Genomic DNA, 72,089 nt, shown 5'->3' with positions numbered 1-72,089 from the left:
CAAATTCATTACTATGACCTATAAGGTTTTACAAAATCTGGCTGCATCCTATGCTATTCTCCATTGCCTTAAGCTTTTTTCAACACTACTCAGTATTTTTCTGGAGATCCTAGCACATCAAAGCAAGAAAAAGAAATAAATGAATTTCAAAGGAAGAAACAAACTATCATAATTGTGGGTGTTAGTGTATATATGTAGAAAATGCAATATAACCTATAAATTATGAACAAGTCTGATGGATGTAAAATCATGTAAAAAAATCAAATATTTCTATATGCAATTAACAAATTGTTGGAAAGTTAAATTTAAAGGATGCCATTTTCATTAACATAGAAAATCAGGTAGCTGAGGGACTTCCTGGTGTTCCAGTGGGTAAGACCCCGTGCTCCCAATGCAGGGGGCCCGGGTTTGATCCCTGGTTGGGGAACTAGATTACACATGCTTGCCGCAACTGAGTCCGCATGCTGCAACTACGAGTCGCATGCTGCCACAACTAAGAAGTCTGAATGCCACAACTAAAGATCCTGCAGGCCGCAACCAAGACCCGGCACAGCCTAAATAAATAAAATAAGTAAATATTTTTTAAAAGTCGGATAGCTGAGAGTAAACTTAACACAATATGCATAAAACCTCTATGGCAAAAATGATAAAAACTTTACTAAGATACCTTTGAAAGACCTAAATAAAGATATACCAATTTCACTGGGTGAAGGACTCAATATTTTTTTTTAAAAACTGCCAGTTCTTTAAACATTGACCCATTAGGTTCAAAGCAGTCACAAGCAAAATCAGAATGAGACTTTTTTTGTACACTGACAAGCTGATTCTAAAAGATCTATGAAAGTACAAAGGGCCAAAATAGCCAAGTGACTTGAAGAAGAATAAGGTACGGGACATGTTCTAATATTAGTGTAAGTCTATAGTCATTAACAGAGTATGGTATTGGCACAAAGGTAGGTAAACCAATGGAACAGAATAGAGAGCCCAGAAACAGAAATCTATACGTTGGGTCCCCCAGGAAACAGACCCTGAGACTCTGAGATTTGTGGCAAGAAGTTTATTAAGGAATGTTTTGGGGCATAACACCTCTAAAAATGTAAGAGAAGCAGGGTTGGGTGGAGGTGATCTCCAGCTGATCCTCTTAGGAAATCTAGTTCTGAAGTCACCTTTCACAGTTGTCCCAGTTGAGTCCAGATATTTATGTTCACACACTGACTAGCCATTAGAAGTAGGCTGACACCAGGGAAAGCATGTAACTTCAGATAAGAAGCTTCTTTTGGCTGAAGGCATTTTCTGGAGAGTGAATGAGTTATAAGCCAGCAAAGCCCAGACTTTCTAGCAGCTGGAGGAACGAGTGCCTTGGTCCTGAAGTGGGATCTGGGTAGCACTCTATCCTCTTCTACTACTCAGATCCACCTCCTTCATATAAATCCACTCCATCCAGAACAACTCTTCCAGGATTCTGGTTGTTCTCTTCTCCTGAGGAATAGAGGTAGGCTAGTGGGATGAAGTATATATAGCACCTTCCACTACAGCTGGTTCCCAAGTCACAGCTGGTAACCATGTTCTCCTTCTTCCACAACTGGCTGAAGTGTTTCAGTGCAGCTGACTTTTATGACTCATGTTCACATTGTTCACATACCAGGTAGGAAAATAGAGATTTCACCAAGGGGAAAAGAAAGATTCTCTTCGTCTTTGGCTAGCTCCTTTACTGATCTTGGTGACTCACCTGGTGAAGTAAGTCAGACCTTCAACCCTGTGTGGTCTGAGCCCCTAGTCACTGTGTCCTTCTCAGGTCATAGCTGCTATACTTGTCCATTTACTGTCAAGACTGGAAAATAGAGTCCCAGGAGCACCAAGTGGATCATCTCAGTGTCTAACATGTTCTTCCTGTCTCCATCGTGTAACAGCAATCCTGCCTCCTCCTAATGGTCGGGGTCAGTGTTCTGACTCACTCCTTTCCCTCTTGGCACAAGCAGCACAAAGGGAATGGGCAGCAGTCGTAGCTTAAAGTTTTATGGGACTCTTTCTGTGTCCATGTGGGAGCACTCTCCCTCTGAGAATGAAGACCTCTGGAACAACGGAGCATAGAGTTGTGGGGAAATAGAGCACAAATTCCCCTCATAGCATATTTTTCCCCACCACAGATACCTCTAATACCAATAGGTCAGCCAGCTTGTATAGCCCAAGTGGCAGGGCTGTGTACACCGAAGCCTAGACCTACTACATAGCCATTTCCTGCTCTGAGCTCCATTTCTGAATAACTTCTTCTATGGCAGTGCTGTCACTGGAGGATATTCACCACTGAGCTTCTTGGTGATGCTGGTGACCCTCTCAATAGCACTTCTCTTATCACTTTAGTAAATGCAGCATCCTCCAGGCCCTCCTACAACACGTAGTCAGCTGATGAGTTTTCTGGCCTTACAGAATATGTTCCCTCTATCATGCCCACTTCTGGGTCTTTTGATTCCTTCCTCTACCATTTTCCACAGCATTTCCAGCATTTGTACTTTACATAGTGTGAATGGCACTTTTTCTAAGCTTCTAAGAGCAATTCTAGAAGCATACTAGCTTTGTCTCTCAGGGTCCTTGCCAGGATATTAAAATCCTGTGTCACATGTGAGTTCTCCCAAATTGATAAACTCTCCCTCCTCCAAGCTTCTGTTTCACTGACCCGCTCACCCTGGCCTCTTATCTACTACGTGGAGGATCCAGGTCCATATATACTCTTTCAGCTCTCACCAGTATTTGTTGGCAAGGTCCTGGAGCTTATTTTTCCCACAGTCCCTTTCTTCACTTAACAGGCCTAGGACTTCCCTGGCCACGTTAGTTGTTGGTCACCTGAGGGGAGGTGTGGGAGGACCCTGAGTAAGGCACATGCTGACTTGTGAAGCAGAAGTCTCAGTATCTTCAAGCATGGGGGGCAGCACTGGCCTTTTACAGGGAAGAGTAGGCTACTTCTGCATGCCCAGAAGGCTCAGAGCATTCTAAGAATTCAAGATACTTGAGTGCATCAACTCAGATAGCCTTATTCCAAGTGTCAGGTCCTACCCCTTCCCACATAGGGTCCTGACCATGGCATAGAAGACTTACTGGGGTTGAGAAGTCAACCTCTGAATTTCTACTACTCTTATAATTAAGTCCTGTGAATGTTGGCTATGCACTCTTTCTGGACTTAGTGATTGCTTATATATTTGCCTTGTGAGTTTTCTTTACCCTGGGTATGGGAAAACTATGGCCAGGGTGGCCATATCCAGCCTCTTTTTTTGTAAATAAAGTATTATTGGAAGAGTGCCATGCTTGTAAACTTACATATTTTCTATAGTGGCTTTTGCACTATAACTGCAGAGTTGAAAAGCTGTGACAGGCTGAATGATCCACAAAGACTAAAATAGTTACTATCTAGCCCTATACTGAAAATGTTTGTCAACCCTGCTTATACATTTCTTTTTTTTCTTCCCAGATCTTACATTTGCTTTTATACTTATTTCATTGATTCTGTGATACATTTTATTTTCCAATTTAGGAATATGATTTTTTAAAAACATAACAATAATCCCTGTAACTAAATAATTATACATTGGTCAGATTATTTCCTTGGGATAACTTCCTGGAAGTGGAATTCCAGTAGAAGTGTGTACACATTATTTAAGACTTTCTGATACATACCCCAAAAACTTTATATCACAAGATGATATTTTTTTATGTTTTCCAATTCAATAGGCAAAAAAATATACCTTGCTTTAAAATGAACATATCTGTTACAACTTAAAAACCCCAAATATTTCAAAAACCTTGCTTATACTTTTCAATATGTTCTTTTCTGTGCATGCATTATATCTCACAATTTAAAATGAAAAAAACCTTTCCGTTATCTGCATAATCTGAGAATTTATATATTACATGCCATTATTATGCTTTCCTGTTAATAATTCTTTGTTGTATAAAACCAACCTAAATATTTACAAATGCCCTTCATGGTGCAGACATCACACAATAGCCTATAATTTTGTCTTGGGTATTACTTGAGTCATACTGGAGACACCTGGAACTCACAAATCTTGTCTCACTGTCTTACCCCCTTTCACATTGCTGCAGGCTAATTCATCAGTCCAAGGAGCACCACAAGATAGCTGTCTGAGGGTCATCAAAAGTGGTCTGAAAGGTTCTTTTCTGTATCTGAGACATGACCTTGGGAATAGGACAACACTGGGGAGAGTTAAACGAGGTGACTTGTTCAAGGGAAAGGTGATATGTGTTTACCATTCAGGAGAATAATACCTTTTTAACATGGGAGTGTAGGCATGTAAAAGAGCAGATGGGTCACTGGAGATCTTTACCTAGACATGAGAAGATTGAATAGGTTTGTGCATGAACATATTCACTAACACACAATTTTGGTTATGTGTCTAATACAGGGATGGATTCTTTGGGGAATGATAAAGAGGTGGTAGCTACAGCCCCCTCCTCCGTGTGTGTGTGTGTTTGTGTGTGTGTGTGTGTGTGTGTGTGTGTGTTTAATGAAGGGGGAGGGATATATCATGGTAATGCATGAAGATATTTTACAAGGGTGATGGGGAAACTGGCCTTTTTTGCATCCTTTTTGCTGTGGTAGATCTATATTCTTTTTTTCTCCCTGCTCCTCTTCCACCTTCCCTGCTTTGTTAAAAGTATTGTCTTTTTAAACAGCTGAGAAGGAGGGTGAGGGTAGTGTCATATTTTGAGCTGAATCACAGGGAACTCAGGCTCTTAGGTACATATGGAAGCGATGGCATTCTGAGAGATTTAGGGATAGGATATTTCAGACGGGGAGTTAAGGAATTCAGTGAATGGAAGCTCCTGAGAGAAGTTTTTGAGCTGGCTGGTGACAACTTTAGGTCTTCTTGGTCTCAATCAGGTTGAAGCCACCTTTTTGAGCCAACAGCTCTCTTTTCCTTATTTTTGTTCTATTCCTGATAGGGTAGAGATTATTTTGTGGAGAAAAATAGATGACAGAACTGGAAAATATAACCACAACGGTGAGGTGTAGGCTTCCCAACTAGAATATTAGGAGCCATATCTGCATCTAGTGAAGGGATGGGTCCCATTCTTGGTTAACATCCTTAATGTGAAGTTGCATTATGTCACTTTCATATTATTTTCCTTAAATATGCTTTTGGCCAAGAATTCTGTTAATGCTGATTCTTTTGTTCATGTCTTCATGTGCCATGTAGATTGGGATTAGTTGTCTTCATTGACCATATTTTCCCATAACTTCTGTTTTCTTAAGCCAATCCCAAGCTAGGGCAAGTTTACCAGAGAGACTTTTCAGAAAAATTAGATCAACATAAGAATAATGATTTTTTAAATTAAAGATACATGTTCTCTTTTTATTCCAATGTAAAATGAATCTAGGAATAGTAATATTATATTAATTTTCAGGAGCTATAGTGGAATGTTCTGATGGTAGGGGTTCATTTTCCCTTTTACCTGATATTCGTTTTTTAAATTATTGAGGTATAATTGACATATAACATTATGTTAGTTTCAGGTGCACAATGTAATGATTTGATATTTGTATATATTGCAAAATGATCACAAGAAGTCTAGTTAACATCCATCACCATATGTTGTTACACATTTGTGTTTGTGTCATAAAACTTTTAAGATCTATTTTCTTAGCAACTTTCAAATATGCAATACAGTATTAATAACTATAGTCACCATGCTGTATGTTACATCTCCATGACCTATCTATTTTATAATTGGAAGTTTGTGCCTTTTGACTTCTTCACCTATGTTGGCCTTCCCCCCACACTGTGTTTCCCCCTCCCCACCTCTCACCCCACCTTCACCTCTGGCAACCTCTAATCTGTTCTCTGTATCGATGAACTCTGTTTTTTTTAAACATTCTACATGTGAGATCATATAGTACGTGTCTTTCTCCCATAAAAATAGCTTACTGATACAGGGAATGCTAATTGTCCCTAAATCTACTCTTTCCTACTTCCTCAGTAATAGTTCTCCTCCCCAATATTTAGCAGCTGATAGTCAGACTAAAGACTCTATTTGCCAACTCTGTTGCAGATTGGTAAGGCCTTGTAAACAAATTTCAGGCAATGATAAGTAAGTAGAAATGTTCCTAAATGTTGAAGGTATTCTCCTTCCTCCTCCTGCTGACTGTGATGCAGATGTCACCACATCCGCTAGAGCAGGAATCCACAACCCATGGGCTGGCTGGCTGTTCTAGAAACAAGGTTTTATTGGAAATCAGCCTTGCTTATTTATTTACGTATTGTGTATAACTGCTTTTGTATTACAAAGATGGAGTGATAAGTTATGACAGAGACCATATAGCCAGCAAAGCCTAAAATATCGAATATCTGGCTCTTTAAGCAAAGTTTACTGACTCCTGGGCTAGAGCATGAATTGCCTTCTTGGACCACAAAGACACAGAGAAAACAGTACGTTACAACTTAATGTTCTTTTATCTGGGGATTTCTTTTAATATTTAATGTTATCTATGTACCTATTTTTAACTGATAGCTTGATGAAGGGATCATATCACTAATTATAGTTTATAATATTTTCTGTGCATCTTAGCCATGAACGTTTTATTAATATTTGATTGAACTTTTAATTGGGTTTCTTATTAAAACTAATTTAAAAGTAAATTTGGTATTAAGACATGGGAAGTATATACATTCCAAAGTTCCATCTGGGTGATGGTTGGAAGCACAGGCATGGACATGGTCAGTGGATGGACAATGGAGGGACATGGGCATGGGTGAGGATGGAGTCCTGGGGGGCAGCAGAGTTTATGGGTTGGGTGTAAGAGACAGTGAAGGAGATTGAGAAAAAGAGGCCAAAGATTCAGGAACAGAACCTGGGGTGAGCAGCAGATCTCAGGTACCATATAAGGGGAGAGAACTGAGTTGTGTCAAGAATTGTGTTAAAAGCTAAAGAAAGGACACATTGGATAAAGAATGAGGAAAAAAATGAATTAACAAGTTAGGAAGTCTTTCATTTTCAAGGAAATGCAAATTAAAACCATGATAAGGTATGATATCACAGCCCCTAGGATGGCTAAAATCAAAAAGTTAGAGAATAACTAGTCTAGTGAGACATGTAGAAACTGGAACCCTTGTCCACTGCTGAGAGAATTAAAATGGTACAGTCTGATAACATCTAAATGTTAAATATGGAGTTACCACATGACCATATGACCTAGTAATTCTACTTCTAGGTATATATCCAAGAGAAATGAACACATGTTCACATAAGAACTTGTTCATGAATGTTCTCAACAGTGTTATTCATAATACCCAGAAGGTGGAAATAATCCAGATGTCCATCAGCTGATGAATAATGAACAAAATGTGGCATATCCATACAATGGAATATTATCTGGCAATAAAAAGCATTGAAGGGGGCATCCCTGGTGGTGCAGTGGTTGAGACTCCGCCTGCCGATGCAGGGGACACAGGTTCATGCCCCGGTCTGGGAAGATACCACATGCCACGGAGCGGCTAGGCCCGTGAGCCATGGCCGCTGAGCCTGCGGGTCCAGAGCCTGTGCTCCACAACGGGAGAGGCCACAACAGTGAGAGGGCTGTGTTCACCAAAAAAAAAAAAAGCATTGAAGTACTAATACACACTGCGACATGGGTGAACCTTGAAAATATTATGCTAAGGAAAGTAGCCAGTCACAAAAGGCCATATATTATAAGATTCCATTCATATGAAAGAAAATAGAGTGACAGAAAGTATATTAATGATTGCTCATGGCTGGTAGGGGATGGTGGGAAGATGTGGAGTGATTGCTAAAGGGTATGGGGTTTCTTTTTGAGGTGATGAAAATGCTCTAAAATTGAGTGGTGATGATTGCACATATCTGTGAATATGCTAAAAATGACTGAATTTTGAGCTTTAAGTTGGTGAATTGTATGGTATGTGAACTATATATCAATAAATCTGCTTTAAAAATTAGGATGTCAGCAATAGCTTTTGAGGAAGCATTTTAAATAGAGTATAAATAGGTGGGGATAGAAGACTGTGGCATGTGAATGGGAGGTGTGGAGCCATGTAGGGGAAGCAGCTTTGAGAGAAGGTTATTTTAGGTTTGGGACGATGTGAAGCCGCTTGGAGAGCAGCAGGAGAATCCTGTAAGTGTAGAGTAAGAGTAGTGACCAAGGGAAAGAAGGTTTTTTTAGGTTTGGGACGGTGTGAAGCCGCTTGGAGAGCAGCAGGAGAATCCTGTATGTGTAGAGTAAGAGTAGTGACCAAGGGAGAGAAGTGATGATTGATGTAGTTAAGGCCAAAGGAAGTTCTTAGGAGATATAGAGATGGCAAGGTGAACTTTCTGAAACCTGTTTTTTTTCCAAAATGTGAGAGAAGTATCCTGGGAGTTCATTGAAAAGAGGAATGGCATCAGATTTATTTTTGTAATCTCAGTATCTAGTTAACTTAATGGTAAAGGCACATTTATTCATTCTCTACACATTTAACAAGGGCATACTCTGTGCCAGGTACAGAGCTCATGGCTGGGGATCCAGCAGGGAGGCCTAACAGATAAATCTCTCATAGAAGTCACATTCAAGTTTGTGGGGTAAAACAGTGCATGGGTTGTGGAGGAGACAGTGTTCACTGAATATTCATGTGCTCCTCTCTTTTTCCCAGCATTCCTTGCAGTGAGGTTGGAACCATGTGACTAAATCAGGCCAATGGACTGTGGGCATGCATAGATTTCTGGCTTAGGCTGTATAAAGCCAGTGTGCAGCCTCCATATCTCCTCCTCTGCTATGGTGACCTTGGAAACCACATGCTCATGAAATAATACTTATCCATATTAACTGCAATATGCTCTCATATCTCCTATTTGTTTTGATTCACCTTCTCTCCATTTCTCTTTCCGTCTCCTGCCATCTCTTCTTCCATACCCCTGTCCTGATTTTTCTTTCAAGGGCTGGTTCCAACAGCTGATTTCATAAACTGATTTCATAAATGATTATTAGGCTCTTTGAAAAAAGTATTGTAGATCAGCATTTTCAACATTTAATCTGTACATGAATCATAAGAGATCTTGTTAATGCAGATTCTGATTCAGTGGGTCTGAGTTAGAGCCTGAGAGTTTCTAAAAGGCTCCCAGGTGATGATGGTGCTTGCTCAAGGACCACACTTTAAATAGCAAGGTTCTAGAGGGTATTCCTGAACTCTGGTAATGAAATTTCTGACAAAAATTTATTTCTCTGGAATAATGCACACATGCACATGCAACAGATTTGTATGTATGCATACAAATGTATGCATATGTATATGTGTCCTCACAGTTGCTTGACAATATATCCCCTCCCAGGCACCCTCAATGGTACCTTTCTTCTTAAAGACAGGATATGTTCAAACTGTTGTTTATTAATTGGTGTTTTAGTAGTGTGCCATTTCCTTATATCTGTTGAGTGGGTGAACACACATAGTCATTCTTGAGAACAGTTATGAATGTCTGTGTGTGGAGGAGAGATGCTAGGGGGAGGAGATCAAAACCCTATGAGAGATGAAGGAAGCTTCTTGTGCCTGGCGGAATTCCCACTCCCTTGCTTGGCTTCATCCAATCTCTGTTACTCATGAGAGCTCTTTTAGGGACATCAGAACATGTAATTCCTGCTGTCTGTAAATGTCTCCTTTGGTTTTCATCTCCTAAATGAAGTTCATCTTCTCGGTGTCTGTTGACATGTGCCATAAGTCTCATAACCTTCCAGTCTCCTAAATCCTCTGCTCTTATTTGCAGGACCCTACACTTATGTATGTATTATTATGGTTGGCACGGTTGTTTTCATGACAATACATCAACATGTTTGCTAACAGTGATGAACCTGGGTGAACAACTGATACAAAAATGTGAGCTTTACACAGAGAAGAATAAGCTGAAAGTACATAAATCATCAACATTAATACTATTAAAGTAAGAGCTGACTGTAAGGGCCTCTGTACCGCAGCATTTAGTGTTTTGATGGTAACCTTTACATATATACTCATTTTATGTCATTATAGGAGTAATGTTTAGGAGAAAAGCAAAACAAACTTTCTTCAAATATGCACCAATAAGAAATACAATAAATCCTTGAACATCCTCTAATTTAGAGTCAAAAATGCCTTACATTTCCAGTCTACTCTTTTTCTTTTCTTTTTTAAAAATTTAATTGGAAAAATTGAAGTATAGTTGCTTTATAATGTTGTGTTAGTTTCTGGTGTAGAGCAAAGTGATTCAGTTATATATGTGTGTGTGTGTGTGTGTGTGTGTGTGTGTGTGTGTGTGTGTATATATATATATATATATATATATATATTCTTTTCCATTATGGTTTATTAAAAGATATTGAATATAATTCCCTGTGCAATACAGTAGGACCTTGTTGTTTGTCTAATTTATGTACAGTAGTTTGTATCTGCAAAACCCAGACTCCTAATTTATCCCCCACCACCCCTTTCCCCTTTGGTAACCACAAGTTTGCTTTCTATGTTTGTGATTCTGTTTCTGTTCTGTAAATAAGTTCATTTTGTATCATATTTTGGATTCCACATATAAGTGATATCATATGATATATGTCTTTCTCTGACTGACTTACTTCACTTAGTATGATAATCTCTAGGTCCGTCCATGTTGCAAATGGCAATATTTCATTCTTTTTAATGGCTGAGTAATAGTCCACATTATATATATATATATATATATATATATATATATACTACATCTTCTTTATCCATTCATTTGTTGGTGGACATTTAGGTTGCTTCTGTGTCTAGGCTATTGTAAATAGTGCTGCTATGAACATTGGGATGCATGTATCTTTTTGAATTATAGTTTTCTCCAGATATATGCCCAGGAGTGGGATTGCTGGATCATATGGTAACTCTATTTTTAGTTTTTAAAGGAACATCCATACTGTTTACCATAGTGGCTGTACCAATCTACATTCCCAACAACAGTGTAGGAGGGTTCGCTTTTCTCTACAACTTCTCTAGTATTTATTTATTTGTTTATTTAAAGAATTAATTATTTTTTAAATTTATTTTATTGTTTTATTTATTTACTTTTTGGCTGTGTTGGTTCTTTGTTGCTGCATGCGGGCTTTCTCTAGCTGTGGCGAGTGGGGGCTACTCTTTGTTTTGATGCACAGGCTTCTCATTGTAGGGGCCTCTCTTGTTGCAGAGCATGGGTTCTAGGTGCATGGGATTCAGTAGTTGTGGCACGTGGGCTCAGTAGTTGTGTCTCGCATGCTCTAGAGCGCAGGCTCAGTAGTTGTGGCATGTGGGCTTAATTGCTCTGTGGCATGTGGGATCTTCCCAGACCAGGGCTTGAACCTGTGTCCCATGCATTTGCAGGCAGATTCTTAACCACTGCACCACCAGGGAAGTTCTCTCCAGTATTTATTATATGTAGACATTTTAATAATGGCCATTCTGACTGGTGTGAGGTTATACCTCACTGAAGTTTTGATTTGCATTTCTCTAATAATTAGCAACATTGAGCATCTTTTTGTGTGCCTGTTGGCCATCTGGATGTCTTCTTTGTAGAAATGTCTATTTAGGTTTATTTAGGCCCATTTTTTGATAGGGTTGTTTGGTTTTTTGTTATTGAGTTGTATGAGCTGTTTGTCTGTTTTGAAAATTAAGCCCTTGTTGGTCACATCACTGGCAAATATTTTCTCCCAGTTTTATGGTTTCCTTTGCTGTGCAAAAGCTTTCAGTTTGATCAGGTTCCTTTTGTTTATTTTTGCTTTTATTTTTATTGTCTTGAGAGACTGATCTAAGAAAACATTGCTATGATTTATGTCAGAGAATGTTTTGCTTGTGTTGTCTTCTATATTTTTCTGTTTTTCCTAATCTCTTATGTCTCTGCTGGCAAAAATATGAGGAGAACAGCACATGAGCCTTTTAAATGGACCCTTGGTTCTGAGCAAAGTTGGCTTCCCCATGCACTAATCTCTGTGCTTTAGCTCACAGAGACCAGCATTAGGCATGGCTTTGAATTGTGATAATGGCATATTTCAGCTGATTTGTCAACCAGAACTGTTTGTCAGTGACCAGCCTCTGTAAGTGGCATAAGGAATCCAGTAAAACAGAACCTTAAATCAGAACTGTAATGATTCATGAAATGTAAAACAAACCTTAAATCTAAAGGGTACTTGAGTACCATCTCTTGGCCATGAGGCCACATACTACAAACTAAGGCAAAAACTGAAAACCTGGAGCGGCCTGATGTATGAGAATAGGAAAGTTGTCCACGGCCCCAAATAAATGGCAGACCACACAATTCTGCCTCCAGAATGGTTAATAATGGTGTGTGGAGGCTCTTCTCCAAAGATGGCCTTCCAATGAGGCATGCCTCCCTCGACAGACTTTCTGGCTGGTGGGTGTGACAACAGATGGGTGTTCAGACACACAGATGTTCAGATGTTACTGGCAATCTTGGATCTACATGCCCTTCATGTAGCAAAGACAATCTACTGACACTGGTTGTAGTGAAGGAAAGTAAAGTGCTTATTGCAAGGCACCAAGCAAAGACAAAGGACAGTTCTTCCTCAAAAGACCAGAACTCCCTAATGGCATTCAGGGAAGTGTTTTTAAAGGCAACACTTGGGGTGTGGGTTTCAGGGTGTCTGATCAGCTCATGGACACTCTTCTGACTGGTTGGTGGTGAGGTAACAGGGTGAAGTTTGAAGAATCTGAATCATCAACCTCTGGTCCCAATGAGTTCAGAGTCTGTGTACTTGTGGTCAGCAGTTTCCATCTGGTGGGAATCTGGTTTCTGTAAAAACAACTTAGGAATGTGCATCAGACATTATTATTTATGTCCTTCAGTGAGAAATGGAAGGTCTGGTGGCTCTGCTATATGGCTGATCTATTGTTTAAATTTTTACCAGTTTCCCTGCCTGACAGCTATTTTTGTTTCTACATGTTCACATTTTCCTAATCATTAACTCTTGAGCCAGCTTTTGAGACTCAGGGGAGCCTGAAGCAAAGCCTTTTACTTAAGAGAGCCGGAGCACGGGGTGGTGGGCTTGTATACCTGAGAGGGTCCTAAAGAGTCCTGCTTGGTATAACAGACAGACAGATGTTCAGACTGATTTCAACAGATTGACAGATGTTCCGACAGACAAGTGTTTGGACACATGGACATTCAGAAACACGATTATCAGACACATGGACAGGGGTTCAGACAGACGTTTGAACAGACTGACATTCAGAAAAATGAACAGATGTTCAGACAGATGGTTGGTTGGACAGATGGATAGATGTTCAGACAGAGAGCCATATTTGCAGATAAGCATGCAGACAGATGGATGTTCCCACAGACAGACTGATGTTCGGACAGTGGGTGTTCAGAAAGAAGGACATAAGTTAGGAAAGATGGACATTCCAACAGATGGACATTGGAACAGATTGATACACATTCAGACAGATGGGCATTCTGACAGAAGGGTGTTCTGAAACACAGATGTTCTGAGATGGACTTTCTGAAAAATGGATATTCTGATAGATTCATATTTAGACAGATTAATATTCAGAAAGACATTTTTACAGATGGACATTCAAACACATGGACACATTCTGACAGAGAACCTTTCTGGCAGACAGACTCTCTGACAGATGGGCATGTGGACAGATGGGTGTTCAGACAGACCAGTGTTCAGATGGATGGATGTCCCCACTAACGGACAGTTAGGCAGATGAAAAGTTATTCAGAGAGAGGGAAGTTCAGACAAACAATTCTTCTGACAGACATTTCAGCAGACAGGTGTGCTGACAGATGTTTTGTGGCAACCCTGCATGAAGTGAGTCTATCTGTGCCATTTTTTCCAATACCATTTGCTCACTCAATGTCTCTGTATCACATTTTGGTAATTCTTGCAATATTTCAAACTTTTTCATTATCATTTAATTTGTTATGGTGACCTGTGATCAGTGATCTTTGATATTACTATTGTAATTGTTTTGGGATGCCAAGAATGACACCCATACAAGGTGGTGAACTTAATTAATAAATGTGTGTGTTCTGACTGATTCACTGACAGGCTGCTCCCCCATCTCTTTCCCTCTCCTTGGGCCATTCTCTACCTTAAGACACAACAATATTTAAATTAGTTCAATCTAGAGGCATACAATGACCTCTAAATATTTGAGAGAAAGGAAGAATCACATGTGTCTCACTTTAAATCAAAAGCTAGAAATGATTAAACTTAGGGAGGAAGGGATATCAAAAGCCCAAATAGGCCAAAATCTAGGCCTCTTATGCCAAACAATTAGCCAAGTAGTGAATGCAAAGGAAAAGTTCTTGAAGGAAAGTAAAAGTGCTACTCCTTTGAACACATGAATGATAAGAAAGTGAAACAAACTTATTGCTGATATGAAAAGAGTGTTAGTGGTCTGGATAGAAGATCAAGCCAGCCACAACTTTGCCTTAAGCCAAAGCCTAGTCCAGAGCAAGGTCCTAACTCTCTTCAATTCTATGAGGGCTTTGAGTAGTGAGGAATCTACAGAAGAAAAGTTTGAAGCTAGCATAGGTTGATTCATGAGTTTATGGAAAGTAGCTGTCTCTATAACATCAAAGTGCAGGGTCTGATGTAGAAGATACAGCAAGTAATCTAAGACATCTAGCTAAGATAATTAATGAAGGTGGCTATATCAAACAACAGATTTTTAATATAGCCTCATACTGGAAGATGATGTCATCTAGGACTTGCATAGCTAGAAAGAAGTCAATGCTTGGCTTTAAGTCTTCAAATGACAGGCTGACTCTCTTATTAGGGGTTAATGCAGCTGGTGATTTGAAGTTGAAGCCAATGCTTAGTTACCATTCTGAAAATCCTAGGGATCTTAGGAATTATGCTATATCTACTCTGCCTGTGTTCTATAAATGAAACAACAAAGCCTTGGATGACAGCACATCTGTTTTCAAATGGTTTACTGAATATTCTAAGCCCACTGTTCAGATCTTCCACTCAGAAAAAAAGACTCCTTTCAAAATATTACTGCTCACTGACAATGCACCTGATTATCCAAGAGCTCTGACGGAGATGTACAACAAGATTAATGTTTTCATGGCTGCATCCATTCTGGATCAAGGAGTAATTTTGACTTTCAAGTCTTCTTATTTAAGAAATACATTTTGGGAATTCCCTGGTGGTCAGGGGTTAGGACTCCATGATCTCATTGGCAAGGGCCTGGGTTCCGTCCCTTTTTGGGGAACTAAATTCCCACAAGCCATGCAGCGCAGCAAAAAAAAAAAAAAAAAAAAAGGAAAGAAAGAAACACATTTTGTAAGGCTATAGATGCCATTGGTAGTGATTCCTCTGATGGATCTTGGCAAAATCAATTTAAGGATATTCGTGATTCATGGGAAGAGGTCAAAATATAAACATTAACAGGAATTTGGAAGAAGCTGATTCTAAACCTCGTGGATGACTTTTTGAGAGGTTCAAGACCTCAGTGGAAGAAGTAACTGAGGATATGTTGGAAATAGCAAGAAAACTAGCACTAGAAGTGGAGCCAGAAGATGTGATTGAATTGTTGCAATCTCATGATAAAACTTTAATGGAGGAGTTGTTTCATATGGATGAGCAAGAAAAGTGGTTTCTTGAGATAGAATCAACTCCTAGTAAAGATGCTATGAAGATTGTTGACATGAAAACAAAGGATTAAGTATATTTCATAAACTTAGTTGATAAAGCAGTGGCAGGATTTAGAGGATTGACTACAATTTTGAAAGAAGTTCTACTCTTGGTAAAATGCTACCAAAGAGCATTGTATGTTACAGAGAAATCATTCGTGAAAGGAAGTCAATCGATGCCACAAACTTCATTATTATCTTATTTTAAGAAATTGCCACAGCTACCCCAGTCACCTTCAGCAACCACCATGCTGATCAGTCAGCAGCCATCAACAGTGAGGCAAGACCCTCCACCAGCACAAAGATTACAACTAACATGCTGAAGGCTCAGATGATGGTTAGCAATTTTTAGCAAGAAAGTACATTTAAATTAAGGTATATACATTATTTTTTGGACATAATTCTACTACACATTAAATATACTACAGAACAATGTGAATGTAATTTTATATGCACAGGAAAACCAAAAACTTCATGTGGCTCTCCTGCATTGTCTGCTTTATTGTGGTGGCCTGGAACTGAACCTACAACATCTCCACAGTATGCTTGTATTCAGACACAGAGACCTATGTTGAGGCAGATGAATATTCCAAACGGTGGACAGACATACTAACAGATGGCTGTTCTGACACATGGATGATCAGACAGAAGGACAAACCTCAGATGACTGGATGTTTGGACAGATGGACAGAAGATGTTCTGCCAGACAGATATTTTGCCAGAAAGGCAAAATTACAACTATTTACAGAGAATCTATTGATGAGAATGACCTAAAGACTAGCCAAAAAAGATATTCCATAACAAAATATATAAAGAAGGAACCACGATGAGATGGGTCGGAGGGGTGGAGACAAGGTATGGTCAAGATCCACAACCAACAAACTGGAGGATAATCATAATTGCAGAAGGTCTCTCAAAGGAGTGAGGGGTCCAAGCCCCACATTAGGCTCTTTAGCCTAGGGGTCCTACACCAGGATGATGAGCCCCTAGAATGCCTGACATGGAAGGCCAGTGGGGCTTGTGTATGGAAGAGTTGGAGAGCTGTAGGAAACAGAGACTCTGTTCTTATACAGCACATGAAAAATCTCACATGCTTCAAGACGAAGTGTGGGGACAGTAATTTGAAAGGAGATTGGGTTAAATCCACTTGTTGATCTTTGAGAGCCTCCTGGAGAGGCAAGAGGCAACTCTGACTCCCTCGGGGGACACAGACACAGGTGAGAGCCATTTATGAAAGTTCGTTCTACCATGAGGACAATGGTGCAGGTAAACCCCATTTGGAGTCCTCCCTCAGGCCTAATAGTGCTGGGAGCTTACCTGTCCACCAACTGGTTGGCACCAGACCCAAGACTCCCCAGGCTCAGAATTCAGCCATGAGGGACACAGCCCTGCTCACCAGTGGGCCAGCACCAGTTCTGGGCCTTGTCCCCCAAGGCTCACAGCCAGCTGCTGGGAACCCGCCCCTTCCACCAGTGGACCACCACCACTCCAGGTCCCCCAGGCCATGCAGCCAGCCACACTGTGAACTGATGCCACCCATCAGCAAGCTGGCAGCCTCCACACAAAGCAGGGCCTAACAACTAAGTAACCCCAGGGGCTAGCCCTGCCTACCAGCATGCCCACAGTTGTCAGCCCCATTACAATAGAAGGGCCCATGCAAACCACATAGGGGCACCCTTAGAGCATACAGATCTGATGTCCAGAGGGGAGGGTGCTGCTGGACCCCATAGGACATCTCCTACATAAGGCTACTTCTTCAAGATTGGGAAACATAACTGAACTGCCTAATACACAGAAATAAACACAGAGAATTCGGCAAAATGAGGAGATAGAGGAATGTGTTGTAAACAAAGGAACAAGACTAAACTGCAGAAGAACTAAGTGAGGTGGAGATAAGCCGTCTACCCAATAAAGAGTTCAAGGAAATAATCATAAAGATGCTCAACGAACTTGGGAGAAGAATGGAAGAACACAGTGAGAATTTAACAAAGAGTTAGAAAATACAAAGAACCAAATGGAGCTGAATAATACAACGATCAATAAAAAAATACACTAGAAGGAAGCAACAATAGATTAGATGATACAGAAGAATGAAGCAGTGAACTGGAAGTCAGAATAGTGGAACTCACCCAAGCTGAACAGAAAAAAAGAATTAAAAGAAATAAGGATAGTTTAAGAGACCTCTGAAACAATGTCACATATACTAACATTCACATCATAGGGGTCGTAGAAGGAGAAGAGAGAGAGAAAGGGACTGATTACATATTTGAAGACAGAATAGCTGAAAACTTCCCTAACCTTGGAAAGACAACAGACATCCAGGTCCAGGAAGCACAGAGTTGCAAACAAGATGAACCCAAAGAGAGCCACACCAAGACACTGTAATTAACATGGCAAAAATGAAAGATGAAGAGAGAATCAAGAAAAGCAACTAGATATCTACAAGGGAACTCCTGTAAGACCACAAGCTAACTTTTCAGCAGAAACTTTGCAGGGCAGAAAGGAGTGGCGTGATATAGTTAAGGTGATGAAAGGAAAAAACCTGTAACCAAGAATACTCTACTTGACAAGGCTATCATTTAGATTTGAAGGAAAGATAAAGCATATTACAGATAAGCAAATGCTCAAAGAATTCAGCACCACTAAACTGATTGATAACAATTATTAAAGGGATTTCCCTAAGTGGAAAAGTAAAGATCACAACTAGAAATATTAAAATTATAAAAGGAAAAACCTCATTGGTAAAGGCAATATACAGTAAAGGTGTAGATCAACCACTTATAAAGCTAGTAGAAGGGTTAAAAGACAAAAGTAGTAAAATCATCTATACCCATAATAAGTAGTGAAGGGATACACAAAACAAAATGATGTAAAATATGATGCAGAAAACAGTACATATGGACGAGGGGAGTAAAAATTCAGCATTGTTAAATGTGTTCGAATTTAAGAGATTTTAAGCTTAAAATAATCATATATATATAGATATAGATAGATAGATAGATAGATAGATAGATATAGATATAGATATATATAGGTTGTTACATATAAACCTCATGGTAACCACAAACCAAGAATCTATAATAGATACACACACACCAAAGAGAAAGGAATCCAAACATAACACCAAAGATAGTCATCAAATCACAAGGGAAGTGAGGAAAAGAAGAAATAAATGAAAAAGGACTACAAAACAACCCCAAAACAATTAAAATGGCAATAAGTATATACCTATCAATAATTACTTTAAATGTAAATGAATTTTTGCTCCATACAAAAGACACAGAGTGGCTTGAATGGATAAAAAACAAGACCCATAAATATGCTTCCTACAAGACATTCACTTCAGATCTAAAGTCACACATAGTCTAAAAGTGAGAGGATGGAAAAGAGTATTCCTTGCAAATGGAAATGAAAAGAAAGCTGTTGTAGCAATACTTATATAATAAAAATAGAGTTTAGAACAAAGACTGTAATCAGAGACAAAGATATTATAAAGATCAGAGCAGAAATAAATGAAATAGAGACTAAAAAACCAGAACAAAACAAAACAAAAAATCAATAAAGTGAGAGCTGGTTCTTCAACAACATAAGCAAAACTGATAAACCTTTAGACAGACTCATCAAGTAAAAAAGAGAGAGGATTCAAATTAATAAAATCAGAAATAGAAAAGAAGTTAAAACTGAAACCACAGAAATATGAAGGATCATAATTAACTGCTATGAAAAACTATATGCCAATAAAACGGAAAACCTAGAAGAAATGGACAAATTACCAAAATGTACAATCTGAAACAGAAAGAAATAGAAAATGTGAACAGAAAAATTACTATTAATGAAATTGAAAAAATAAAGAAAAATTAAAAAAAACTCCCAACAGGGACTTCCCTGGTGGTGCAGTGGTTTAGAATCCACCTGCCATTGCAGGGGACACAGGTTTGAGCCCTTGACCAGTAAGATCCCACATGCCGTAGGGCAACTAATCCCGTGTGCCACAACTACTGAGCTTATGCTCTAGAGCCTGGGAACCACAACTACTGAGACCACGTACCACAACTACTGAAGCCCATGTGCCTAGAGCCCATGCTCTGCAACAAGAGAAGCCACTGCAATGAGAAGCCCATGCACTGCAATGAAGAGTAGCTCCTGCTCGTCACAACTAGAGAAAGCCCGTGTGAACCAACGAAGACCCAACACAACTTAAAATAAATACATAAATAAATAAATAAATTTATTTTTAAAAAAAAAACTTCCAACAAACAAAATTCTAGGACCAGACGGCTTCACAGGTGAATTCTATGAAAAATTTAGAGAAGAGTTAGCACCCATCCTTCTCAAACTATTCCAAAAAACTGCAGAGAAAGGAATTCTTCCAAACCTATTCTATGAGGCCAGCATCACCCTGATACCAAAACAGAAAAAGGTATCACACACAAAAAAAGAAAATTAGAGGCCAGTATCACTGATAAACATAGATGCAAAAATACTCAAAAAATATTAGCAAACTAAATCCAACAATACATCAGATGGATCATACACCATAATCAAGTGGGATTTACCCAGGGATACAAGGATTTTTAACATCCACAAATCAATGTGATGTACCACATTAACAAGCTGAAGAATAAAGAACTCATGATCATCTCAATAGATGCAGGTATAGCTTTTGACAAAATTCAAAATCTGTGTATTATAAAAACTCCCCACAAAGTGGGTATAGAGGGAATATAATTCAACATAATAAAGGCCATACTTAAAAATTATGTATTATATACCATACTACTCAAGGGTGAAAAACTGAAAGCATTTCCTCTAAGGTCAGGAACAAGACAAGGATGTCCACTCTCACCACTTTATTCAACATAGTTTTGGAAGTCCTAGCCACAGCAATCAGAGAAGAAAAAGAAATAAAAGGAATACAAACTGGAAAGGAAGAAGTAAAACTGTCACTGTTTGCAGGTGACATGATACTAAACATAGAAAATCCTAAAGATGCTACCAGAAAACTACTAGAGCTCATCAATGAATTCGGTAAAGTTACAGGATACAAAATTAACATACAGAAATCTCTTGCATTCTTATGCACTAACAATGAAAGATCACAAAGAGAAATTAAAGAAACAATCCTATTTACCATTGCATCCAAAAGAATAAAATACCTAGGAATAAACCTACCTCAGGAGGCAAAAGACCTGCACTCAGAAAACTACAAGATGAAAGGAATCAAAGATGACACAAACAGATGGAGAGATATACCATGTTTTTGGGTCGGAAGAATCAACATTGTGAAAATGACTACACTACCCAACACAATCTACAGATTCAATGTAATACCTATCAAATTATCAATGGCATTTTTTACAGAATTAGAACAAAAACTTTTACAATTTTTAATGGAAACACAAAAGACCCTGAATAGCCAAAGCAATCTTGAGAAAGAAAAACGGAGCTGGAAGAATCAGGCTCCCTGACTTCAGACTATACTACAAAGCTACAGTAATCAAGACAGTATGGTACTGGCACAAAAACAGAAATATAGATCAATGGAACAGGATAGAAAGCCCAGAGATAAACTCACACACATATGGTCACCTTATCTTTGATAAAGGAGTCAAGAATATACAATGGAGAAAAGACACCTCTTCAATAAGTGGTGCTGGGGAAACTGGACAGCTACATGTAAAAGAATGGAATTAGAACATTTTCTCACACCATACACAAAAATAAACTCAAAATGGATTAGAGACCTAAATATAAGGCTATAAAACTCTTAGAGGAAAACATAGGCAGAACACTCTCTGACATAAATTGCAGCAATATCTTTCTTGATCCACCTCCTAGAGTAGTGAAAATAAAAACAAAAATAAACAAATGGGACCTAATTAAACTTAAAAGGTTTAGCACAGCAAAGGGAACCATAAACAAAATGAAAAGATAACCCACAGAATGGGAGAAAATATTTGCTAATGAAGTGACTGTCAAGGGATTAATCTCCAAAATATACAAACAGCTCATGCAGGTCTATGTCAAAAAAACAAACAACCCAATCACAAAATAGGCAGAAGACGTAAATAGACATTTCTCCAAAGAAGACATACAGGTGGCCAAAAACCACATGAAAAGATGTTCAACGTCACTAATTCTAAGAGAAATGCAAGTCAAAACTACAATGAGGAACTAATGAGAACCTGCAGTAAAGCACAGGGAACTCTACACTTCTACTGTGTACAGTAGAAACTAACACAACATTGTAAAACAACTATACCCCAATTGAAAAAGAAAGCTACAATGAGGTGTCCTCTCACACCAGTCAGAATGGCCATCATCAAATAGTCTACAAACAACAAATGCTGAAGAGGGTGTGGAGAAAAGGGCACCCTCCTACACTGTTGGTGGGAATGTAAAGTGGTACAACCATTATGGAGAACAGTATGGAGGTTCTTTAAAAAACTAAATATAGAACTACCATATGATCCAGCAATCCCACCCCTGGGCATATATCTGGAGAAAACCATAATTTGAAATGTTACATGCACCCCAATATTCATTGTAGCACTATTTACAATAGCCAAGACATGGAAGCAATCTTAATGTCCATCGACAGAGGAGTGCATAAGAAGATAGGGTATATATATATATATATATATATATATATATATATATACAACGGAATATTACTCAGCCATAAAAAAGAATGAAATCATGTCTTTGCAGCAACATGGATGGACTTAGAGATTGTCATACTGAGTGAAGTAAGTCAGAGAGAGAAAGACAAATATCATATGATAGTGCTTATATGTGGATCTAAAAAATGGTACAAAGGAACTCATTTACAAAACAGAAATAGAGTCACAGATGTAGAAAACAAACTTATGGTTACCAGGGGGAAATGGGGGAGGGGACAAATTGGGAAATTGGGATTGACACATATATAGTACTATATATAAAATAGATAACTAATAAGGGCCTACTATATAGCACAGAGAACTCTACTCAGTACTCTGTTATGACCTATATGGGAAAAGAATCTAAAAAAGAGCAGATATATGTGTAACTGATTCACTTTGCTATACAGCAGAAAGTAACACAACATTTTACATCAACTATACTCCAATAAAAAATTAAAAAAAAAACAACAAATTGACAAAAAAAAGTTTCTTGTTGGAGAACATTCCAAGGACAGGTGATGCCTAGGTCCTGAAGTGGTATGAAGATGATCTGTTCAATGTATAGAAAGAAACCTAGAGGCAAAGGGCAATGAGGATATAAAAAAAATTAGAGTTATGTCTTATTTTTTCCCTGAATTCTGTTAAAAAATGGACAAATAAATTATTTCCCCAAGTTCAATGTTTGTTTTGGGGGCTCACCATATATAAAGGTTCATGATGACAACCTTCTTCCTCTGAGCTATTATACATGAATTTTTAAAAAATAATTAAAATTGACAGCATTTGTCTCAGTTCAAATATAAAATACTTCAGTTCCAACAATAACAAGAATAAATTAATCAATAGAAGCATATCCAGAGAAGACACTGATGACCAAATTAGACAAGAGCCTTATATATCAGTTATAAATATACTATTGCCTTTGTACAAGATAGAGGAACTTATGAGCATAAGTCAGGTGCTCCTGAGACACATCCTAAAATCTAGGGCATCTTGACTCCCCTGACTGGTTTCTGGGGGAATGTGGGGTAAGAGGTGCCCTTGGCTTCTGGGTCATCATGCCAACAGGGCATCATGGTATTCCACTGAGACTCCTGGAGACTTCTATGCCCTCAAACAGTGTGAAGTTGTTGCTAGCATCCTGTGGCAGATGGGGAACAGGGAGAGGGGGGATGAGGATTAGGGTCATTCCATCCCAGGAAGCTCCCTGCCCATAGATGAAAACCCCAGTGGCAGCCCCCAGAGCCCTTGGTGAGCCTGGGTCTGCTTCTTCTGTCTGCTCTCTGGAGGAGAACCACTGAAGGTCTTGGCATCCTTGGGGGATCTGGAGCTCTTGGGAATCTTCCTCAGGGCACAATGGCTCCCTTCAGCACCAAGAGTTAGTCCCATGGGGAAGGGCCACTGAGCCCAGGTTGGAGTGCTACAACCACATCCTGGTATGCCAGTGACTACACCTTCCTAAGTGGCCTATCAACGTGTCCTTGGTACACACCCAAGGGACCTGGCAGAGCCCCAGCAATCACCTGGGATTTCCCAAACAAGCCCAAAGTCTCGACCTCCTTAAAGGATTTTTCACCTTCAGGACTAGTGAATGGAGCCCTATAGTTGGCCACACATTCAAGTGAAGCTCTCACAAAGCTCATAATCTCCCCCTAAAAAGCAATATTGGGCAAATGATACAATTCTCATATATTTTTTGCCTTATATTCTTTATTGTTAGGAAAGTGAAAATAAAGTGACATGTTTGTGTGTGTGCATGTGTGTGTGTGTGTGTGTGAATGACAGTAAAAGTTGTTTAAGAGGAAGACTTGTGAAAGTGGGATCGACACAGAGGAGAAGTGTTTTGTTTTTGACAAATATCTCCTAGGACATGTGCAGAAAGCAATGAAAGAGACACAGAGATAATAACATGTATCTATGTTATGATGGTCAAAGAAACTGTGAAGGAAGAAGCACCTGCTGCAACTTTGCCAGGAGGGACAGGAGGCCCAGGAATGCTCAATCAAAGGATGATGATGCCTGTAAAAATTAATAAACAGGGGAATTCCCTAATGGTCCAGTGGTAAAGAATCCCCCTTGCAATGCAGGGGACGCAGGTTTGATCCCTGCTTGAGGAACTGGGATCCCAGACGCTGCGTGGCAACTAAGCCCGCATGCCACAGCTACTGAGCTCGTGCACCTCAACTAGAGCCAGCATGCTGCAAACTACAGAGCCCACATTCCCTGGAGCCCAACTAGAGAGAGAAAACCTGCACGCCACTAGAGAGAAACCCGCGCACCACAACGAAGAGCCCATACACCACGTCGAAAGATCCCACGTGCCCCAAGCAAAGATCCCACGTGCCACAACTAAGGCCAGACATAGCCAAAAATAAACAAATCTTAAAAAAAATTAATAAACAGAAACCTCAACTAAAATAGAGCCAGGGGGCCAGAAAGGGAAGCTCTCACACTCTACAACCATAGTGGAACCCCAAAGGAAGAAGACTTCCTCCTCTTGTCTGGCAAGAGCTCAGCCAACGAACGATTGTCACAATTCAGTAAATGAGAAGCCACTAGACTCTTAATACTCAATCCCTCTAAGGAACTCTTTGTTTACTAAAACCCTCCCAACTTCCTTTCCCCCTCTCTCCTTATGTGAAAGACTTGCATGTGACTTGCCATGGTTGCAGACGCCAAATTGCAGTTCTTTGATGATCATGAGTAAACCCATTTTTGCTGGAGAAATAAGTTGCAGTCTATTTTAGGTCAACAATTTTGGCCCACACAGGGACCCAGAGAAGACCCCCGACAACTGGAAGGTGGGCAAGCAAACAAGTGTGATACCAACACTAACCTCATTGATGCTTGCTGGGACCCTGGGGTTTGAGGGTAAGTCTTTCTCCTGGATCTGAGCTTCTGCCCTCTTTACTTTGAGGATCTCCAGGTTTTATTCAGGATCTATATTAAGGCTTTGTCCTCTCTGATTAAAGCCTTGTTTATTTGGCACATTGACCCGGCTCTTTTGCAATCAGGCTGCTCCAACTGGAATTCCCTTGCCTTCAGCCTGATTCCCATTGGAACAGGGGCTCTTCTGTTGGATCTGTGCTGTTAAGCAGTTGGCCTGAGTCTTTCAGAGCTAGGCCGTGCCCTTGGAACTGGCTGGTGTTAGGCCTACAGGCTGTTTGAGCTGTTAGGGTTTTTTGTCATTTATCCTTCTATTCTAGAGAAAGACCTCTGGGAAATAGGATCCCAGTTATCTAAACATTTTGAAGGAGCATTCCCCCCCCACCCCTCAACCACAGGGGCCCTGGCTGATTTTATGTTTAAAATCTGTGGTCCTTCCTCATGTGCATTTCTATGTGGACCTGAGGCAGGAGATAGATGGGCCCCAGGCCACACATTTACAACTAGCCTCCTGTACATATTTCTTGAGGCAGGGTATAGATGGGCTCCAGATTAGACATTTACAGCCAGCCTCCTGTTTATACTTCAAGATAGAAACAACAACAGGAATAGGCTAAGCACTGCCTGGGCAAAAGATCAAGAGGTCACATATTTCTCATCCTTGGGGTCAGGGAGATCTTGACTGCACATGCGCAGATAGGATCCTCGGGGGTCAAAAGGGGAGGGGACACCAGACTATACTAAGTTTTACTAACTTCCCAAAGGTCCTTGTGCTAAAATCCATCTTGGCTAAAGTATGCGTGTGCACATAGGGGTGCACATAGGGGTGGGCCCTGAGTCAAAGGACAAAGCAAGATGATTGGCCAGAGAAAAACAAAGACCTGGAAGACTGCCCCCCTTACAAATGACTTAAACTTCCCAGAGGCGTGACTTTTCTCTGAACTCAACCTTGCCTGTGTTGGCATGTACTCTGCTTTTCCAATATATGCCTACTTTCCTCTCTACCTTCTGTCTCCTTGTCAAAATTTTTTTCAAGGCAGACAAGAAATGGGGCTCAGAATTTATCCGCTGGCCCTCCTGATCTAGTGCTTAAGATCTGGCACTCTCACTGCTGCAATCAGGGTTCAATCATGGTCTTGCTTCCAGATGCTGCTCACTGCACTCTGAAATTAGACTAACCTAACCAAAGGCAATTACGGGAAACCTTTGAAATCCCCAAACTTACCTTTCTTAAAACCCAACTGAACAACCTTACCTATAAAACTTCTAAAACTGAACAAAACACTTATTTTTATTGGTATTTTGAGGCTTCCAAATGTTAGCAGGAGCCTAAAATTGCCTCTCTGCAAAATAAGATTTTAAGGTTAATTGAGGCAAACACATGATTAAAGAAGGAAAAAATAGCTTCTGAAGCCTCACGTTCTTCTTCTGCAGCCTCTTTGTCTCAGGCTCTGCCTTTAGCGCCATCTTGTTCCCCTCCTCTGGGACCTTGTGCTCAGGCCCTGCCTTCAGGGCCATCTTTTTCCTTCCCCTTTATACTGCCTATTCCTCCTCTGTACCCTCAGTTCCTCCACACTAACTCCCTCGCTGAACTTCCCTTTCCCCCTGAAAATCTCCTCACCCCATTTTCCTCTGAATCTATCAGAACCTGTCCCTTTAGAATTTAGCTTTCTGAGGATCCAGAGGTTAAACCCTTAACTTTAAATATTCCTTGGGCTAAAACTGAACTGCAAGCCATAGTTAAAGAGTGTCCCAAAGTAACCAAAGATCCTCACAGATTTACTGAGGAATTTAATATAACAATCTTACCAATCTTGTGCTCTTACATCAGCTAGGTCTTATGCTTGTTGGTGAAGGCCAGGCCCAGCATTGGATGAAAATTGCTGACTGGGAAAGTCCTGAAAGGTCTCTAGAATTAGAAGCAGGAGAGCAACCTGCTAACTTATATGGTCAGGCCAAGGCAATTTCTAGGTGACTTCATCGGGCAATTCCTAGGGCTTTTCCAAAGCCTATTGATTGGAATAAAATTCAGGCTTACACACACAAATCTGATGAATCTGTTCATAGCTATTACAATCAACTTCAGATTATTTTAAAGAAAATTCTGGTCTTCCTTCAGATGTTGGTCCCACCCAGGTAGATTTAACTCTGTTTATTAATGGTCTGAACCAGGGTCTTTCCTTACTAGTAAAAAAGAACAGGATGGAATAGGAAATGATGTCCACTCCAGATTTAGTTAATCTTACAAACCAGCTCTCTCACACTCTAGATGAGTCACCTAAAAGGAAAACTGCCAAAATTCTTAATCGTAAACTTCAGCAAATAAAGTTCCCTAAATGAAACAAAAACTCTCCTAGTTTCTGCTATTAGAGCAAAGAGCCAGGGCACTGGAAAAGAGATTGTTACAGATACAAGCCCTTCAGTCACCATCAGCCCTCTAACCAGGCTTTCCAACTTCCTCCCAATTCCCAGTTGTGGGGCTCCAAGGAAATACAGGGGCTCTTCCCAATCCTCCCTCTTAATCAGCTTGGAGAAACATTCCTTCAGATTTGGGATGGGTCTCTTCTCATCCTAACTGACACTGCAGCCACCCTCTCGGTGCTCAACCCCACTACTATAAAGCAGCCCCTGCCTCTAAGTACTAATACAGTTCAAACAGTGGGCATCTTTAATGAACCTCAAGAGGTTCCTGCCTGTGAACTGATTCCCTTTCGTTTAGGCCCTTTGAGAAACACACACTCTTTTCTCCTTAGTTCCTCTGCCACTATCCATTTATATTAGGCTGAGACTTCTTACAGAAGCATCATGCTAAAATTTCTCTCCCCTGAAAGGGGAAAATAATTTTGGAATTTGACAGTAGTTATCAAAGCAGCCAACCAGATGAATTAAATGACTCTGACATCTTTTATCAGATCTGTCTCTGAGCTGATTCTGGAAACACTGATCATTTGTCCCTATTGAATCAACAACCACCTCCCTTATAGGCAAAATCTCCAACTGATATTGGCAAAATTCACAGTGCATCAATTCAAATAGATCCCTCAAAACCTCTCCCAGAATTAATCAACATGCTATAAGTAAAGAAGCCTTTCATGGCATAGAACCCATGATAGGACATTACAAGTCTCAAAGACTCATTATTTATTGTAAGAGTTCCTGCAATACCCTTATTTTACTAATGAAGAAACCCAAGGGCTGAGGGTGGAGGTTTGTTCAGGACTTCAGAGCAATAAACAACATTGTCATCCCTCCACACCCTGTTGTTCCTAATCCACTTATTTCACTAACATCCATTCCCACTGGATGTAAATTTTTTACTGTCATTTGACTTATGAAGTACATTCTTTAGTATTCCAGTTGATGAAGATGGACTATTGTCTATCGTTTTTGCCTTCACTTGGAAGAAAAACAATCCACTGTGACAGTAATGACTCAGGGTTTTACTGAGCTCTTGTTTCTCAAAAATTCTCAGGCTGATCTGGATAATGTAAAGTTCCCAGAAGTTCTATTTTGTTGCAACATGTGGACGATTTGCTTCTTTGCTCTCCTCAGACCGCTTCACAGGAAGACAGCACCCACTTCCTAAAGCTTTTAGCCTTAAAGGGACACAAGCTTGCCAAGGAAAAATTGCCATTTGCCCAAACCCAGGTTTGATATTTAGGGCATCTGATATCAGAACAAAAGCTATACCTAGTTCCAGATAGCTTTCATGGTGTCCTGAGTTTCCCAAAACCCCAATCTAAGCATTGACTGAAAGGTTTTCTCAGGCTACTCAGTTATTGCTGAAAGTGTATTCCAAATTTCTCTATTTTTTAAATTAAATTTAATTATTTATTTTATACAGCAGGTTCTTAGTAGTCAAATTTCTCTCTTATAGCCAAACCTCTGTGTGTCTTACTCAACAACAACAACTCTGACCCAGTTTTATGGGAAGAGCCAAACAGCATAAACAAACTTTCTCGCCTTAAATGAGAGCTTGAGAAACCCACCTGCCCTTGGGAATCCCAGTTATCAGATCCTCTTTTTCTTTTTTGTATATGAAAAGGAAGGGAATGCCTTTGGGATACCATTGACCCATAGGGTATTAAAGCCAGCAGGTGGACCATGTGGTACACCTTAGAGCCATTACAGCCACTGCCCTTTTGGTTGAGGCCACCAAGAAAATCATTGTGGGATTCCCTTTAATCATCCTTGTACCTCATGCAGTAGAAACCCTCCTGAATTCTCATCACACTCAACATTTCTCAGTTAGCCACCTCACCTTCTATGAAGTCCTTTTGTTAACTGCTCCTCATATAACTCTTTTATGTTGTAATAACCTTAGCACTACTACTCTTTTCCCGTCCATCACCAATGAAGTCCCTCACAACTGCTTAATGCTGAAGGATCTCCTCTTTCTCTTTGTTTAGAAATTTATTTATTTAATTTTGGCTGCATTGGGTCTTCATTGTTGTGAAAGGGCTTTCTCTAGTTTTGGCGAGCGGGGGCTACTCTTTGATGCGGTGCACAGGCTTATCATTGTGCTGGCTTGTCTTGTGAAGCACGGGCTCTAGGAGCGAGGGCTTTAGTAGTTGTGGCACACGGGTTCAGTAGTTGTGGCTCGCTGGCTCTAAAGCACAGGCTCAGTAGTTGTGGCACACAGGCTTAGCTGCTCTGTGGCATGTGGGATCTTCCTGGACCAGGGCTCGAACCCATGTTGCCTGCATTGGCAGGCAGCCTCTTAACTACTGCACCACCATGGAAGCCTTGAAAAACCTCCTCTTGACTCCACTTGATGATTTGCAGGAAATTCCTTTGGGTAACAGTGGTTTCTCATGGTTCACCCATGGTTCTTATTTAAAAGGTGACAGTGGCAAATATCGTGCTGGGTATTCTACTGCAACTTCCTTTGAGGTTGTTGAGGCAGCATCTTTACTTATGGGTAATTCAGCCTAATAGGCCTACACAGGCTTGAGCTCTTACCCAGGCCTGTACTTTAGCCAAGGGCAAAACTGCCAATACTGATAGTAGACATGCTTTTGGTGTAGCTCATGCTTTTGGAATGTGGTAGAAGCAACATGGTTTCCTTACTTCCAGCTGAAATAAAATTTAAAATGGTCCCTATGTTTAGGTGTTATTGGATGCAACACTTTGACCTGCCACTTTAGCCATTAAGATTTCAGGACATTGTAAACTTGACTCTCTAGAAGCTAAGGGAAATTTATCTTACTGACATTTCCACAGGGAATGCTGCTATTAAAGGGACCAAAACCAGCCAAACCTCTGTCATGGTCCAAAGGGATAGTTCCCCAAATGATAACTGAGGAAAACTGGACCAGAGAATTTCAACAATTGGCCTGAAAAAAGGAAAAATAAGACTGGAAATTCAATATTTATTTTTTTGATAACAAGAGAATGCTCTGGTTTGGACCAAATAACAACCCAGTCTTACTGAAGACTCTAAAATTCCCACCCTGACTGGACCTGTACATCATCTGGTGACCTGAAAGTAAAGATTTCCCAGAATTGAAGCAGATGATGTCTGAGTTCTACTTCTCTCACTATTTGGGGGACTTGCATGTGACTTGCCATGGTTGCAGACCCTGAACTGTAATTCTCTGCTGAATAAACCTATTTTTTTCTGGAGAAATATCTGGCAGTCTATTTGTTTTCAGTCACACAATTTGGTGACATTTAGTACAATCACTTTTGCACAACCCTCAACACTATGTAGCCCCAGAACATTTTCATCATCCCCCAAAGAAAACCCTGTACCAATGAAGCAATCACTCCTCATTCATCCATTCCCCAGCACTGGAAACCATTAATCTACTGTCTCTTGGATTCCCCTATTCTGGATATTTCACATAAATGGAATCATACGTGGTCTTGTGTCTGGCTTCCTTCACTTAGCATAATGTTTACAAGATTCATCCATGTTGTGGCATGTATCAGCATTTTATTCCTTTTTCTTGCTGAATAATATTTCATTGTATAGATATACTACCTTTTGTTTATCCATTCATTGAGTGATGGATACTGTGTTATTTCCATCCTTTGGCTATTGTGAATAGTGCTTCTATGAACAGTAGTGAACAGGTTTTTGTGTGAACAAATGTTTTCAATTCTCTTGGGTATATACCTAGGAGTTGAATTTCTTGGTCTATGGTAATTCTGTATTTAACACCACCAAACTGTTTCCCACAGCAGCTGCACCATTTAACATTCCCACCATTAATGCCGAAGGGTTCAATTTCTCCACATCCTTACCAACATTTGTTATTTAAAAAATAGCCATCCTAATGGGTGTGATATGATATCTCGTTGTGGTTTTGATTTGCATTTCTTGCATTATGATTAATGATGTCAGACATCTTTTCATTTGGTTATTAGCTCTTTGTATATCTTCCTTAGGAAAATGTCTATTCAATTACTTTGCCCCTTTTTAATTGGATTGTTTTTTACATGGATTGTGTCAAATTACGAGTTTAAAAAAATATTTCAGACATGAGGCTTTTAGAAAATATTTGCAAATATCTTTTTCCATTCTGTGAGTTGTCTTTTAATTCTATTGATAGTGTCTTGATACACAAAAGTTTTAAATTTTTTTGTTTTAATTTTGATGATGTTCAATTTATTGAATTTGTTTGCTTGTGTTTTGTGTCATATCCATGAAAATGTTGCCCTATTCAAGGTCATGCAGAGTTTCACCTATGTTTCCTTCTAAGAATTTTATAGTTTTTAAAATAGTTTTAGCACTTACATTTAGGTTTTGATTCATTTGGAGTTAATTTTTGTATGTGTTGTGAGGTATGGGTCAGATTCATTCTTTTGCATGTGGATATCCAGTAGTCTCAGCACGAGTCATTGAAGAGACTATATTTTCCCCCATTGAATGGTCTTTTTAGTCTTGTCAAAAATCTATTGACCATAGATACGTAGGCTCTCAATTTGATTCCACTGAGCTATACGTTTTTCTATATGCCAATACCACATTGTTTTGATTACTGTAGCTTTGTAATAAGTTTTGAACCTGGGAAGTGTTCTTCTTCCAAATGTGTTCTTCTTCTAAATTATTTCCACTATGTGGGATCCCTTGCAATTGCATATGAATTTTAGGATCTGCTTTTCCACTTCTGCAAAAACGCTATTGGAATTTTGATAGTGATTTGCATTGAATTTGTAAATCATTTTGGTAGTATTGTCATTTTAACTATGTCTTCCAAACCATGAATATCAAATATCTTTCCATTTATTTAGGTCTAGGTCTAGGTCTTCTTTAATATATTTCAACAGTGCTTTGTAGTTTTCAGTGTGCAAGTCTTGGACCTACTTGGTTAAATTTCTCCTTAAGTATGTTATCATTTTTGATGCTATTATACATGAAATTGCTTTAATTTCCGTTTAAATTTTCTATTACTAGCATATAGAAATATAACTGATTTTTACATGTTGACCTTATATCCTGAAACACTGCTAAACTCATTTATGAATTCTAATTGAATTTTGGTAGTTGTTCAGCTTTTCTATATATAAAGTCATGTCATTTGCAAATTGAGAAATTCTTCCTTTCTAATTGGGATGCCTTTTATTTCTTTTCCTTGCCTAACTTCTCTGACTACAACTGCCAGTACACTGTTGAATAGAAGTGGCAAAATCAGGCACCCTTGTCTTGCTCCTAATCTTAGGGGGAAAGCTGTCAGTGTTTCACTATTCAATATGATGTTAGCTGTGGATTTTTCATCACTGTACTTTATCATGTTAAGGAAATTCCCTTCTATTCCTGAATTGTTCAGTAATTTTACATGACTGGATTTTGCATTTTGTGAAATGTTTTTCCTGCATTAAGATGGTTGTGTGTGTGTGTGTGTGTGTGTGTGTGTGTGTTTTACTCTCATTCTACTAATGCAATGTATTATATTGGTTGCTTTTTTTATGCTGTACACATCTTCAATTTCTGGGATAAAGCGCACATGGTCATGGTGCTTTATCCCACTAGATTTATGTTAATTTGGCTAGGAGTTAGGCAGCCATAGGTGCCAGAGACTTCAAATTCCTCTAGTATCCTTGTTTTTGTCTCCACTATTGGCAAAACACTAAAGACTCCCTAAACACTCCTCCTCAAGGAGAGTCTGTATCTCTCTTTCTGCCGTAATCCAGTGTTGTTGGTATGTTGGCAAGTTGTGGGGTAAGGGTGGGAGTAGGGATGGGGGAGGAGGATTCTAGAATCTTCCAATTAAATCTCAGTTTTAGTAGGCCTATGTCTAGGGCAAATGTTTATCGGGTGGTATAGCTTTTTCCCAAGTTCCTTGCCCTATACTCCCTCCTCTAGTTGCAGCATTCCCAATCTTTTTCCTTGAATCCCCCCCAACCCCATCTGTTTGACTGTTTTCTCCTCCTTAGTGAGACAGGAAGGTTAGAGGGGTCTAAAGTGGGAGGAGTGTCCTTACCTCAGCTAGCATAAGACTCTAGAAACTCTTTTCCCCAGGAGAGTAGGCATTTTTGGTGGAGAAGGCTCTGGGTGTATTTCACAATGTTTACTCTTCTTCCACTAGAGCCCTGAGGGAATATTCCTCAGGTTGCCACCATGCAAATCCAAACGGGTTTCTGGATCTAATGACAATGGAAATGTGGTGGACTCTTAAGACTGTGGCCCCCCCAGGAGTTTCTCACTCTCAAGACAGTCCACACAACATTCAGCAATTTATCAAAATGAGCATTTAAATCTTTCTACCAGTTTATGGCTTCAGTAATTTCTGTTCCAGGTAAGCAGATCTCGGCTGTATCTTTCTGGATAGGCCTGTCTCTCCAGATTTCAGTGTTGCAATTTGCCCACCAACCTCAGTTCTCAGGAAGATAAAAGAAAAGTCACTGATTTTCAGCCTGCCCAAATTTTTCTTGTTGTAAGGATACAAGCGATCACTTGCATGCTGTTTACATGTCATAGCTGAAACAGGAATTCCAAACAAGTTTTTGAATGCTAGAAAGTTGAAGATTATGAAATGCAAACAAAATCACAAAAATTCTTTAACTGCTCAAATGTTTAAATGCTGAAGTAATGCAACAGCTTCACAATAAGTACTCCAGTGTCAACAGAAAGAATATCAGGTGTTGTCTGTGCAGAATTATGCAGGAAAGCAGAATATGGGCAAGATAGCCAACACCCTGCATAGAATCCATTACACTTTGATTCAACTTTGAATAAATTGTTTGCACTTTTGCACATCCACCATAATTTGCATTTGTATTACCTCTATGAAAAGCAGTACACTTCTCATTAACTCAATAAGTGAGCAGCAGCCTTCTAAGCAAGCCTTTTTCACGAGAAAAACATACAAGCAAAGGGATTTATTTTTCAGTATTGTGATTACTTGCACCTTGGGCTGTGTTGTAAAAAGACAAGGCATTTTAGATCTTTAATAATCTCTGTAATAGTAAATAGAGCTATTACATTTTTTAATTGTTGCAGCATTTTATCCTGGCACTTAAATTTTTTTTGCAATTTTAGAATCAGAAAATACTCCTGGTATGTTTGACCAGTCATTTGTGCTGAAAAGATTGATAATGATGATACACAAGGTGGACGGTCATTACAACTTCTGCTGTGATAATTTTATTTTCATGCGAATTTGTTTTAATTAGAAAATGTATTTTATCTGTTTATAGCTGAGATAATCCTATATCTCTTAGGTTTAGCTGTTAATAGATACTGGTTTATAAATGACTTTCTATCACTTTTTCATATTGAATGAACAGTTTCATGCTGTGGAAAAGGTTCAAAAGGATTTTTTCCCTCATTTAATAGAAAAACAATATTCTGAAAATTAATCATGAATTTACATTTGCATTTGGGATTCAAATACTAGATGATAGCAAACACCACAGAAATTGAAAATATTGAATTTGATAGTCTCATGGCATCATGATTGTTTGTCACTGACGAGGCTAAAGTTATAACAGTAAATTGGGGTTGAACTGTAGAAGTTGTTACCAACTAACAATAAATTGAACTTTGATATGTGATGCGGAAAAGGTGGACATCATGTATGGCTGCAAGCGAGAGCTGTATTCGCAAGGAAGAACCTTCCCAAAGAAAGCCACAGCTGATCTCATACAAGGTTTTGGGAAGCTTGGTTCAAGGATTGGTGGATTTTCAGAAGCAGGGGTGTTTATTGATTGACAGACTTTCAATTATGTTAGTGTGATCACTGAAATAATGTGGTTATTGCCTGGCAAACTTTCAGAAGTATGGTCACTAGACTGAGGTATCTGCTGACTGACTTGTCTACAGGCATGGGATAGTAACAAATTGGCTCACTTTCAGAAGCTGCAGTCTCTTTAACTTGCTAACTGTCAGAAGCATGGCCACTGTTGATTTTCAGAGCATGTGTACTGATCCAAAGTAATCTCTAATTAATGGTGATTACTTGCTTACAACTTGAGACTTTGACAAAAAGAAGTCTTTTCCTTTCTTTAATATGGAAAAGAAAAGACTCTCAATTCTTATTTACCTTCTCCTACACCCACCCCGCCCCCCCAACTTTGGTCTTTCCTCAGCCAAAAATACGAGAGAGACTATAAGGGATTGTTTTGGTCTTTGTGGAGATACAATTTTCAGCTAGCATTGCCACCTAAGTCATTTAAGTGCCAATTACTGAAGCAGAAAAATAGTTTCAACTGCTCGATTTTCATTACTGGGAAAAAGCACAACTTATTACAATAAGGGTGACCTGACAAAATCAATACAGAATGCAGTTCAAAATCATTCAATACGAGACATATCCAGTATACACAGGATACCTGGCAACCCTACCTTCGAGTCAGCTTAGCCTTCTCATTCACCAACCTCATCTGTTTGCTTGTGAACACCATGTCTTGTTTCTAATCCATTATCTTGTCTCCTGTTCTCCATATATGCTATCCCTGCTTGAGTTTGGACTCTCATTCACCTATCACTTGAATTACCATAGCCCAGATTTCTAGGCATCAGTCTATACAGCTTTAATACATACTAAATTCACCCTCTATACATCGTTGCCAGAACAATGTTCCTTGCTTAACATTTTTAACTGACTCCATCAATTTCAGGATAAAATCCAAACTACTTTTCATGGCAAATAGGCCCTTTGTTATCTGGCCTCTGCCTTCTACTCAGACTTTAACATCTGCCATTCTCCTGCTCATTAGTTCTATACTTGAGTTTCCATAAAGGTGTCATGGTATTACTCACCTCTACCTCTCCTATTTGGAATGCTTATCTCATCCTCTGGAGAGTTCTTATTATTCTTTCAAAACCTGGCTCAGGCATCATTGCCTCTGGAAAGCTTTCTCTGATGTCACCAGGTTTCCTTGGTTACATTCAATCTCTCCTTCATCATGTCCACATCTCTACAACTTTCTTGCACTGCAACATATTGTCACAACCTATCTATCTGCCTGTTAAAACAACCACACTTACATACAGTGACATAATAATTTGCTTTACTCATCTGATAGTCCTCCATCCCCTTTCCTCCATTCATGGCTTCTTGAAGGCCAGTGACTTTTTTCTTAAAATTCCCAGTGTGCAGTCCCAAAGCTGGGACTCAAGCAACCAACCAACCAAACTACTGAGTTGCTTATAAATTACTCCTTTTGTTTTCTTAAAATTGTTTGACACTAGAGAACACCAAGTAGGAAAAACATACTCTTTTATTTCATGAAGTGATTGATGTACCTTTCAATATTTTGGCACATATGCTAGATTAATTAAACTACTTTTGACAGCCCCTTCTGCTGTGAATTTAGAATATATGTTATTAAATATATATGTATAATATATATTAAATATAATTTAATAGCTTTAAACTTGAAAATTGCTTATTTTTCCATTTAATATACTTAAGATGACAGCTCACAGTATATAGCATGTATAATTTCATAATAAATGACTTCAGAGAAAAAAATAATTCTGAGAACAGAATTAAAAATTGTGTAGAAAATTTCCAATTCACAGCAATTACTAGAACAAAGGAAGAGAACAGACTTTTATTTCTACTTTTAAATGAAATCCAGACACAAAGTTTGACATCAAGTCAGGAAAAGGACAAACCCCAGAAAGTCAGAGGTAGTTTACAATTCATTTTTAACTTTCATTTGGTCCTTTTCTCTAAAAATGTATAATTTCTTTGACCACATCTTTTATATACTATTACAATGTCAGTTATTTTTTAAAAAGTATTAAGTTTACAGTTTAACAGGAAATCCAGTGCACACTTCCCCTCATCACCCAGATGTTTACAACAATGACATATGATATGCAGCATGCGATGCTGTAGAGAAAACAATTATTTTACAAATGCCCAAAGTCAATGTCTCCAGTCAGGAATTCTTCATTTTAGGTTATTATAAAGTGTCTGATAGGACTGAACAATTTCCACTTTTCTCATTATCTATTACATAGGTTTATCCTTGGAATTTATTATTTGATGACTAAATCGTAGAATGGCTTTTCATATCCATTACATTTATTACATCACTTTCATGTATTCTGATGAGCTTTGCTTTCAGAATGTCACACATGCAAACCTACTTTCTAGGGGTTCTCTTCAATATGAATTGTATGATGATTAGTAAGAGATGACCTGTGATTGAAAAGTTTCCCACATGTATTACATTCATAGGGTTTCTCTCCAGTATGAATTCTCTGATGGGCAATACGTGATGAGCTTTGTCTAAAAGTTTTCCCACATGTATTACATTTGAAGGGTTTCTCTCCTGTATGAATCCTTCGATGTTGAATAAGAGCTGATCTTTGGCCAAAAGATATCCCACATTCTTCACATCGATATGGTTTCTCTCCTGTGTGAATTCTCTGATGATTACTAAGGGATGAGTTACACCTGAATGTTTTCCCACACTCATTACATTTATAGGGTCTTTCTCCAGTATGCATTCTCTGATGTTGAATGAGAGCTGAACTTTGTCTGAAGGCTTTCCCACACACTTTACATTTACATGGTTTCTCTCCAGTATGAATTCTTTCATGAATAATAAGTGTTGAGTGGGAACTTAAGGCTTTACCACATTCATTACAATTATAAAACTTCTCACCAGTATGAATTATTCGGTGTCTGTTAAGTCGTGAAATAGAAGTGAAACCTTTTCCACATTCATTACATCTATAAGGCTTTTCTCCAGTGTGAATTCTTTCATGTTGAATAAGAGATGCACTCTGACTGAAGGCTCTCCCACATTCACTACATTTAAAAGGTTTCTCTCCTGTGTGTATCCTCTGATGATAACGAAGGGATGAACTAGACTTAAAGGTATTGCCACATTCATTACATAAATAGCACTTCTTTCTGGAATTCATTCTCTGACATCCAGGAAGGGATGTGTTGCAACTAGATGCCTTCCTACCTGGATTATATTTATAGAGGTTTTCTCCAGCATGGATTTTTTGATGTATAAAAAGGCCTGACCTTCTGCTGAAGGATTTACCGCATTCTTTACATCTACAGGATTTCTCCACAGTGTGTGTTCTTAGGTGTTTATAAAGGGATGTACTGAGAGTGAAGGCTTTCCCACATTCTTTACATATATATGGTTTCTCTCCAGTATGAGTTATTTGATGTTGAATAAGAGCTGAACTTTCGTTAAAGGCTTTTGAACAGTCTTTACATTTAAACAATTTCTCTCCACTATGGTTTTTCTCATGTTTACGAAGGGATGAAGTATTAGTGAAGGTTTTCTCACACATACTACATTTATAACGTTTCCTGGCTGTGTTGATTTTTTGTTGATTAAATAAATTGGAATTCTGTTTGAAGCTGTTTCCTTGTATTTCACATTTTGGTGGGTTTTTTTCTCTGGGAACCATCTGTTGCCTAACAAGGACTGACTTTGGGCTGAAGTTTTGGCCAAATTCAGAATTTTTATGTTTTCTTTCTACAGTGAGGATTTTTTTGTGAGCGACTGAAACTATCTGAACACTTTCTTTTTTCTTCTGCTTTTTCTCTAATCTGTCTTCATATTTGCAGGGGTTTTCTAATTTGAAGTCCCAGGGTCCACTCCTTTTGGATCTTTTCATTATCAGCTCCTGAAATGAAGAACCTTGTGTTTGAGTTGACTTTTTGGTTTTATAACTGTTCTTCCATCCTGGAAGGGAAAGAAAAAACTGAAGATGTTCCATGTGATACAGCATTTGGCTACTGAGACTAATGTATAGACTGAATAATGATGGTATTTAAATAAGGTCTTGGTATATGGCCAAAAACAGTAAGAAGAAAAACTTAGGAGATTTAAGCAGTACAGAGAAACAATCAACAGGAGTTGAGAACAACAGGGTGGAGAAAAGATTAAACAACACATTTAAAGAGGGTGAGTGTAAGAGTGATCAGAAGAATTGGCTAATGGAAAATGGAGAAGAGGGATTCAAAGGGGAGCCATGAATTGGAAAAGGCAGCCTGGGATCAGAGTCCAAAGCCTATGATAGAATCCTAAATTATCTTCATGACATTTTTCTTCTTTGTGTAATCATTCCTAACCTGGAAAGTCTTCATCCCTTTTCACTCATGCCAAATTCCTTTGTATCCTTCAGATTCAGTTCAAAAGTTAACTCTGAGTCCCTTCTTGACTGTGAGTTTCCATAGAGCATTCCTGTTATTATAGGCACTCACCACAGTGTTAAAAATATATATCTATATATTCTATATATGTAATTATATATATCTATATCTAAATATTTTTCACTTTCCTTTTCTACCCTAATGTTCTCTGCAAGCAGATTAGCATGCCCTATTAACCTACAGATCCTCCTAATGGCATCTGAATTATACACAAAATGTTTGTTTTGTTAACCTTCCTTAATAACTTATATATACCTAATTTGAACAATGTCAAATAATCTCAATTATTTATATATTAATTTCATATACACACACACACACACACACACACACACACACACAGGGGATTCAAGACTTGCATGAGAAGTTGCCTTCCAGGACAGTACATTATACAAGCAGTGGGAGGGTTTCAGAGCCAGTTCAAACAGGAAGTAATTACTGAATTAATCTACAGAGGTGCCAACAGGTAGGCATGAAGCCAAAAGTTGCAAGATAAGAAAGCAGCCTTGCTCATTTATCAAGCAGGAGATGCTATGCAAGCAGCACAGAAAAGAGTCAAAGATCAATAAGACAGGAATAAACATAAAAAGGTAAAAAGGGCTAACATGATAAGGTGGTAAAAAACAGAATTAAATTCAATAAATTTTAAAGTTGGGTAAGGACACAATTCATTGAATATTAAATTCTGGTGGGGAATAGGTATACATATATTTTGGCATTTTCTCCTGGGCTAGAGTAACCATTTAAAGGGCTCCTTTGCAACTCACTGTATTTTGAGATTCCTATCTGACATTCACTTTCTCGCCTGTTTACAGATTCTATCTGCTTGGTGAACATAATATATTCTGCTTTTCTCTTTTCTTCTACCAGTGTTAACTTCTCAGTTTCCTTCATGAGTAACTTTCTATTTCCACTTTAAAACTGCTTTCCCTAGGGTTTGGGATTTTCCCCCCCACTCTACACACCCTCTCTGACTAATTTTATATGCACCCATCTTTACTATTTTTTTAAGGCACTGATATTTGCCAAGCCGAGCAAGTGAGAATAACACTCATTTTAAAATACATATATAGATAAGTATCAATAAATCACTCATTAAATTAGGAACCACATCTTCTGGAAGAGACCATAATGTGCATTTTGTGTAATAGCTCTTTTTCACTTAGCCAATCACAAAACCTATCTGCTCTCTAATCTTTACTATTTGTTGTAACAGAAAGAGGAGTTCTTTATTTTCTGTTCAACACCTTTCAATTTCCTTTTCCATCTAAGTCTTGCTTAAGTGATCCAAATTTCAATAACATTATTTGGGCACAAGTGTGGGAGGCAGTGGTAAAAATGGAGTACTTTCATCAGTCATTGGTTCTAGGTTACTACACGAGCTGGGAAGAAGATAGCAAGATTCCAAAATTTTGGATTGTAGTTTATAAGGCAAAGTTAGAGACCCTGCCTTAGGTCTGTATGTAAAGACTGCAGTTTTACAACCAACAACTTTACTAGAGCCCTGAGCACTGGGCTCGGGTACCTAAACGGTACTCTGTTTCTCATGCTTTACTGTTCCACCATAGACTCCTAACAAGTCTCCCCACCTCAAATCTTGCTGTCAATTCAGTCTCCACACTGTAGCCACATAATCTAAAATCCACATCTTACCATGTTGCAAACTTCTGTAAGATCCTCCAACTTATCTTCAGTGATTTGTATATATGTAAGGTCCAGAGTACTTAACATGGTCAACAAGGTGTTTCATGATCTGACCTTCATTCACCTTGGTACTCATCTCCCTCCCCTGGTTTCTTGCCATGTATGCTGAACTACATGCAGTTTCTGGAGCACTACATGTTTTTTTCTTATTTTGTTATCTTTGCATATGCTGGAGACATCCTTTCCATTCACAAATATTTATTAACTGCCTACTATGGACCAGGTAATGATCCACAACTGCTGAGCCTGTGCACCTGGAGCCCGTGCTCTGCAACAAGGGAAGCCATCACAATGAGAAGTCCACACACTGCAACAAAGAACCCACGCTTGCTGCAACTAGAGAAAGCCCGTGCGCAGCAATGAAGACCCAACGCAGCCAAAAAAGAAAAAAAGCTGAAGAACTGAAAAAATTACTTAGGCATTGTAATACTAGAGGGCAAGAAAAGGAAGAAAAGCAGAAGAATATGGTGGTCCAGAAGCCAAAGGAAGAAAGTACTCCAGTGAGGAGGCAATGATCAACTTTGTTAAACAATTTAAGAATTAAAAACTTAACCCTGATTGTGCCAAGATGGAGACTGTTTGTGATTTAATAACTGCTTTTCATGGAATAGTAAGGAAGAAAGCCCTAGTGGAGTGCACAGAAGAAACAATGGGAGGTGAGAACATGGAGACATCAAGTATAGAAATGCTTTTGAAAAGTTCTGTTTAAAGGAGAATAGAGAAACAGGACATGGGGAGTTTTTATTTTTTAATGGAAGTAATTATAGCTACAAGGGTCCATACCAATACTGGGAAACTCACCTCAACTCTACTTCAAGTGCCAATGCCTTAGTCCAGAATGGGACTAATAACTTAAAACAGTCATGTTTCCCAATGAAGGGGACATGAGTCCTGGATTATGGACATCCTAACTGTTCTTTATGGTCTGCTTAAAGTTTTCTGTAGGTCTAAGATGTGTCTCCTGAAGCGCAGTTCAACTTTTGCTCTCTCCCAGAATCAAGCCTGGGCCTGAGCTAACTCATGAACAAGGTTATGACTTAGGTCAGAAGTTTAGAGTACAGGTGATTTTGCCAATGACCACCGCCCTGACTAGTTCCTGTCATTAGGTCTAGTTTCTCCTCCCTTGGTGCTTATGAATCTCTGTGAGTCTCTCTTCAACCTTCTCTCCCTAGATGATTTCATCCACTCCCACACCTCCTATCTGAATGACTATCCTGAGCCTCAAAACACTTTACAGAGGGATTTCCAGCTGCCTGCTAGACTCTTCATTTGAGTATTTTTCTTCAAATTCAGCTTGTCCAAATCCGAATCCAGTGCATTCCTTTCAAGCTCTTTTTGTGTTTCCAAGTTCTGAATTATATCATAACTTCTTCAGCTCCTTTGCAATGAATTCTTAGTTTCATCTCAGAAGCTTCTCTCCCCTGCATTCCAAGTCTAGTCAGTCATCAAATTCCCTTGAATCTCTTCACTAAGATGTCTCTAACAACCATCATTAATACATCCAAGTTCAGCATCTCCTTACTCAATAGTGACTATTGCTATTGACCTTCAAGTTGATCCTCTGACCTGTTTCTCACCTTTCTAGTATTACTTCCCACTGAACTTAACCTTCTTACTATATAGAACTCCTCTTATTATTTCAAAAAGCACTGACTGCTCCTTATTTAATTCATTCATCAAATACTTAAAAAGCACCTACAACATGTCAGGCTCTATCTTAGGCATGTGATCCACAAGACATTCCAGATCTGGTAATGAAAAGAAACAGTTAACTTCTTTAAGGAGCTCCCAGTTTGGCATTAGAGACAAAAAAGGAGAAGTGTGGTCATTTATACAACAAAAACACAAAACAGAAATGGATGAAAATGTGAGCTTACAACAACATCCAAACTACCCTCAGATAGTAGCAAGTACAAGCTGGGAAGGCGTACTAGTGGTGGCCAGAATTTGGGGGAAGAAATGTCTAAAATGGGATTTTAAAGGATTAGCCATAGATTAGATGGAGGGATAGTGTGAGGGCTAAAGGCAGCATCAAAATCTTTGAACCCAAGCCAACTTTCCAGACCTATATCCTTCCCACCTTATCCTACAGGTGGTCAGATTCAAAATTATTCCTATAAAAATGTCACATGCATTTGCAGTCTCATAAGGTTTTCTAGAGTCAGAGAATTGAGGGAGCTATATGCTGAGAATTACACACAACACCACGATGGGGGCAGAACTACACATCTGTAAATGTATTCCAGAATGCCTGTGTTGGTGAAAAAGAGAAATGCTGTTTTAGAAATTCTGTTGTTGGTAATTCTGATTTTTAACGCTTTTTATTATGGAAGATGTTCAGCATGTACAAAAGTAGAGTGAATTGTACAATGAATTGCCAAGCCAGCATCAACAATCACTAATGCTGTTTCATCTATTACCTTATTATGGGTTGAATTGCATCACCCAAAAAAGATATGTTGAAGTCCTAATTTCCAATAACTCAGAATATAACCTTATTTGGTAAGGTTAAGTAACTTTGCAGATTCAATCAAGTTGAGATGAGGTGATTAGGGTAGGTTCTAATATGACTGGTGTCTTTATAAAAGGGAAATTTGGACACAGGCAAGCACAGAAAGACCATGTCAAGATACCCCAGGGGAACACCAAGTGACAAGAGAAGCAGAGACTGGAGTGATGCAGCTGCAAGCCAAGGAACAAGGACCACTGGCCACATCCAGAAGGTAGGGAGAGGCAAGGAAGGATTCTACCTGGAGTTTCAGAGGGAGCATGGTCCCACAAAACTGTGAGACAATAAATTTCTGTTGTTTAAAGCCACACAGTTTGTGGCACTTTGTTGGAGCAGGTGAGAAAATTAATACAACTCCCTTACATCTCTTTCATTAGCATATGCTCAAGTACACTAACTCCGTATTATATCATTTCATCAATAATACTTCAGACACATTTCTCAAAGATAAGAACTCTATTTGTAAACATAACCACATATTTTTATTATAACCACCAAAATCAACATTATTGTTTGAAGTTATTTTTGCCTGTAAGGCATTAATTACATGTTCTTCACCCAATTCCAATGTGGTGGTGGGGGGGCGGTTTCCACATCAATAATAAGCAATTCTTGGATACCAACTGGGTGTCCTCAATTCAGCTCAACTCTGACATTATCTACCTGGAGATAGCATCATATCCCACAGGATAAGCGTTCAGTCCTACAAGACTGCCCCCTGCCTCCCTCAGACACCAGTCACAAACCCAGGTTATCATCTGTACTTCTGACCAACTGGCTATAAATCAGAGGTTCCCACGACCCCCTTCTTACGTTTGGTTAATTTGCTACAGTAGCTCATGGAACTCAGAGAAACATTCTGCTTACTAGATCACCAGGTAATTATAAGAGGATATAACTTGGGAACAGATGGAAGAGATGCACAGGTCAATGTATGGGGAAAGGGCATGGAATTTCTAAGCCCTCTCTAACTACACCACTCTCCCCAGATCTCCACATATTCATCAACCCAGAAGCTTTCTGAATCTGTCCTTTTGGGTTTCTATGGAGGCGCCATTATAAAGGCATGATTGATTAAATCATTGGCCACTGGCAACTAATTCAACCTCCAGTCCCCCTCCCCTCCCTGGAGGTCAACTTTCAAACCTCTAATCACATGATTGGTCCTGGCAACCAGGCCCCATCCTAAGATAGGGTCCAAAAGAAACCTCATTAACATAACAAAGACACCGTTGTGGCTCTCATCACCTACGAATTCCCAGGGTTTTAGGAGCTCTGTACCAAATATATATGTCTTATTATAAACCATAATATTTATATAAATCACTAAGGATCTTTATTCAAGCTGCTGTGATTTAAAAGCATTTGAGATAATTTTTCTCTGTGACTAAGCCAACAACCTGAAACACAATTAGGGTCATTTGTTTCATTTTGCTTTCAATATTTATGGAACACTTTTTCATTTTTGTTTAATCTTGTTTTATAATTTATAATTTTTTATATTTTTGCGGTACTTGGGCCTCTCACTGTTGTGCCTCTCCCGCTGTGGAGCACAGGCTCTGGACATGCAGGCTCAGTGGCCATGGCTCACGGCCCAGCCGCTCTGCGGCATGTGGTATCTTCCCGGACCGGGGCACGAACCCCTGCATCGGCAGGCGGACTCTCAACCACTGCGCCACCAGGGAAGCCCTATAAAACATTTTTATGGTTCCAAAGTCAACATTATAAAAACAAGGTACCTAAAAAAATTCTACATTCTATCCTTGTTCTCTCAATACTTTTTCTTTTCCTTCCTTCACCTTATAGGTAACCATTTTTATAGATCTGCTTTTATCCTTTTTTTTATTTGGCTTCTCTATTTTTTTTAATATAAGCAAATATACACTTTTTCTTTTTTGGTATCTCCTCCTTCCTTTGATAAAACTCCTACTCTCACTGTTCTGTTCTGCACTTTCCCCTACTTAGTAATATTATCACCCCACAGTGGAATTTACAGAATTCTTCCTCATTCTTATTTACAGTGAGAATTCCACCATGAGAATGTCCCTCAGCTTATTCAACCAGATTCCTTTGATGGACAGTTGGATTAACTCTAACTGTAATACACCAGGACATCATATGGGTACACGATAAAGGTACAGCTTTAAACCAATATCCATATTGCTAATTAGAAATCATAGCATTTATAAAATTCTAGCCCAAACTGGACCCAATGGGCTAACATTATCCAAAGCCACATACAACCAAAATCACCTCTTCTGCCAGCCAAGAAGAGAGCTAGCTGAAGGCCGTAGAACTACTCCTTAGAATGAGGAAGCTCTTTATGTACTGACATGGAAAGAGTTTCAATATATATCAAGAGAAAGGGGCAGAATAATGTGTGCTGTATAATATAATTTGAGTGGACAGAGAAAAACAAGAAATATTTGTTTATATTTGCATAGAAGAGCTCTCCAACTACTGCCTCCTTGTCACATCTCACCTTGTCGTATCCCACACATATTCATCTCCTCCTGCTCACTCACCCCTCATGGGCTCCATTCTGGCTTCTGTCCTTACCATTACTCTAAGGCAACCATGACCTTCATGTGACAAAGGCAAGATGCTCTCTTCAGTCCCCACCTAACTTACCTCTCAGCAGCATCTGATAGTGACCCCTCATTTTCCTTCAGATGCTCACTACCTAAGCTACAGTGACCCTGAACTTAACTCCAAATTCTTCTCATGTTCCACCAGCTTCAATCTCCTTTGTGTGCTCATTTTCCTCTACCTGATCTTTAATCCTTGGAGTTCCATAGGTTTGAGTGCTAGGCCCCTGATTCTTTTCACTCTGTACTCTTTCCACAGGCCAGCTTCATCTATAAACATACTCTAGGCAAGACTTCTCTACTCTCCATACCTAATTATACAAAATCCAGCTTAAAACTGCAACTTGAGTGTCTCAAAGACAGCTCAACTGAATTTATGATTATTTCCTCCCCCCAACCTGTACAACCTTTTTGTCTGTAATTGGCACCAGTTCTGAATCAAAACTTTAAAAGGCATCCTTCACACCTCTCCCTCCGCTAATCAATTACCAAGACTTGTTTATTCTGCCATCTAAATATGTCTCAAGTTCATCTACTTTTCCCTACCTCTACTGATACCATCCTTTATGAGACTTCACTTCAATGACACTAGACTCCCGAGTTTCCTTCTATAGTACACCTTATCCTTGTCTTCCCTATGGGTTCATTTCTCTCTGCCTAGCCATGAAATGCCAGAGTTCCTCAAGATTGAGTCCTAGGCTCTTTCTTGCTCTTGCTGTACTCTGAATCCACTCCACAGGCTAACTCAAACTCAACCACTGTTTCAATTATCTTTAGTGACAGGGTCTCCCAAATTTACATTTAATGCCCAGGGTATATTATAAGGGGTGAAACTCCAAATCAAACAGGCTATTTGACATCTCCACTTGAATAACTGGGTCAACCAAAGACAATTTAAGTCATCCAAAACCATATTTATAGCATCCCCCAAATCTGATCTCCTAGCACCACTATCTCAGTGAATGATATCACTGTCCATCCCAGAACAAACCACAAAACAACCACGCATCCTTGACAACTCCATCTCCTCTATCTTCCATATCTAAACCATCTCCAAGTCCTGTTGCTTTTATCTGCCAAATATCTCTGCAACTGGTTCCCTTTTTTCTGTCTCCATCACGACTACCTAACCAAGTCATTCATACATTCACTAACTGGAAGCTGACTCTGACCAGACACTATTTTAGGTACTGGGGACATGGGAACAAATGAAACAGACAACCCAGCATGGGGGAATTTACAATCCAGAGGAAGAGCTGATAATAAATAAATATGTACTATTTTGCAGTAATAAGTACTCTGAGAGAAAATGAAGCATGGTGAGGGGATAAAGAATGTGGAGGACAAAGGACCTGTGTCCTGTGGAGGACAAAGAACAAAGGATGAGCTGTGTCTAACTGACAAAGTGCCATCTGAGCAGAAACCTGTATAGTGTGAGGAAGTGAGTCAAGTGGGCTCCTGGCCATCAGGAAGAAGAATGGTCCAGGAAAGGAAAAAGCAAGTGCAGAGGCCCTGAGGTGGGAGCCTGCTTGGCCTTCCTGATGAACTACAAGGAGGCCAGGGTGATTAGAGTTCTCCAATGAAGGGCAGAGAGGAAGGAGGTGAAGGCGAAGAGGTAGCTGGGGCCAGACCACAAAGGCCTCTGAGGGCCACGCTGGGGGCTTTGGATTGTGTTCTATGTGATAGAAGCCACTAGAGGTTTTGAGCATGCGAGTGAGATGACCTGATCTATCTTTTAAATAGACCATTCTGGCAGCTACAAGGACAGTAGATGTTGGTGGCAGGAGAGGACCGCAGGGGATGAGAACAAGACTAAATCAAACATAGTAAACAGGGCTACAGAGCATTTGGGCTCAACTTTCACCTTGTAAGAAATTCACTCCTTAAAATCACTGCATGTTATTTCATTAGGCTGCCGCTATAACCCCTACAGCACCTTTCTGCAAATTAGAAAAAGACCCCTACTCTCTGTGCAGATGAAGCCCCAGCAAGTCTCGGTGAGTGGAAGGCTGTCCACAAGCAACCCCTTAGCTGACCACCCTTCCAGGTTCAGTCTGCCCTGAATTCTTGCATAAATATAACAAAGGAAGAGAAAAAGACAAAGAAAGAAAAACACCTTTTCATTGGGGGTAACTGTTTACCTAGATCATCCCTGGATTTTAAATTTTTTTAATAAAAGAATATTTTCATGTTAGGAGTAAATCAAACTCATGAGACTTTCAAGTTGATTGAATCACATTATTCTTATTTTATATATATATAACTTATATACATAATATGCCAGAATAGTGATTAGACTTTGGACTCATTTCTTAAGTAACAGATTCAGATGAGACGTGTACCCTTTGAGCCATTTCCTCCCATCTCTCAACATGAAACATACAGATCCAGGGATGACAGTTTGTTTTCCCTTTTTGTCTTGTTTTTCCTATTTGTGAGTAGTTTTGAAGTGAAAATTATATTTTAAAAATACACTTGGAGGCAATTAGAGGTTCTAGGAGTCCTACCCTGGAAGCATAAGCTTTTCTGTCACCGGCTGTTCAAAGGGTTGGTTTTTGGTTCTGGTCTAGAGTTAATGATCAAGGTACTTCCAAGAACATCCAGGTCCCTCACCTAAGCTCACAGGGAAGTGAGCTCCCCTTGGAAGGGAAACTGTTCCAAGGGCACTTTAGTCCAGGCAAATGGGAGACTTGCCAGGGGTGCAGGAGAGACACAACCACACGCCAGCACACCCAGGAAGCCCCATCTGACTGTCTCCTTTGACCAAAGAGAGGAGGTTCATCCCATCAAGAGAAATGCACACAATGCTTGGCTCTGATGGCCTTACTTCCTCCAGACACCCACACAGAGTTTTCCTTTGGGGACAGTTTCCCAACCCTGAGAAGGACTTGACATCACCACTAGGTGTCTTCAGGGTCTCTCTGGACAGCTTTCGACTCCAGTCATACTTTCTATTCAGTTTAATCCAACTAACACTTCACTCAGGAAGGGGGACTCCTCATGGATCAGAGGCTCCCGAGGCAAATGGAAAGGGAACAATTCTTCCGTCTCTTCCTTTGATCTTCCACGCCATACTCAGTCCAAGCCTGACGCCCCTCCTAAACTCTCCACTGGTTTCCTGCTGCCTGCATTTTCTGTTTACTTTGTGGTGGTATCTAGCAGTTCCCACAAAATTAGAATATTTCTCCCAAGTGACAGTTAAAAGATATAAGGAGAGATAAGTGTGGTTCCCACCTCAAAAGATCTCACATTATACTGGGAAGAACGAGCTCTACTATAGGTGTGGGTGCTTTAGGGATCGAGACAGCCTGTCCCACAGCCCTTCTGCTGGGCCCGCATTGTGAGGGGTCATCAGTGACTCGTCTGGACCCGACAGCAACCTCAGACAAGTCCTACTACGTCTATGCCAGGTGGCTCCACATTGGTTGCAGGCTGATCCTTGCAGAATATAAACCTGGGCTCGTGGCCAGGGTACTTCAACTCCTCAGAGGCTATGCCTGGCTCTCAGGTCCCGGCACCCTCTCCCTGCTCCCGTCTCCACATGCCGGCTTCCTTCGTCTGCACTCGCGGACATGCTCTTCCTGTGCCTGAACGCTTCTCACAATGTGGGATCCGGCCCTTCCTTGGGAAGCCTTGCCCACAGCACCCCTCCTGTTCCACGTTCTCACAGCACCTGCAGCTCTTCCCCCAAGGTCCTCACCGGAGGCTGTCATTCCACAGCCCTGTGTGCGATTAGCCTCCCCCTCCACTGAGCTCCGCCAGGGCAGGACCTGCATCCTTCTGTCCAAGGTTGCACTGCTGTTTATCACGGGACAGGAAAGCAGTGAGCGAGGCTTAGAACCTGCTCCCCCATAGCCCTGGCCTCCCCAGGTCAACAGCTCTCAGACCTCAACTTCCATGACAGCCGAATCTGCCCGTTTTCTCCTCTGGTGACTTCTTCTCAGGCTCAGCCACAGATTCTTCCTTCTTAACCCACCTCATAAACACTGAGGTTTCCTGGGACTCTGTCCTCTCCTCCGTTCCCTCATCTGCTCAGCTCAAGGCTTCAAATGCCACCTTTGCACTGATGGCTCCCTGACGTCCCTGTTGAGTTCTGACCCTGTTTACCTTCTACAGCTGTCCACTGGTGACCTCTACCCATATTTCACTAACATTTCAAATGAAACCCATCCCACACCGAACCTGTCCTATACCGTTAATAAAGGGACCTCTCCTCTTTCCTGAACTCACTGCACATGCCTTCCTCCAGGTAATGTCTTGCCTACATTATGGAATAATCTCCAGAAGGTTCCCACCTCTTCTTTTTCCTCACTTCAAATCTAGGACCAACAGTGTTTCCAAAGTAACCATTCTTATTTAATTGAAACTGTGTAATAAGGACTCATGAATATATTCTCTGTGAAAATTTTAATAACATTGCATGGAACTAAAGTCCCCTTTCATCAATGCCCATTCTCAGTCCCAATCCAAATGTAACTAGTTACCAGCTTAGGTGTTCCCCGACCTTTCTCTCAGCACTTACACGCACATAATGCATATAGACAAACACCCACGTAATTTTCTTTACACATAAATGGCGATATGTCATAATAATGCACTGAAACTTGCTTTAGTCCTTCACGTAGCTTGGAGCTCCGCCCACACCAGTGCTGCTGCTTTCTGACTGTGGTGTTGTGTGCCAGTGTAGGGACCTACCTCAGCTTCTTTAGCCTTTACTGAAGTACGTTTAAAGTATCTCAGACTCAGACTATTTTTTCTAAAATATCAACCATACAACTCTTCTGCTTGAAACTCTTGAATTATCTCCAGTCAACCATGGACAGTTCCCATCCTTAAGAACTGTACCAAGGCACTTCATAGTGTGGTCCCCACCTGGCTCTCTAATCTCATTTCCTTCCTCATCTCTTTCTTTTCCCATATACCCTGAGCTTCAGTCTGAATGAATTATCTGCAGTTCCTTAAATGCACTAAGTTTGCTGAATGAAAGCATGACAATGTAGCCCTCCTCTGAAACAACAGGAAATAACAAGAGAAAAGATCCTGAGAGATTCACTTGTGCAGTAATTATCAGAGAAGAAGAGGAAGCTTGTGACTCGGGGCCTTAGCATCCCTTCTCCAAAACTTCTTGAGGACTGAGAACGTGCAGAAAATTCCCTGACCAACATCTCCGAGTTGCACATGCACTCATTTACCAGACTGCTGCCTGCAGACATTCCCCACCCACTCACCTAGAGAGCAGCCTCCAGGGCTTTCTTTCTCTACCTTCCAGGGATCTTCTCCTTGCTGCAACAGGGAGATCACCTCGGATTTGGAATATGGGAGTCCTGCTCATAGACCAAAAAGAAGAAAAAAAAAAGAAAAAGAAAAAAAAGACTTGATTTTGCCTTGACACAAAGAGGTATCTGAGATCTGAGTGGAAAACTCTAAGGATGATACAGAGAACTTCTGTGGGATTCTCCAGTTGTGCCCCCACAATGTGAGGGGTGTGTTAGGGTAAAAGCAAGGGGCAATGTAACATTTAGTTATATGTTAGTGAAGTATGATAAACATGCAGACTTGATTAACAGGGTGCTAATAGCTTTCTATACAAGAGGGAATATGTATATACTGTTAAATGTATGTTAAATGTACAGATTAAATTAATATTTGTAACAGGTATCTGTGGAAAGGATTATGTACCAAGTAGCTTGTTTAAAATGAGAAAACACTATCTGACTCCCTTTGAAAGATGGCAGCAGTCAGCAAACTATGGGTCATAGGCCAAATCTAGGCCACTGTCTGTTTATGCATGGCCCTTGAGCAAAGAATGGTTCAAAAAAAAAAGAAAAGGAATATGTTACAGAGACTATATGTGGCCCACAAAGCTGAAAATATTTATTCCCTGGCCCTTTACAGAAAAAGTTTGCTGACCCCTGTAAAAGAGAATTGAAAAAAGCCAGTGTTGGGTCAAAGAAAAAGGTTGAGGGATGCTCTCTGTTAAGAGATGAGCAAACACATCATAGTTCAGTCATAGTGGGAAAATGTTGCCTGCAGTGAGGGAATTTCTAATGTGCAGCTCTGTAGATTGTCCCATCCATGGGGCAATTCCATACCTACGAGGGAGAAAAAGGTTTTCAGGTTTATTTATGGAGATCCAGTTTGCACAGTGCTAAGGCAAAACTCAGCTAAAGTTTTTAATGACCCAGGGCTTTTACCCAGGAAATCAGATGCTGAGGTATCCCAATTTCTGAACTCTGTATCTACAGGGAAAATTTCCTTACCCAATGAGACAAGGTTACTATAGTTCTCCAGCATCACATCTTGGTACAAGTTTCTCTGAGAAGGAGCCAGCTTTCTCCACTCATCCCGTGTAAAGAACACAGCCACATCTTCAAACGTCACTGACACCTGTAGAGACAAGCATCTCAGCTCACCCAGGACTACCCATCACACAGGGTGAAAAAGGCGGCAGTGGGGAGTAGACGGGCTACCATGAAATGCTTCTATATTATTCTAGGTTCTGAAGGTTCCAGGTCATTTGCTTAATGAACAACTGACCAATGACAAATAGATACTGAGTAGCAGGAAGTATGAACCAGGCCCCGAGTTAACTGCTACAAGAGATGGGTGGAGGTATTAAGGCCATTAGTGGGAGTGTTAATTAGAATAATCTTCCTGTTGGCAATTTGATAACATACATTAGAAGCTTTAAAATGTGCATACTCTTTAACTCTCCAATTACTATATTTGTTTGATAATGAACACTGAACAAAAATGCACATGCAAGGACATTTATCATGGTGTTAGTAACAGCAAAGAAATGGAAACAACCTCAATAATCACTGAGGGAGCTAGTTTAAATAACTGAAGGCACTCTGTGCTCCCTAAAGCTTGAGGACAGTAATAATGGAAATTAAAATAGCTATAATTTATTGAATGCTTTTTTTCAGGCTAAGTACTATTCTTAGAGGTTTATATTAACCTTTAGTGTATATCTTTATTTTATCTTCACAACAACCCTATGAAGAAGGTACTATTATTGTGTCCATTTTACACAAGAGAAAACAAAGAGAAATTTATCCAAGTCACACAGCTGGTATGAAGGGAAAACTCACTCCTCCTGCATGTCTCCGCTACTCTTAATACAACACTACTTCACTTCTGACACCAGATGTGGGGGGGTTTCCACACACCAAGCAATTGTGGGACACCAGCTGGGTGTCCTACAATTAAACTCAATTCTGACACCTGAAGATAGTGTCAGATTCCCACAAGACTGGCCCCCTTTCAATGTCAATCACAAGTCCAGGTTGTTACCTGTGCTGCTGACTGACTGGCTATAAATTGGAGGTTTCTACAACCCTCTCCTCAGGTTTGATTAATTTGCCAGAGTGGCTCACAGAACTCAGGAAAACATTTACTTACTAGATTACGGGTTTATGATAAAAAAAGATATAGGAACTGGCAGGTGAAAGAGCGGCACAGGGAAGGGGTGCACAGCTTCCATGCTCTCTCGGGATTCACCATTCTCTCTGACTCTCTACATGTTCACCAACCTGGAAGAACTCTGAACCCTTCTGGGTTTCTATGGAGGTTCATTACATAGGCATGATTGATTAAATCACTGACCATTGGCGACTGATGCAACTTTCATCTCCTCGGGTGGTGACAGATGGATAAGAGGGGTTATTGGGGGGCAGGACTGAAAATTCCAACACTTTAATCAAGGTTGGCTCCCCTGGCAATTAGCCCGCATCCTTCGGTGGGGTACAAAAGTAACCTCATTAACATAAACTCTGGTGTGGATACAAAACACACCCATTGTGCCTTCATTGCTCTGAAGTAATTTCAGGGATAAAAAGCACATATTACTAACCACTTAGGAAATCACAAGGGTTTTGGAAATTATGTGCCAGGAACAGGGACAAAGACCAAATATATATTTCGTATTATAAATCACAATATCACAGCTGGTCAGTGGTAGAGGTAGAATTCCAATCCAAGGAACTGCCTCTCAACGCCTATCTCATAGGGTTAAGTAATAAATGATAATCCATACAATGGAGGTAAAGAGTAGTGATGGTAGCACAACACTGTGAACGCACTTAATGCCAATATACTCAAAAATGGATAAAGTGGTAAATTTCATCTTATGTATATTTTATCAAAATAAAAAGCTAACATGATAAAATAAAAAATACATACATACATATGTACACATGTACATAAATAAATAATAAATAAATAAAGGTACACAGACAATTATTCTGAGGGCTGCATACCAAAGGTATGACCATGATTATCTCAAGATGTTGGGGTAAGAGTGATTTTACTGTTTTATTCTCTGAGATTTTTAACATTAACATGCAGTGCATGTATAATAAGATAATTTATTGGCACATGGCAGGGAATACAAGAAATGATCTTTGCCCTCAAAAGAATTTACAATCCAACTGGCAGACAAGAAAAACACGTGAAACAATTTGAACAAGAAAAGTGTCGCTGGACAGGACCATATACTATTTCCTCGTTCAATCCTCATTTTAGAGATGAGAAACACAAGGTCCAGGGCAGTTAAGACACCAGGTCACATACTTTACCAATGGCACAGACAAGACGATAACTGAAGTTTTCTTTTAACCCAGCACTTGGTAGGTATATTCTCTCTCTGGTCTTAAACGTCCTGTCACTGAGTTTTACACACAAGTCCACATAGTACTGATGTATCGGCAGCAGGTGAGGTTAGGGAGAAATGTCACATAGGACTCACAAGCAGGGATGGAGAAGATTCTGGGTAAGAGAGCAGCCTGGCTCTGTTGGAATGGAATGGGAAGGGCTTAGAAAACAGTAGCCCAAATATGCAGAGGCAGGTCCTAGCCACAGTCTCAGAAGATCAACCACTACCACATTTCATGGGTCCAAAAGATACACAACATCACATTGCAGAGAACTCTGGTCATTTGGGAGCCAGGCCTGCCCTGTGTTCTGAAAGATGTACCAGAGGAAAGGCTGGATGATAACTAACATGAACTTAGAGGCCAGACATACCTGGGTTTGATTTCAGGTTACCTGACTTCGTTGAGCCTCAGTTTCAAGTGTAAAATGGGGGTAATAACTTCTGCTTCGCTATGAGAGTGAGAACAAAGGTGAAGCCCTCAGGATATTCCCCAGCAATGTTAACTACTATTGTTAGATGAGGATGAGTAAAGGAAGGACACTGTATAGTCATTTCTATCTACCAACAGTAGATAGATAGACATCATGAACTAAAATAATATCGTTTAGCTACCACAACCACCACATATTGAACATCTACTATGTGCCCAGCCCTGATAAGAATGCTTTCCATGCACTAACTCCCAGGATTCTCTCATCTACCCTCTGAGGTAGGCCCAGTTGTTGTATTCACTTTACAGGTGAAGAAACTGAGGCACAGAGAGGTAAGAAACTGAGGCACAGAGAGGTGGAGTTTTTTGCGCAAGACCCATTAACAGCAACAGAGGAGATGGGCACAAACCTGGCCATCTGGCTCAAAAGCCCCACTGAGGAATCACTGTATACACTGCCTCTTCACTACCAATATCCCATGAAACTCTCACTGCTGCTTCCTGAGGAGTCTTCTCTCTGCTCTTGGAGTCAAGAGACCTCTCCATCTACGTCCCCACCAGCATGGCTATCCTTTGTTCACACAGTGGCTCACCTGGATGGGGTCCCACCCTCATTCTCACAACATAAAGATGAAAATGGCAGGTCAACATCAGTTTTCAAGAGAGTGACAGAAGCAAGGCACATGATCCAGAAAGTTATGATGGAGAAAAACTAAAAACTATGGACTGGGAAAAGCCTGGCGAAGGTATCCTGAGGATTTCTCAGGGGCGGAAAGAAAAAGAAAAGCATTCTGGCCAAGGGTAGGGAGGGGGACACGACTGAGCAAAGGAGACAGGCCAGAAAGGAATTCTGCCAAGTGTGCATGTTTGTTTGTTCTGACCCCATGTGGTATAAGACATGTGACATCTTACCTATCAATTCAGTAATCATACAGTGAATTGAGATTAATGAATAAAACAATGTCTATTAGAAAAAAAAGAGAAACACAGGCCATGGATTGGGGGGTTGGAGGCAAGCATTCCCTATGCAATCCACCATCCACCAGGGTGGACCAAGTCTTCCAAGGCAGAAGGACATGGGCTCCAAATCCTGGTGAAGACTGTATTGGGGAGAAAACTTCAGTTTAAGTGTAAAATAACAAAAAAAACCATCTATCTCTAAGACCTGAGATGGCAATGAACTCACCTGAGACCTTGCTTCCCTCTGTTCAGTAGCCATGTCCTCTTTCTGGGCAGTTTCACCTTAGGATGGGAGAAGTCTCCAGAAGCCAGATCTGAGAGAAGAAAAAGGGAACCAGGAGGAAGCCCCTTCTGCTTTCCACCCCTCAGAATCAGCAGCTCTGAAACCTTTATACCACTTGAAAATGATGCCAAGTGCCCCCAGAGAAGGAAGTCAGAAGGAACGAGGGCTAGACAGGACCAGAGAGAAGGGCTGGGTCATCCTGGTCCAGGCCCAGCTCTTTCCCTGGCTCAGAGGAAAAGTCCTAGGACTCTATCAGCAGTAGCAGCAACTCCCTGAGCCTCACCGCATGCCAGGCACTACATATCAATACATCATCGAGTCCCACAGAACAGTTGGCACTGTCAGCACCCCATTTTATAGATCAGGAAACTGAGGGCAGAGTGGGAGCAACTTGTCCCAGTCCACACAGCCAGGGAGGGTGGCACCAGGGTTCCAAGCACCGCGGGCTCCAGAGAACCTGCTCTAACCTCCCTGCGTGCATGTGACAACTTTTCTCCACCTCAAGCATTCCCACCCAATTCCTCCCCCTCCTGTCAAGGAAACAATTTCCAGATTTCTAGAGAAAGCTGCTTTGAAAAGGGAAAACATCAGCTCTCCTATGGCGGGGAGGGGCTGCTGTCTTGAGGAAAGGGCACATTAAACCAAAGACCTGGGTCCAGTCCTGGCTCTGCCACTGGGAGAAGCTGGCGACTCACTTCTCGCGTAAAACAAGCCTGTCACTCGGGAGTGCAGGGGTGATGGTAAGGGGAGGAAATAATTTTCTCACGTTCACTGCCTGCCTGAAACAAATTCAAATGCTGGCAGGCGCTGAGCAGGTAGCGCGCTGGGAACTGGTTGGGAAGAAGCAGGAGGGTGGCTGGGTCCAGCCAATGGGGACGATGTGTCCGACCTGTCTCGTTCAGGGGCACGTCAGTAGGATGGCTGGGTGCGGCAGGCGAACAGAGCCAGGGGTGCCCGGCTCTCGGCCCGCCGGCACCCACAAAGACCCGGCTCGCGTCTCTTGGGCCTGTGTCCCATGCCCCGGCGACGGATCCTCCCGAAGCCCGGTCCTCCCTCCCGCATCCTGCCTACCCCCCGCCGCTCACCTCGCCCAGATATTGGGGGTTCCGCGGGCCGCAGGCTGGAGGCTCCGGAACTGCCACGACCGGACAGAAGCTTCCGCTGGGGACTCCAAGCGGTGCCGCCCTGGCGGACCTCTGGCGGGTAATCAGCTCAAGCCAACGGCCCACGCCCGACGCCCGACGCCCCACGTAACTCCGGGAGGGGCGGGGCAGGGACAGTCGCGAGCCCCTCTGGGAAATGTAGTCCATGCGAGAACAAAAGATTCTGGGAAATGTTGTTCTTCGAGCTTGTCTGCGAGGAGAGCCCTGGCTGAGCCTATCACTTGTCCAGACCCCATTCTGGGTTCGTGGTCGAGCTCCTTGGGCTGCTGGCTCCTGGGTTCCCGGTTCTTCCAGGAGGAAACCGAGGTTCCTACAGGGCAGTCACTTGTAGCTCTGCATCTGCGTAAATGAGAGCAAGGCAAGTAGACAACCGCCAAGAACAAACCTATTTCCCCGTAAGTCTTTCAACAAGAGTGTATGGAGGACTTCCCTGGTGACTAAGTGGTTGAGAATCCGCCTGCCAATGCAAGGAACACGGGTTCGAGTCCTGGTCCCAGAAGACCCCACATGCCTTGGAGCAACTAAACCTGTGTTCCAGAACTACTGAGCCTGTGCTTTAGAGCCGTTGAGCCAGAGCTACTGAGCCCATGTGCCACAACTACTGAAGCCTGTGCACCTAGAGCCCATGCTCGGCAAGAAAGAGAAGCCACCTCAATGAGAAGCCCACGAACCTCAACGAAGAGTAGCCCCCCTCACACCACAACTAGAGAAAGCCTGTGAGCAGCAACGAAGACCCAACGCAGCCAAAAATAAAGAAAGAAATTTATATTCGAAAAAAATGTATGGATCACCTGCTATGTGCCAAGCCCCATTGTAAAGGATTTGAAATACCTCAGTGGGCAAAAGAGAGATCATTGCTCTGGAGAAGAGTTTTTGGAGGTGGGGGTGGGGGAAGGAGGTAGAGAGCAGACAATAAGCCATGAATATCATTATATAACATTTTAGGAGATAAGTGTTATGGGAAAAAGTGAAAGAAGAGCAGTGTGGTGGGGATTTGGGGCTCATTTGGGAAAGTGAGTAGGGTGGCTCCTCGCAGGCCTCACTGAGAGAGTGAGAATGGAGGGAAGAGTCAGAGGCAGTGCAGGAGAGGAGGGCCATTTCAGGCACCGAGAAACCAACAAATTTTTATTTTGGTAAAGAAACACATGGCCCATTTAGAAGGTTTGATAAATAAAATAAAGAAAGATGCACTTGATGCCACCACACAAAAATAAATGGTTAACATTTTGGTGAACACCTTTTAGCAGCCCTTTGAACTCCATATTAATCTCTCTGCTAGTCACACCAATCTGTTTTTAACAAAATGGAATATTGCAGATAGCAATTGTAACCTATGTTGGTTACAATTATGTGTGGGTTTTTTCCCCACTTAAGAATATGCCTTGAATATTTGAACTTGCCAATAAATATTATCCGTCAGTAGTGTTTTCAGTGACTTCAGTACAAACCATTGCATTTAAAAAATTCTTTTGTTAAACATATTTAAACTTATTTATTTAAATGTATTTACCTAATATTTTACCCCTACTGTTAGTTATATTTTTTCTAGTTTTTTGCTCCATTAATATCCTTGTAGCTATATCTTTTAAAATTATTTTTATTTATTTATTTATTTATTTATTTATTTTTGGCTGTGTTGGGTCTTTGTTTCTGTACGAGGGCTTTCTCTACTTGCGGTGAGCGGGGACCACTCTTCATTGTGGTGTGCGGGCCTCTCACTATCTCGGCCTCTCTTGTTGCAGAGCACAGGCTCCAGACACACAGGCTCAGTAGTTGTGGCTCAAGGTCCCCGTCGCTCCGTGGCATGTGGGATCCTCCCAGACCAGGGCTCGAACCCGTGTCCCCTGCGTTGGCAGGCAGATTCTCAACCACTGCTCCACCAGGGAAGCTCGAAAATACTTTTCTTTTCTTTTTTTTTTTGTGGTACACGGTCCTCTCACTATTGTGGCCTCTCCTGTTGCGGAGCACAGGCTCCGGACGCGCAGGCTCAGTGGCCATGGCTCACGGGCCTAGCCACTCTGCGGCATGTGGGATCTTCCCAGACCGGGGCATGAACCTGTGTCCCCTGCATCAGCAGGCGGACTCTCAACCACTGCGCCACCAGGGAAGCTCGAAAATTACTTTTTAGTTTAAATTCCCTGAAGTTGAATTGCTGGATCAAGGACTGGTAGAATTCTAAGTACATTGCCTAGTTGCCTTCCAGGAAGATTTTACAATTTATATTTCCATAAGCAGTTTCTGACACCCATGCCCACTCTGGGTTTTTTCTTTTTAACGATTTAAAAAATGCTCTTTTTTATTTAATAGAGCAAAATTTTTATATTTAATTTGAAATTAAATATTATCATATTTATTGAACCATGCAGATATATTAATTGCCTGTATATGTACTTTGCCCATTTCCTATTGAAATATTAAAACTTTTGGTATCATTTTGAAATACTGTATATGCACAATTTTTTAAAGAGAAAAGTGCTTTGTTGTTTATCCTGTCTATGAAAATAATGCATTCATTTTTAAAAAAATTTACACACAGTATATGGAATGAAGAAACATGTAATAAAGAAATAAATCCATCAGAAACATTGGTTACATGTTTATATGCTATTTATATATGCTGTTGTATGTGCATATACACATTTGTGAGTATGAAACAAAAATAGAGTCATATTTCTCATACATTAAAAAATGTGAAATATACATACAGAAAGCCAATTAGAACATATAATCCAGTGTAACACATGATTATAAAGAGATCACCCCTGTAAACATCTATCCAACTTGAGAGGTAGCCCCCTACTAACACTCAGTACCTTCTTCCTAATCAGTAATCAGCTACTATCATGACTTTTGAGATAGATCTTTTTGTGATTTTCTTTATGGTTTTACTACCTACTCATACATCCTTACATAATAGTTTTACTTGTTTTTAACTTTATAAAATAGAGTCATATAGTCATATTTTTTGTGTGCTTTGTTCTCCAAACATTTTGTCAGATTTATCCCCATTATTGCAGGTAGCTTTACTTATTATACTGTCAATGGACATTTGTGTTGTTTCCAAGTTTTATCTTTTAGGAACCGTGATAAAACAAATTTAGTAATATGTTATTAGTAGAATCTAGGTGATGGTATATGGGCGTTCACTGTAAAATTCTTTCAACTTTACTTTGTATTTGAAAATTTTCATAATAAAATGTTGAGGAAAACTCCATACCTGGGGTTTGACCCAAAATGGAGTAGCCCCATTCCTCCCATGTCATCCCTTTTACAATTAAAAATCCATGGACATAACACAACAAACAAGCACAGGAAGACTGAAATGTGGAAGGAAGAAGGCAAACTGAGAACTTTAGAGCCAGGGAAGGACATGTGGTAAATCCCCTTGTTTTCCTTATCACCTCCTGTATGTCTCAGCTAGGGTGTTGCAGAAGCTTACAAGCCAGAACCAACAACAGACCCAGACAAGAAAAAAACAAAACTCTAAGAAAAGCCTATTTGCCTTAGTTGAAACTGGGGAAATTGGTGGCCTAACACAGAGAACTTTTTTGGTAATACCCACCTTACTGTAACCAAACACCAGTGGGAAACCACCCCCCACTCATCTGAACTGTGGAAGCCAAAGGAAGCAGCATGTTTTTCTCAAATGGAAAGAAAAGGAACTGTCAACCATGAATTCTATATCTGGTGAAAATACAATTCAGGAGTAAAAGGGAAATAAAGACATTCTCAGACAAAGGATAACCAAGAGTATTCATTGCTAGCAGAACTACCCTTAAAGAATAACTAAAGGAAGTATTCTAAACAAAGTAAATGATAACAGAAGAAGGCTTGGAACTGTAGAGAGAGAAAAAAAAGGACATCAGAAGGGGTAAAAATAGGGATAACTAAAACAGACTCTCCTAACTATGAGTTTCTTAAAACAGAAGTGATGGTTGAAGTAAAATGATAGAACGATTGGTGCCCAATGTATACAGAGGAAAGACTTAAGACAATTATATTTTAAAAAGTGGGGAGACAGAGGGACCTCAGTGGAATTAAGCTTTCTGTACTTTGCTAAGTTATGTGTGTATGCCTAGAGCAACCACTAAAAAATTATACAAAATGATATACTGAAGAAGACTATATAAATCAAGGGGGAAGTCTAAAAAATGTTTAAGTAACATACGAGAAGGCCAGAGAAGAGAAGCAGAACAAGAAACATGAAACAGAAAACAAGGTTAAACAAAATCCTTTCTCTCTCGTTAACCAAATGACAGACTATCTCAAGATTTATGTGTTTGTTTTTCATTTTCAAGTAAGAGTAATAGTAGCTTTAAAAAACATGCTGCTGTAATAAACCAGTCACAGAAAGACAAATACTCTATTATTCTACTTATATGAGGTTATTTGAATAGTCAGAATCATGGAAACAGAAAGCAGAATGGTGGTTGCCTGGGGCTGGGGGGAGGTGCTGTGGGGAGTTATTGTTTAATTGGTACAGAGTTTTAGATTTACAAGATGAAGAGTTCTGGAGATAGATGGTGGTGATGGTTGCACAAGACTGTGGATATATTTAATACCACTGAACTGTACATTTGAAAATGGTTAAGATGGTAAATTTTATGTGTATTTTACCACAATAAAATTTCTTGGAAAAAAAATGCTGCTGTACATACTCTGTACATGCTGATGTACCTTTTCATGAGTTTTTCTAGAGTTTGCAGGTACCTGTGGTTAATTAAGACTTTCCCAAGAGTGCATAGTTACTGATAGTTGTAAGGGAATGAATGTCTAGGCCACAATTTCCATTTGTGTTCTCTTGAGCAAGGAAGGTTCTCTCCTATTTTCATTCCCTTCAAATAACCCTCTTCCCACTCACCAGAGGACTCTTAAAATGGTTCAGTGCCCAATGGTGTCAAACTCTCTGGAGTACCACAGTCTAGGACTACTGAAACGAATCTTTTCTAGGAAGACTTCTTTTCTGATTAATGAAAGACCCCACACATGGGGCTTCCCTGTCGTTAGTCACATTTCTGTTAGAAATGGGGTATATAGGCCCTTAGCAGTCTCTGAGACCAGATACTTCTACAATTTGAGAGTCGTGGTAGTTTCACTGTCCCTTCTCATCTAGTCAACAAACTGTCAAATAATGTACTGCTTTCAAGAAAGAGTGTATGGTGAGAACAATGCAATTAAGGCGCTGGTAAAGAAAATATTGAATGATTAAAATGCCACACACACACACCACACACACACACACACACCTTTTTTTTTAAAGCAAGCACCGTTCTGCAAGAGATGATGTGAAAAGTATTTCAAAATGGATGCCAACCAGAGAAACTTACTGGGCTTACTCCCTGACGTCAACTTTGTCTTCAGCTCTGCTCCATATTCATCCACAGGAGGGCGCATTAAATGTCCAACCTGTATTTTTTCTAACACCACCAAGCTGTTAACTCAATTGTGACACAGGCTACCTGGAGATGATATCAGATGCCACAAGTTAAGGCTTCAGTCCTACAAGATTGTCCACCACCCCAAATTCCACCCCCACTTCAGACACCAATCTCAAGTTCAGGTTGTTACCTGTGACTCTGACCTACTGGCTATAAATCAGGGGTTTATGCACCCCCCTCCTCAAGTTTGATTAATTTTCTACAGCTGCTCACAGAATTCAGGAAAATATTTTGCTTACCAAATCACCAGTTTACTATAAAAGGATATAATACAGAAACAGCCCAATGGAAGAGAGGCATAGGACAAGGTATGGGGAAAGGATGCAGAGTTTTCTTGCTCTCTCTCAGCACCTCTCTCCCAGCACCTCCACAAGTTCACCAACCTGGACGCTCTGAACCCCAGTCATTTTGAGATTTTATAGAGGCTTCATTACATAGGCATGATTGATGAACTCATTGGTCATTGATGATTGAACTCAATCTCCAGCTCTCCAGCCCCTCTTCCCTCCCTTGATATTGGGGAGCAGGGATGGGGCTACTTCAACCCTCTAATAACATGGGTTGTTCCCTGGCAACCTGCCCCCATCTTTAGGTGTTTTCCAAAAATTAGTTCATTAACATAAGGTCTGGTGTGGTTGACAAGAGCTTGTTATGAATATCAAAAGACACATTTATCTCTCTTACCACTTAGGAAATCCCAAGGGTTTTGGGAGCTCTGTGCCAGAAACTGGTTGAAGATCATATATATATTTCTTATTATAAATCACAATATCACAAACTGGCCAAAACAACAACTTGCAACAGTCATGTTAATGAAGCTTCTTGTCTTTTCATTTATTCTCTTTTTTAAATGCAGATTTGTAAGTGTACATTTTCGTCAAATTTGATAAATTTGTTTGACCCCAAATAAAACATGGAACATTCTCATTATTCCAGAAAGTTCCCTCAAACTACTTCCCACTCAAAACCACCCACCCAGAAGCACCCACTCTTCTGATATTTTTTGCTGTATATTAGTTTTGCCAGTTCTAAAACTTCATATAAATGGAATCTTATAGTATGTACTTTTTTGTGTCTCACTTCTCTCCCTCAACATATTATTTATGAGATTAATTTATTATGGTCTGTGTATCGATACTTCTTCCATTACTGTGTATTATTTTTTCTTTTTAAAAAAATACCCAATATCAATAGAATTTACATTCTTTTAAAAATATTTATTTCATTAATTTTATTTTTTTGCTTCATCGGGTCTTAGTTGTGGCATGTGGGCTCTTCATTGTGGTATGTGGGCTCCTCTCTAGTTGCTGTGTGCAGGCTCTCTTAGTTGTGGCATGCAGGCTCAGTAGTTGCACTGCACGGGCTTAGTTGCCCTGCTGAATGTGGAATCTTAGTTCTCCATCCAGGGATCAAACCCACATCTCCCGCATTGTAAGGTGGATTCTTAGCCACTAGACCACCAGGGAAGTCCCACTGTGTAGTATTTCATTGCACAAATGTACAACAGTATTTATGCATTCACCTGTTGATGCACACTTGGATTGTTTCTAAGTTATTATGAATAAAGCTGCCATGAACACTGGTGCACAAGTCTTTTGGTGGGCATCGATTTATTTCTCTTGAGTAAATACCTAAGGCTAGAACAACTGGTTGTGGGGTAGGTGTATTACTCTGCTTGGGCTGCCATAACAAAATACACAGACTGGGTGGTTTAAACAACAGAAATTTATTTCTCACTGTTCTTGAGGCTAAAAAGACCTGGGAAGTCTGATCTGAGAAGTGTAAGGTTAAGGCACCAGCAAGGTAGGGTTTATTCTGAGGCCTCTTCTCTTGGCTTGTAGGCAGCTGCCATCTTGCTGTGTGCTCACATGATCTCTTTGTGAGTGCAGGAAAGAGAGAGAGAGCAAGCTCCCTAGTATCTCTTCTTATAAGGGCCCTAATCCCATCATGAGGGCCCCACCCTCGTGACCTCAACTAGCCCTGATTACTTCCCAAAAGCCTCATTTTCAAATGCCATCCACTGGGGGTTAGGACTTCAACATATGCATTTTGGGAGGAACACAAACATTCAGTCCATAACAGTAGGTGACGTTTAACTTTATAACAAACTATTAACTAGCTTTCCAAAGTGGTTTTCTCATTTTACACTCCCAGGAGCAATGCAGGAGAGTTCCCACATGTTCACTAACACTTGGCACTGTCATCTCTTTCATTTTAGCCTTTTACTGAGTGTATAATGGCATCTCATTGTACTTTCAATTCGTATTTCCCTGAAGGCTAATGATTTTGAGACCCTTTTCAGGTGCTCATGGGCCACTTGTATATGTTCTTTTGTGAAGTATCAGCTCAAGTCTCTTTCTAGTCACTATCACAGTTTTCAAGGTCTCTGTGAAATATGATTTACTTGGTACCAAAGGACACAAGCAGATCTGAAGGGAGTCAGGAATTGCAGTGATGTGGGATGTCCTCCATCAGAGCTATTTTTCTTATTCTCCCAAACATAAATTAAATTTTACTAAACCTCTAGATGCTTTAAACTATCCCTTAGCCTTTTGGTCACAGTAACTGCTCCTAAACAATCCTTGGTGAATTTAGGTGTGTCAAACAATGGTTCTGTAGGTAGGGAATGCCTCTGAAAGGACTGGCTGAATTTCATCAAACTCAGATTGATAAAATTCATATCAAAACTGATATAAGGGCTTCCCTGGTGGCGCAGTAGTTGAGAGTCCGCCTGCCGATGCAGGGGACACAGGTTCGTGCCCTGGTCCACATGCCGCGGAGCGGCTGGGCCCGTGAGCCATGGCCGCTGAGCCTACACGTCCGGAGCGTGTGGTCCGCAATGGGAGAGGCCACAACAGTGAGAGGCCCACATACCACAAAAAAAAAAAAAAACGATATAAAACTCAGTCCAGTTGTTTCATGCTGTTAAGAACTTTTATCCTGGGCTTCCCTGGTAACACAGTAGTTAAGAATCCGCCTGCCAATGCAAGGGACACGGGTTCCAGCCCTGGTCCGGGAAGGTCCCACAGGCCACGGAACAACTAAATCTGTGCGCCACAACTACTGAGCCTGCACTCTAGAGCCCACAAGCCACAACTACTGAAGCCCGCATGCCTAGAGCCTGTTCTCCAACAACGAGAGAAACCACCACAATGAGAAGCCAGTGCACTGCCACGAAGAGTAGCCCCCAGTCGCTGCAACTAGAGAAAGCCTGAACACAGCAACGAAGACCCAGCACAGCCAAAAATAAATAAAATAAAATAAATTAATTTAAAAAAAAATTTATCCTGAGCACAGACTCTACATTCTCTCTATATGCTATGTTCATCGTTGTTCAGCTGTGTACCAGAGCTGTGGCACAGCTTTGTGTCTTCAGATGACGCCACTTGGAAGCACACTGCTTGCTCTACCACCAGTAGACTTCATGGGTCACACTGCACGTCATCCCCATGGTTCGAATCCTTACATCATCTTTAAAATTTTTCCTATAAGAGGTTTAATTAATGAATTGTCTAATACATAACAACATGCATGTGTAATCAGTACTGCATATCATTATACCTATACCAATTAATAACATTGAAACCCAAATCTAATCTTGTGCTATAGGGCTAAAATCATTGGCTAGGTTTAAGGAGCACATATTTTGAAACATTTAAAATTGATCCAGTTCTAACAAGTAATCCACACTTATTCTATTCTCATTCACATTATTTATGACATTACATTAATACTTTCTTTCATTTCTTGGCTCAGCAATACATCAGCCCAAGAAATGTGACTTAGCAAATTGTGGCATATTAATCTCTTGCTAGCATAGAATATATTTTGTAAAGATTTCAAGATACCCCTTACAGATTTCCTCCTGTGTCTAAAGCACTATGCTCATAAGGCATGTGATTCTGTGTGTTCTCAAGGCCTCCAGACACCAGGTAACAATGGCCCACACAGAAGGACAAATCTGAGAATAGTCTTTAAGTTGAAGTGAGCATTTTCTGTCCCAAGAGGTAAAGGTAAAAAATTATGATTAATAAACGTACCCATGCATCTTAACATACAGAAAAATTTAGATCTTATACCTTCTATCCAAGAATATATAGCTAAGATTAGATAGGTGTAACTTTGGGGCCATTATCCTCCACATCCTCCAAGTATCCAGAAGTATCTTCTGGCCCAGCAGCCATAATTTCAGCTGGCTTCACACCATTTTATTGTTTCATTTATGTTTTGAATAGATACAAGGAGTGCAGTGTGCCAGCTGGTCTTTGTCAGATATTTCCCTTCAGTGGGAGTGGTCTTTCCAGAGGTGCATACAACTATTCAGCAGCTGTCTCCTCAGATGTTTCAAATGATAGCTCAGGTACAAGGAAGCAAGACTCATGATGGCTTTGAAGCCCTAGGCCCTATCAGATCTAATGTATCTTGTAACAGCCTATGAGAACAGCTGAGTTTCCAAGGTTCCTGCAAGGGACTTGCCCAGTGTAAATACACTTTACCAATCAGGAGTCATTTTTATCTTAAGCAATGTTGCCTCATCATGCAGCTGATGAATCTTTTGAGCATGTTACCAAGGCAGTCAGAAACATAAATAAGATTGTTCAGAAACACAGTTGACATACTTTCTTGGGTGGTTACCAGGGGAACAGAGCTAAAATGCTATTCCAAGGTCAAATTCTTTCACAGAGAAAGAGAAAGGATTTCCTTATCTTATTACCTATCACCCATCCCCTTGTTCTTTGGTTAATTTTTTTTTCATTAAACTGTATTTTGAGATCATTACTGATTGACATGCAGTGGTCAGAAATAACACACAGGGCTCCTGTGTATACTTTACCATTTCCCCAGTGGCAACATCTTCCAAAACTATAGTACAATAATGTGCTTGTTAGCTTTTTAATACAGAAAAGAAGACAGGTTAGTATATACCTGGTCACCAGGACTTATATTGTAAAATGGGCCATTAACAACCAATTTATTTATTAAATAATTAGGTGATTTTTTTGATCAAAATAACTTTTTAGTATCCATAGAATTTTTATAGGAAATTTTCTACCAAATAATAGTATGACAGTATTTAACACACCAAACAGTGTTATTTGACAGAGTTAACAGTATCTCTTTCACTCTCTCAGCAAGTGTCTCTTTTAGGCATCTCAAACTTAGTATGTTTTAAATTGGATGTTTTATCTTCTCTCCCAAACCAGTTTTACCAACATTTTTAGTAGACTTTACTTTTTTAGATCAGTGTTAGCTTCACAGAAAAACTGAGCAGAAGGTACGGAGAGCTCCCATATACCTCCTACCTTATCCACATACACAGCTTCCCTCACTATTTTTTTTATATACTGCAGGTTCTTATTAGTCATCCATTTCATACACATCAGTGTATACATGTCAATCCCAATCTCCCAATTCGTCACCTCAACCCTGCCCACTGCCACTTTCCTCCCCTAGTGTCCATACATCTGTTCTCCACATGTGTCTCAATTTCTGCCCTGCAAACCAGTCCATCTGTACCATTTTTCTAGGTTCCACATACATGTGTTAATATGCGATATTTGTTTTTCTCTTTCTGACTTACTTCACTCTGTATGACAGTCTCTAGATTCATCCATGTCTCAACAAATGACCCAATTACGTTCCTTTTTATGGCTGAGTAATATTCCATTGTATATATGTACCACATGTTTTTTATCCATTCATCTGTCAATGGGCATTTAGGTGGCTTCCATGACCTGGCTATTGTAAATAGTGCTGCAGTGAACATTGGGGTGTGGTGCATGTGTCTTTTTGAATATGGTTTTCTCAGGGTATGTGCCCAGTAGTGGGATTGCTGGGTCATATCATAATTCTATGTTTAGTTGTTTTTTTTTACATCTTTATTGGATTATAATTGCTTTACAATAGTGTGTTAGTTTCTGCTTTATAACGAAAAGAATCAGTTATACATATACATATGTTCCCATATCTCTTCCCTCTTGCATCTCCCTCCCTCCCACCCTCCCTATCCGACCACTCTAGGTGGTCACAGACCACCGAGCTGACTTCCTTGTGCTATAAGGCTGCTTCCCACTATCTATTTTACATTTGGTAGTGTATATATGTCCATGCCACTCTCTCACTTTGTCACAGCTTACCCTTCCCACTCCCCATATCCTCAAGTCCATTCTCTAGTAGGTCTGTGTCATTATTCCCATCTTACCCCTACGTTCTTCATGACATTTTTTTCTTAGATTCCATATATATGTGTTAGCATACGGTATTTGTCTTTCTCTTTCTGACTTACTTCACTCTGTATGACAGACTCTAGATCCATGCACCTCACTACAAATAAGTCAATTTCATTTCTTTTTATGGCTGAGTTATATTCCATTGTATATATGTACCACATCTTCTTTATCTATTCATCTGATGATGGACACTTAGGGTGTTTCCATCTCCGGGCTATTGTAAATAGAGCTACAATGAACATTTTGGTACATGACTCTTTTTGAATTACGGTTTTCTCAGGGTATATGTCCAGTAGTGGGATTGCTGGGTCATATGGTAGTTCTATTTGTAGTTTTTTAAGGAAGCTGCATACTGTTCTCCATAGTGGCTGTATCAATTTATATTCCCACAAGCAGTGCAAGAGTGTTCCCTTTTCTCCACACCCTCTCCAGCATTTATTGTTTCTAGACTTTTTGATGATGGCCATTCTGACCAGAGTGAGATGATACCTCATTGTAGTTTTGATTTGCATATCTCTAATGATTAATGATGTTGAGCATTCTTTCATGTGTTTGTTGGCAATCTGTATGTCTTTGGAGAAATGTCGAATCAGGTCTTCTGCCCATTTTTGGATTTGGTTGTTTGCATTTTGGTTATTGAGCTGCATGAGCTGCTTGTAAATTTTGGAGATTAATCCAACTGAAAATGTTGCTTCATTTGCAAATATTTTCTCCCATTCTGAGAGTTGCCTTATTTATGGTTTCCTTTGCTGTGCAAAGTTTTGAAGTTTCATTAGGTCCCATTTGTTTATTTTTGTTTTTATATCCATTTCTATAGGAGGTGGGTCCAAAAGGATCTTGCTGTGATTTATGTCATAGAGTGTTCTGCCTATGTTTTCCTATAAGAGTTTCATAGTTTCTGGCCTTACATTTAGATCTTTAATCCATTTTGAGCTTATTTTTGTGTATGGTGTTAGGGAGTGTCCTAATCTCATACTTTTACATGTACCTGTCCAGTTTCCCCAGCACCAATTATTGAAGAGGCTGTCCTTTCTCCACTGTACATTCCTGCCTCCTTTATCAAAGATAAGTTGACCATATGTGTGTGAGTTTATCTCTGGTCTTTCTATCCTGTTCCATTGATCTATATTTCTGTTTTGTACCAGTACCATGCTGTCTTGATTACTGTAGCTTTGTTGTATAGTCTGAAGTCAGGGAACCTGATTCCTCCAGCTCCGTTTTTCATTCTTAAGATTGCTTTGGCTATTCGGGGTCTTTTGTGTTTCCATACAAATTGTGAATTTTTTTATTCTAGTTCTGTGAAAAATGCCAGTGGTAGTTTGATAGGGATTGCATTGAATCTGTAGATTGCTTTGGGTGGAAGAGTCATTTTCACAGTGTTGGTTCTTCCAATCCAAGAACATGGGTATATCTCTCCATCTATTTGTTTCAAATTTAATTTCTTTCATCAGTGTCTTATAATTTTCTGCATACAGGTCTTTTGTCTCCTTAGGTAAGTTTATTCCTAGATATTTTTTTCTTTTTGTTGCAATGGTAAATGAGAGTGTTTTCTTAATTTCACTTTCAGATTTTTCATCATTAGTGTATAGGAATGCCAGAGATTTCTGTGCATTAATTTTGTATCCTGCTACTTTACCAAATTCATTGTTTAGCTCTAGTAGTTTTCTGGTAGTATCTTTAGGATTCTCTATGTAGAGTACATTATCATCTGCAAACAGTGACAGCTTTACTTCTTCTTTTCTGATTTGGATTCCTTTTATTTCGTTTTCTTCTCTGATTGCTGTGGCTAAAACTTCCAAAACTATGTTGAATAAGAGTGGTGAGAGTGGGCAACCTTGTCTTGTTCCTAATCTTAGGGAAATGGTTTCAGTTTTTCACCATTGAGGACGATGTTGGCTGTGGGTTTGTTATATATGCCCTTTATTATGTTGAGGAAAGTTCCCTCTATGCCTACTTTCTGCAGGATTTTTATCATAAATGGCTGGTAAAATTTAAGTTAAAACATGCATAAGCCCTCTGACTTCCCCCATGCCTGAATATGTGCATATTTTCCATCATTTCCCCTTTTGATTGCAAATCTTGATAGAAAGAAATGATGCTCAAAATATCTATCCCTCAATGCTGGGGTGCTGGCTCCTACCTCAGGTTCAGATCATGTCCCTCGCTGTTAGGTCTCCTTTATATTCACCTATTCATTCACATTGGAGGAAAACTAAGCTGATCTCAGGAACAGGCTCAGAGATATGTTAATGAGGAAACACTATATATGCTATATGTTTTATCATTTACACTCAATTGTCACACAAGCATTGCACATGTGCTATTAGCAGCAGACTTAAAGCAA

The 72,089-nt window shown here is 40.1% G+C and overlaps 1 protein-coding gene across 3 annotated transcripts; it reads right to left on the bottom strand.

The window, feature by feature from the left end:
* Positions 1-37,187: 37,187 nt before the first annotated feature.
* On the bottom strand, positions 37,188-57,186 carry LOC308609914 (uncharacterized protein). Of its 3 annotated transcripts, none has more exons than XM_081259188.1 (4): positions 56,858-57,186; positions 52,846-52,972; positions 51,778-51,909; positions 37,188-39,314 (listed from the first exon to the last, which is right to left on the bottom strand). In XM_081259188.1, exons 1-4 carry the CDS (start codon positions 56,888-56,890, stop codon positions 37,750-37,752), a joined length of 1,857 nt encoding a protein of 618 aa, XP_081115314.1. In that variant the 5' UTR covers positions 56,891-57,186; the 3' UTR covers positions 37,188-37,749. The 3 variants fall into 3 exon arrangements, with proteins under 3 accessions (XP_081115314.1, XP_081115315.1, XP_081115316.1); XM_081259189.1 differs by having other exon boundaries at positions 51,814-51,909; positions 56,858-57,185; XM_081259190.1 differs by lacking the exon at positions 51,778-51,909 and having other exon boundaries at positions 56,858-57,184.
* Between the last annotated feature and the right edge of the window lie 14,903 nt (positions 57,187-72,089).

The sequence above is a fragment of the Mesoplodon bidens genome, assembly GCF_964165515.1.
Source record: "Mesoplodon bidens genome assembly, contig: HAP1_SCAFFOLD_92, whole genome shotgun sequence".
In the NCBI taxonomy this organism is placed as follows: domain Eukaryota; kingdom Metazoa; phylum Chordata; class Mammalia; order Artiodactyla; family Ziphiidae; genus Mesoplodon; species Mesoplodon bidens.
The sequence above is the reverse complement of the archived record's forward strand: the minus strand, read 5'-3'. Positions and strand labels throughout refer to the sequence as shown.

Coding starts and splice junctions, on each gene's coding strand:
- LOC308609914 (XM_081259188.1), bottom strand. CDS start 56,890: ATGGCTACTGAACAGAGGGAAGCAAGGTCTCAG. Junction 52,973..56,857: donor AGAGGGAAGCAAGGTCTCAG/GTGAGTTCATTG, acceptor TTGTCTCTACAG/GTGTCAGTGACGTTTGAAGA. Junction 39,315..51,777: donor TGTCTGCAGGCAGCAGTCTG/GTAAATGAGTGC, acceptor TTTCCCTTCCAG/GATGGAAGAACAGTTATAAA.